The following is a 72,089-nucleotide window of genomic DNA, read 5'->3' on the forward strand; positions in this document are numbered from 1 at the left end:
CCTGGTGGGCTATAGTTCATAGAGCTGGACAAGACTGAACATGAATACTTGACTTTGATGGAGCAATCCTCCTATGCTTTCTAAGAAAAGGAATACAGGTGGTACATATTTTTGAACTCTTATATATTTTAAAATGTGTGTATTTTGTGCTGTCATTTTATTGATAGTTTGGATAGGTATCAGATTCTAAGTTGGATGTGTTTTACTTCAGAAGTTGCAATTCAATTCTCCATTGTCCTCTAGTTTTCTTCCTTTCTTGTGATATTTATTTTGAGGAAAATTAGATGTTCAGTGGTGTATATGAAATACTATGAGCTACATACTATGCTGTTATTATCTGTTTATAATCTTTTATTTTTTAAATTATGAAAATATAACACATTTATAAGTGACTTGGAAAATACAGAACAAGGTTACATACAGTTCCACTATATATTATAATTCTTTTTTAAGTAGATAAATTAAGATTTTAGTTGGAGTTTCAATATCAAACTCTTAAAAATTAATAGAATGAAAATATAGAGAAGTAGGATATAGTGACCTGAAAAGCATTATGAACCAACTCAGCATAATTGAAATTTTTATGTAATTTTTCACATAACAGTATGATACAATTTCTATTCAAGTTCTCATAGACTATAATCTAGGAGACACTGGAACATATCCTGTCCTCTAGTTTTGATGTTGCTACTGGGCAGTTAGATGCAACTGTAATTGAAAATGATTCCCTCCTCATCTTTTTTTTTTTTTTTTTTTTAATCTCAAGAAGCTGTTAGGATTTCTCTATTATTTTCTAATAATAAAACGTTCTAAAATTTTACAATTTTACCTTGGCTTAAGCCTGTTTTCATCTTGGTATTGGGCATTCAGTATTGTATTGGGCAATCCTTCTTATTTAGAAAAAAATAACCTGCAATTATGAGAAATTCTGTTGTATTATTGTTTTGATTTTTCCTTCACCTTGAACCTGCTAGATGAACCATTAATTACTTTTTCTATTTTTCTTCCTTTTTGTCTTTCTGTTTTACTTTTTGTTCTCTGAACATTCCTTTTCCTATGGCATTATATTCTTATTTTATGGATGCACTATCTTTTAAAAATTTATTTGAGAATATCAGTATTTTAGTTACCTTTTTCTACTTGCATTCTTTTACTTATAGTCACAGTTTTCAGTTAATTTTAATCACTAAATCAGTCACAAAGAGTTAAAGAAAACAAACTTATTGGTGATAAAAGTGAGGTTATCAGTACCAATTACTTCAAAGAAACTCTTAAGAGAATAAGTGCTGGTTAGCATGTTTTCTAAATTCTCAACAGAATAAAGAAGTCATTAAGGTAGATATTAGTTAGAAGATGGTAAAAAATTATCTTTATATTCACTGAAAACATAAGAGGATGAAATGTACTTAAGATATATAATTGGGCTTCCCTAGTGGCTCAGATGGTAAAGAATTTGCCTGCAATGGAGAGACCCAGGTTTGATCCCTGGGTCAGGAAGATCTCCTGGAGAAGGAAATGGCAACCCACTCCAGTATTCTTGCCTGGAGAATTCCATGGACAGAGAAGCCTGGCGGGTTACAGTTTATGGGGTCACAAAGAGGTGGACACAACTGAGCATGAGACACATAATAAAGTAATATTTCACACAGAGGAGAATCAAAGTAAAGTAAACACCTAAGATTTGGTCTGTTAAATTTCTCTTTTGGAAACTGTTCCCTTCACCACACTGTCATCTACGTACTTTCATCAGTGTGTACGTATGTTAGTTGCTTGGGCATGTCTGACTCTTTGCAACCCCATGGTCTGTAGCCCACCAGGTTCCTCTGTCCATGGAATTCTCCCAGCAAGAATACTGGAGTCGTTGACATTTCCTTCTCCAGGGGATCTTCCTGAGTCATGGATTGAACCCTAATCTCCTGCATTGCAGGCAGAATCTTTACTATCTGATCTACCAAGCCCAATTTCATCAGTACCTACTATATATATGACTTTGTTCACACCTCATTTGATTAGTCTTGGATGAGAACCTGATCTAGTCCAATTGGAACCTAATCTAATCACATATTTTTCCTGGGAAATTTAAAAGCTTAGAAAAAAAAGAAGACACTAGTATCTTTCTGGACACCTGAACACAGAAACTGCAAGTTCTGGGAACCATGTTTCCTCCTGGGAAAACCTGAGAAGCAGATGAATTTAGCAAAAACCTGCACAGATACAGAAGCAGGTACACAGTGAAACGCAATGGCCAGAGAAGGAGATAGAGTCTCAGAGACAGCAAAATCAGCTTGTCCTAAACCTAGGCACATCTCTGTTCTGGGGATCTCAATAGTCTCATTAAAGTCTATCTTTGTCTTAAGTTAATTTAAATTGGCCTCTCTCTCTAGTGCTATTGAGGAAAAAAAAAAAACAAAAACAGTTAACTAATATGGTTCGTTTATTTGATGCTTTCTGTTGTGAAATGGAGTATTTCTTGCCACAGAGATAAGCAAGGATATTACAGCCTTATGAATGTACATTTCTGAGCCTAGGAAGAACAATGCAGGGTACTGGACAGGCACAGTCACTTTCTTGTAAGCAGCAAGAGTGAGCACTGAGGAGCTGGGAGGATGTCAGAAAGCACAGGCCATCAGCCCCATCTGCCACGCCCTGTGCTGAACCAGGAGCTAAGGATGCGAACAATCCGGAAGCAGACTTTGGCCCCAGATAGCTAAGATGCCTGTGAAACAAATGAATTCAGTGAGCCCAGACGCCTGCCTCTTTCTATACATAGAGGAGCACTAAATTCCTTAACTTGAGGTATCTGGTTTTCCTTAATTAACAATAATCTCCGATGTTCAGATGACCTGCCCTTTGTGTTGCAAACTTCTATATAGAAGTTCCTTCCCCCACCTTGTTGGAGCAGTTTCTCAGGGCTGCTTGGGATGCTGCCTCTGGGGCTTGAAGTCTTAAAAATTCCCACTATATAAATATAACTGTCAGCACTCAGTTGTGACTGTATTTTTTAGTTGGCACTGTGAACTTGGTAATGGGCTAATGCTCTAAATACTTTACCTCATTAAATCGTCACAACAACCTGTGAGGTTGGTAATACTATTTTACACATGAAGAAACTTTTGAGATATAACTACTGTATAAAAGATAACGCTATTCAAATGTTCCATGGGTGTCTCAAATCAACGTGTATAAAACACAATCCTTTCTCCATCTGTAAAATGGGAAGGTTATTCTCAAAGCCTTGGCTGGTCTTCTCCTTATGTAAATCTAACCAATTCCTTCTAACATTTTCCAGTCCTGTGGCCACTGATGAATTTTCCAAATTTGCTGGCATATTGAGTGCAGCATTTTAATAACATCGTCTTTTAGGATTTGAAATAGCTCAACTGGAAAAGGTCAGTTTTCATCCCGATCCCAGAGAAAGGCAATGCCAAAGAATGTTCAAACTATTGCACAATTGCACTCATCTCACATGCTGGCAAAGTAATGCTCAAACTTCTCCAAGCTGGTTTTCAACAGTACATGAACCAAGAATTTCCAGATGTTAAAGCTGGATTTAGAAAAGGCAGAGGTACCAGAGATCAAATTGCCATATTCTGCTGGATCATAGAAAATGTAAGACAATTCCAGAAAAACATTTACTTCTGCTTCATTGACTATGCTAAAGCCTTTGTCTGTGTGGATCATGACAAACTGGAAAATTCTTCAAGAGATGGGAATACTAGACCACCTGACTTGCCTCCTGTGAATCCTGTATGCAAGTCAGGAAGAAGCAACAGTTAGAACCGGACATGGAACAACGGACTGGTTCCAAATTGGTGAATGAGTACGTCAAGGCTGTATATTTTCACCCTGCTTATTTAACTTATATACAGAGTATATCCTATGAAATGCCATGCTGGATGAAGCACAAGCTGGAATCAAGATCACCGGGAGAAATACCAATGACCTCAGATATGCAGATGACACCATCCTTATGGCAGAAAACAAAGAACTAAAGAGCGTCTTGATGAAAGCAAAAGAGGAGAGTGAAAAAGTTGGCTTAAAACTCAACATTTAGAAAACTAAGATAATGGCATCTGGTCCCATCACTTCATGGCAAATAGATGGGGAAACAGTGGAAACAGTGACAGACTTTATTTTTGGGGGCTCCAGAATTACTGCAGATGGTGACTGCAGCCATGAAATTAAAAGATGCTTGCTCCTTGGAAGAAAGGCTATGACCAACTTAGTCAGCATATTAACAAGTAGAAATATTACTTTGCCAACAAAGGTCTGTATAGTCAGTTACGTTTTTTCCAGTAGTCATGTGTGGATGTGAGTTGAATCGCAAAGAAAGTTGAGTGCCAAAGAATTGATGCTTTTGAACTGTGGTGTTGGAGAAGACTCTTGAGAATCCCTTGGACTGCAAGGAGATCCAAGAAGTCAATCCTAAAGGAAATCAGTCTTGAATATTCATTGGAAGGACTGATGTTGGAGCTGAACCTCCAACACTTTGGCCACCTGATATGAAGAACTGACTCCTTGGAAAAGACCCTGAAGCTGGGAAAGATTGAAGGAGGGAGAAGAGGACGACAGAGGATGAGATGGTTGGATGGCATCACCGACTCAATGAACATGAGTTTGAGCAAGCTCCAGGAGTTGGTGATGGATAAGGAGGCCTGGTGTGCTGCAGTCCATGGGGTCACAAAGTGTTGGATACAACTGAGCGACTGAACTGAACTGAACCAATTTCTTCTAACCCAGAGGTGTCAGCTTAAATGTCATCTGAGAAGTCTGTCCTGCCTACTCAATCTTAAAGTAGGTTCTCCAGTAGCACCCTGTTAGTATTTTCTTCACTAACATTCTAATCACATAGTAAATATTTTGCTTAGTTCCTTTCTTTTGCAAGCTCTTGTATTGAACTTTGAATTCCAGTACATACCAGTGTTCTTTGCCATTATAGACCCTACATCTAGCACAGTCCCTGGCACAGGGATGGTGCTTCATAAATGTGTTTGGCTAAATTAAAGCTTTCTAAATAAGGCCATATTCAGTGACTCTCAACACCTATTTATTGAACCACTGATACATGCAGGGCACTCTCTAAGGCCTTATTGAGACAAAGGCAGAGACAAAGATACAGCTTCTCTGTGCAAACAGTCACAGTATATGAGAAATGATATATTTCCTGCCATATAAGTAAATAAGGATATCACGATCATCAGTGATTGTAGCCCTCAAAAATAAGCTGTTGAGCCCTAAGGGTACTCAGGAAGGAGAATTCCTGCCATTTAACAACCATCAGACTGCAGCCACTCCCAAGAGAGCTCAGGATGTGAACATACAGGACACTGGCCGGGACAGCTAAGGGGTATATGAAAGAAATGATTTCAGGGAGCACAGACTCCTGCATCCTCCCATACACAGAAAAGTTCTAAGTCCCTTGACTTGGTTTTCTTTAGTTAACAATAGTCTTTTGATGTTCAGACTACCTGCCCTTTGTTGCAAAACTTCTATATATAACCTGGCTCTCACACTCATCTCCTCAGAGCAGTTCTCTCAGGGTTATTCATGCTGTCTCCCAGGCTTGAAGTTCTAAAAATTCCCACAAAGTAAAATGTAACTCTCAACTTTTAGGTTGTGAGTATTTTTTTCAGTCGACAAGCATAAGACTCAGGCAGGGATATAATTATGAGGAGCGAGGTGTTATAACAGAGTTACAAATGAGGAAGCAATTGAGATATGGGCCAAGGCATTAAAGTGAGGGAAAAAAAACCACAAAGGAATTGCTAGGGTTCTGTCAGCTTCTTTATAATATCGTTATTCTAATACAGCTTTTTCCTACCTCTTCCTCCAGTTTACAAGATCTGGAGCAGAAGTCACGGTAGTTTCTCAAGTAGTGAAATATGAAACCATATATTCTCTTGAATTTTATGATCACCCTTATCCCTTATCTCCATATCAATCTGTAAAGATATTGAGACAGGCTGCTTGCTTCAGCCCAGACTTCCATTACAGGTCAGGTTTTTTTCTCTCACATTGCCAGATCTGCTTATCCTGATGCTAAGATTGAGGACAATGGCTTTTGATTCCATTTAACACTCAAAGAAAGCCTTCCTAAGTGAACAGTGCAAAGATATAGAGGAAACAATAGAATGGGAAAGACTAGAGATCTCATCAAGAAAATGAGATACCAAGGGAACATTTCATGCAAAGATGGGCTCAATAAAGGACAGAAATGGTAGGGACCTAACAGAAGCAGAAGAGGTTAAGAAGAGGTGGCAAGAATACACAGAAAAGCTGTACAAAAAAGGTCTTCATGACCCAGATAACCATGATAGTTATCTGGAGATTACCATCTCCAGATTATCTCCAGGTTATCTGGAGAGCCAGACATCTTCGACTGTGAAGTGAAATGGGCCTTAGGAAGCACCGCTGTGAACAAAGCTGGGGGTGGTGATGGAATTCCATTTGAGCTATCCCGAATCCTAAAAGATGATGCTGTGAAAGTGCTGCACTCAATATACCAGCAAATTTGGAAAACTCAGCAGTGGCCACAGGACTGGAAAATGTCAGTTTTCACTCCAATCCCAAAGAAGGGCAATGCCAAAGAATGTTCAAACCACTGCTCACTTGCATTCATTTCACAGGCTAGCAAAGTAATGCTCAAAATTCTCCAAGTCAGGCCTCAATAGTACATGAACTGAGAGCTTCCAGATGTTCAAGTGGGATTTAGAAAAGGCAGAAGTACCAGAGATCAAATTTCAAAATTCTGTTGGATTATAGAAAAAGCGAGAGAATTCCAGAAAAACGTTTATTTCTGCTTCACTGACTGTGCTAAAGCCTTTGACTGTGTGGATCACAACAAACTGTGGAAAATTCTTCAAGAGATCAGAACAGACCACCTTACCTGCCTCCTATGAATCCTGTATGTAAGTCAAGAAGCAACAGTTAGAACTGGAGTTGGAACAATGGACTGGTTCCAAATTGTGGAAGGAGTACATCAAGGCTGTATACTTTCACCTCGCTTATTTAACTTATATGCGGAGGACATCAAGCGAAATGCCAGGCTGGATGAAGCACAAGCTGGAATGAAGATTACCGGGAGAAATACCAATAACCTCAGATATGCAGAGGACACCACCCTCCTCTCCTGGCAGAAAGCAAAGAAGAACTAAAAAGCCTTTTGATGAAGGTGAAAGAAGAGAGTGAAAATGCTGGCTTAAAACTCAACATTCAAAAAAACTGAGTTCATGGCATCTGGTCCCATCACTTCATGGCAAATAGAAGGGGATGCAATGGAAACAGCAAAGTGACCAACTTTTTTCTTCGGCTCCAAAATCACTGCAGATGGTGACTGCAGCTGTGAAATTAAAAGAGACTTGCTCCTTGGAAGAAAAGCTTTGAGAACCAGTCAGCATATTAAAAAGCAGAAACATTACTTTGCCAACAAAGAACGGACTCATTTGAAAAGACCTTGATGCTGGGAAAGATTGAATGCAGGAGAAGGGAATGACAGAGGACAAGATTTTTGAATGGCATCACTGACTCAGTGGACATGAGTTTCAGCAAGCTTTGGGACATGGTGAAGGACAAGGTATCCTGGAGTGCTGCAGTCCATGGGGTCGCAGAGTGGGACAGGACTGAGTGACTGAACAACAACTCTCAAAGGATAATGTTGCTCTTTCAAGACACTGTCCCAAGTGTTCTCATTACAATGGGTGGTTTCTTGGACAATTACCTGTCTGATGTGCATATTCTCTCCCACTGCTCTGTAACAGGTACCCCACCCCAACATGGCTTATGATCCATGATGGAGCTCTTTCTTCTCTATCTTCCCTATATCTTTGTTATGTTTCTAGAACATTTCACTTAAAACCTCTCTTTGGTGTTTGCATGTGTATATTTCAGAGTGATTGGGGTTGATCTAAAGGAAAAAAATGGTGTTGGCAAACCACAGTAAAACTCACAAAAGGATAAAACAGGAGGAAACATAGATATTACTTAACTGCGTACATTTAAAATATTAGCATTTAAAGTACTTATCACTGTCGATTTAAAAAATATTCACAACCTAAAAGCTGAGATTCATGTTTTAATTGGCAGAAAGTTTTAGGACTTCAAGTCCTGGAGATGGCATCTCAAGTAACCCTGAGAGAGCTGCTCCAAGAGGCGGTGGTAGTAGTGGTGGGAACCAGGTGTCTGTGACAAAGGGCAGGTAGCATGAACATCAAATGGTCATTGTTAGTCAGAGAAAAGGAGATAACTTGAGTTTAGTGCTTTTAGTGCTTTTCCGTATAAGGGAAGATACAAGAGTATGGGCTCACTAAAATCATTCCTTGGATACGCCCTTCGCTGACCAGGGGCCAGTTTCCTTTGCTCTCACATCCTGAGTGGCCTTCCCTCAGGGCTCAGAGTAGGGAGTGGCTGATGGTTGTTTAGTTCAGTTCAGTTCAGTCACTCAGTCGTGTCCAACTCTTTGCAACCCCATGGACTGCAGCACACCAGGCTCCCCATCCATCACCAATTCCCGGAGTTTACTCAAATTCAGGTTCACTGAGTCAGTGATGCCATCCATCCATCTCATCCTCTGTCCTCCCCTTCTCCTCCCTCCTTCAATCTTTTCCAGCATTGGGGTCTTTTCAGATGGGTCAGTTCTTCACAGCAGGTGGCCAAAGCATTGGAATTTCAGCTTCAGCACTGGTCCTTCCAATGAATATTCAGGATTGATTTCCTTTAGGATTGATTGCTTGGATCTCCTTGCTGTCCAAGGGACTCTCAAGAGTCTTCTCCAACACCACAGTTCAAAAACATCAATTTTTCGGTGCTCAGCTTTCTTTATAGTCCAATTCTCACATCCATACATGACTATTAGAAAAACAGTAGTTTTGAGTAGACAGACCTTTGTCGGCAAAGTAACGTAGATGGACCTTGCTTTTTAAAGTAACGTAGATGGTCTCTGCTTTTTAATATGTTGTCTAGTTTGGACATAACTATTCTTCCAAGGTACAAGCATCTTTTAATTTCATGGCTGCAGTCACCATTTGCAGTGATTCTGGAGCCCCCCAAAATAAAGTCTGTCACTGTTTCCATTGTTTCCCCAACTATTTCCCATGAAGTGATGGGACCAGATGCCATGATCTTAGTTTTCTGAATGTTGAGTTTTAAGGCAACTTTTTCTCTCCTCTTTCACTTTCATCAAGAGACTCCTTAGTTCTTCTTCACTTTCTGCCACAAGGGTGGTGTCCTCTGCATATCTGAGGTTATTGATATTTCTCCTGGCAATCTTGATCCTTGCTTGTGCTTCACCCAGTCCAGCACTTCTCATGATGTACTCTGCATATAAGTTAAATAAGCAGATTGACAATATACAGCCTCGACATACTCCTTTCCCGATTTGGAACCAGTCTGTTGTTCCATGTCCAGTTCTAACTGTTGCTTCTTGATCTGCATACAGATTTCTCAGGAGGCAGGTCAGATGGGTCAGATTCCCATCTCTTGAAGAAATTTCTGCAGTTTGTTGTGATCCACACAGTCAAAAGCTTTGACATAGTTAATAAAGCAGAAATAGATAATTTTCTGGAACTGTCTTCCTGTTTAGATGATCCTACGGATGTTGGCACTTTGATCTCTGGTTCCTTTGTCTTTTCTAAATCCTGCTTGAACATCTAGAAGTTCGCAGTTTACTTGAAGCCTAGCTTGGAGAATTTTGAGCATTACTTTGCTAGTGTGTGAGATGAATGCAATTGTGCAGTAGTTTGAGCATTCTTTGTCATTGCCTTTCTTTGGGATGAATGAAAACTGACCTTTTTCAGTCCTGTGGCCACTGCTGAGTTTTCCAAATTTGCTGGCATGTTGAGTGCAGCACTTTCACAGCATCATCTTTTAGGATTTGGGATAGATCAACTAAAATTCCATTACCTCCACTAACTTTGTTCGTAGTGATGCTTCCTAAGCCCTACTTGACTTCACATTCCAGGATGTCTGGCTCTAGGTGAGTGATCACACACCATCGTGATTATCTGGGTTGAGAGGATCTCTTTTGTGTAGCTCTTCTGTGTATTCTTGCCACCTCTTCTTAATATCTTCTGCTTCTGTTATGTCCATACCATTCCTGTCCTTTTGTGTCCATCTTTGCATGAAATTTTCCCTTGGTATCTCTAATTTTCTTGAAGAGATCTTTAGTCTTTCCCATTCTATTGTTTTTCTCTATTTCTTTGCATTGATCCCGGAAGAAAGTTTTCTTATCTCTCCTTGCTATTCTTTAGAACTCTGCATTCAAACGGGTATACTCTTCCATTTCTCCTTTGCCTTTCTTTTCTTTTTATAGCTGTTTGTAAGGCCTCCTCAGCCAACCATTTTGTCTTTTTGCATTTCTTTTTCTTGGGGATGGTCTTGATCACTGCCTCCTGTACAATGTCAGGCACCTCCGTCCATAGTTCTTCAGGCACTCTGTCTACCAGATCTAATCTCTTCAATCTATTTGTCACTTCCACTATATAGTTGTAAGGAGTTTAATTTAGGTCATACCTGAATGGTCTAGTGGTTTTCCCTACTTTCTTCAATTTAAATCTGAATTTGGCAATAAGGAGTTCACAATCTGAGCCACAGTCAGCACCCAGTCTTGTTTTTCTGCCTGTATAGAGCTTCTCCATTTTTAGTTGCAAAGAATATAATCAATCTGATTTCAGTGTTGACCATCTGGTGATGTCCATGTGTATCGTCTTCTCTTATGTTGTTGGAAGAGGGTGTTTGCTATGACCAGTGCATTCTCTTGGCAAAACCGTTAGCCTTTGCCCTGCTTCATTCTGTATTCCAAGGCCAAGTTTAGTGCTTTTAGTACATTTCTGTGTAAGGGAAGATGCAAGTGTCAGGGCTCACTAAAATCATTCCTTTGATATGCGCGTTGCAGACGGGGGCAGTTTCCTTTGCTTTCACAACCTGAGTGTCCTCCCCCAGGGCTCAGGGTAGGGAGTGGCTGATGATTGCTAGATAGCAGGTATGTTCTCCTTCCTGAGTGCCCTTAGAGCTCACTGACTCAGTGATCCTAGAAATTAGACACTGCCCCACCTCCCCCACCCCCCACCCCCAACCAAAACAACAACAACAAATCAATTTGCCTCAGAAGACCCTAGGGAAATACAATGGAGAAAAAGAAAAAAAATACATGCAAAAAAAACCCCACACACAAAAAAACAAACAAATCCAGAAAACAGAAAATAAAAAACAAAGAGAACAACTTCAAAATTATTTTTATTTAATCCAAAAACCTTACTCATCCAGTGATATAGTCCCGAGGGACCAGCTTTGCATACTGGAAGCCCTGGCTCTAGCTGCAGTTAGAAGTCCATATTTGCCATTTACTACATTACTATCCTTGGACAAGTGTTACTTAGCTCTGTGTGCTTAGTTCCTGCATGAAAATGGACAAACACACTAGAATCATTGCAGAGGCTGATCATCTGAATAAAAGAAGACAATCCATGTACAGTGCTTAAGAATATTTGACACTGCATCAGTATTAGTCTTAACCTTAATTTCCTTTCAGCACTGTGGTAAGGGCAAGCATCTGTGAAGGGCACTGAAAAAAAGTCCTTAAAGTGAGACTGACTAAATGAAGTGCTTCTTGAGGGGACACTAAAGCTCTAAATAGACGCACAGAGAGATCAACAGCCAAGGAGTGGTCAGAACTTCAACACGGATGGGGCAAAAGTACTACCTCCTACTTCGCATTCTTCAGGGTGCCTCATAGAATGATTGTTTGCGTTCTTGCTCAGTCCTGTCCTGTCCAATTCTCTGCGACCCTATGGGCTTTAGCCCATCAGGCTCTTCTGTCCATGGGATTTTCCTGGCAAGAATATGGAGTTGGTTGCCATTTCCTCCTCCAGTGGATCTTCCCCATGCAGGGATCAAACCTGTCTTGGCAGGCGGATTGTTTACTATTGAGCCACAGAATTCAGATTGCTTTCTGTGTATGTGTGTGTGTGTGTGTGTGTGTGTGTTAGTCGCTCAGTCGTGTCCGACTCTTTGCGATCCCATGGACTGTAGTCCGCCAGGCTCTTCTGTCCATGGAATTTTCCAGACAAGAATTCAGAATGCTAAAGCCTTGCAAATACATGGGCTCCTCAAATTTAAGCTCGTGGTTATATTTAAAGGCACCCTCCCCGCCCCCGCATGGTGGCCCAGTTTGTAAAGAATCCGTCTGCAGTGCGGGGAGCCGTGGGTTCGATCCCTAGGTTGGGAAGATCCCCTGGAGAAGGGAAGGTCTCCCCACTCCAGGATTGTGGCCTGGATAGTTCCGTGTCCTGTACAGTGCACTGGTCGCAGAGTCGGACAGGACCGAGCGCCTCTCCCTTCCCCGCCCCCGCCCGTAAGGCCCAGGTCTCTGCTCCGTCTGCGCTGTCCTCAGTTGTCCCCGAAGCGCCTCCATCCCGCTGCCCGCGCCGCTTCTCAGCTCGGGCTCCCGGCCCCCGGCGCTCGGGGCGGGCTCTGCCGGCCCGCCCGCGCAGTGCGCATGCTCGGCGGCCGGGAGCGGGCGGCGGGCGGCGGGCGGCGGGAGGCGGGCCCGCTCCGCCGGCGCCCTGGGCCTGCAGCCGGCCACGCAGAGGCGGGAGCGCGCGCCCCGGGGCGGCGGCGTCCTGGAGACCCCCGAGCGATGGAAGCGGCGGCGCCGGCGGCGGCCGAGGCGGCTGGGCGCGAGGAGCTCGGTGGGTGCGGCGCGGGCGCGGGGGCCCGGGGCTCGCCGTCGGCCTCGGGGTGCGCGGTGCTCGAGCAGGCGGGCTCGGCAGTGGGCCTCTTGCGGGGCGTGGGTCTGGCGTGGGTTCGAACGTGAGAGCAGCCGAGTCCCAGGCCACGCGCGGCCCGAGGCCGCGACGGGCCTGACCTCGGGGCCCGCACCCGCGCAGGAGAGCGCGGTCAGGCGGGGAGCCGGGCCTGCAGAGGCTGTCAGAATGTGTGTGTGTGTGTGTGTGTGTGTGTGTGAGTGTGTGACAGCGTGTGAGTGACCGTGTGAGAGTGTGTGTGACAATGTGAGAGGGTGTGTGACTGAGAGTGTGAGAGAGGGTGTGTGTGTGAGACAGTGTGTGCGTGTGTGAATGTGTGACGGTGCGATAGTGTGGTTGTGTGTGACAGTGTGTGTGTCCGTGTGTATGAGAGTGTGTGAGTGAGTGAATGTGTGTGAGTGTGTGACAGCGTGAGTGTGAGCGTGTGAGAGGGTGTGTGACTGTGAGAGAGTGTGTGTGACTGAGAGTGTGAGAGAGGGTGTGTGTGAGACAGTGTGCGTGTGTGAATGTGTGACGGTGCGATAGTGTGGTTGTGTGTGACAGTGTGTGTGTCTGTGTGTATGAGAGTGTGTGAGTGAGTGAATGTGTGTGTGAGTGTGTGACAGCGTGTGAGTGAATGTGTGTGTGAGTGTGTGACAGCGTGTGAGTGACTGTGAGAGGGTGTGTGACTGTGAGAGTGTGAGAGAGGGTGTGTGTGAGAGACAGTGTGTGCGTGTGTGAATGTGTGACGGTGCGATAGTGTGATTGTGTGTGACAGTGTGTGTGTCTATGTGTATGAGAGAGTGTGTGTGTGAGTGAATGTGTGTGTGTGTGAGGTCGGGGGGCGTGCACTGAGTGTACGTGTCAGCGGCAGACCACAGCCTGCGCTGTGACTCGCACTGTGTTTTTCCAGCGATGCTTTAAGGAAGTTGTCACAGTTGGGCTTTTCAGAGGCACCCGGATCAGGAAAGCCGGCGACTCCTTAGCTTACTCTCCGCCCCCGGGCGTGGCCAGCGCGCTCTGATCAGACGCACGCAGGCAAACTTTTGTTTTCCTCCTTTGCTTTGGTGTCTTATCTTGGCGACGGAGAATACACATTGTTTATGGTTTCCCGCTGTCAAAAGGAAAACAAAAGTAGAGATCGGAGTAGTAATCATATTGTTCCTCCCGGTTATAAGCATCGTATTAGGAATATTTGTAATTCGTTGTTAAATCATTAAATGATTAAAAAAGAAGTTGAGGAAATTCCCTGGAGGGTGAGTGGTGAGGGCTCCTCCCTTCCATTGCAGAGGGCACGGGTTCCAGCCCTGGGTCCGGGAGCTAAAATCCTGCTTGCGTCTTTAAAGAAATGCTGTATTATAGTAACAAGTAGACGTCCTCTAATACTCTGCACTTTGCAGTTGATTTCTTTCGAGTCCCAGTAATGGTGGAAATAAACATATTGGTGTTGAATGTTTACTGTGTGTCAAGTAGTGTAAGTGCTTTTCCTACATTTTGTCTCCTTTAATTCTCACAGTGATGAGTGAAGTAGGTGTAATTATTATCCCTGTTTTATAGATACAGTAATTTTAAGCTTATTAATGGTAGTACTCAGATAGGAACCCAGGTTTATCTGTTGTAAATTCGTTAATAACCCAGCCCAGTGAGGATGTCGGGAAATGTGTATTCTCATGCATTACTGGTAAAAGCAGTGTAACATATTTATCCTTAAAAATGCACATATTGTTTGACCCAGCATTTCTACTTCTAGAAATATTTCCCAAGGAAATAAGTCATGAAACATACCCACGTGTTCATTACGTCATTTATAAAAGAGAAAAGCTGGTGACTGTTTAAATGTTCAGTTACAGGAAATTGTTTAGATAAATTGTGATATAGCTATATGGTCATATGCTGAATAGCCATTTCAAGTTACATGGGAAGATATTTGCCAGATATATTTTTACTAACTGAAAAAAATTTCTAAATTATTTTTTTCAAGTTATGTCTGCTCATTAATTCAACACATATTTGTTGAGCTTCTCCCACGCACTAGGCACTGCTTTAGGCATTTGGGATACATCTGTAGGCAACACAGATCAGATCAAGACTCTTGCTCTTGTGGAACTTATATTCTAGTAAGAGGAAGCAGACAGTAAACAGTAAGACTATTATTAGTTAATGTATATGTGTGTGCTCAGTTGCTCAGTTGTGTGGGACTCTTTGCGACTCCCTGGACTTTAGTCCACTAGACTTCTCTGTCCATGAAATTTTCCAGGCAAGAATCCTGGAGTGGGTTGCAATATCCAGGGGGATCTTGCCAACCCAGGGATCGAGCCTGAGTCTCTTGCGTCTCCAGCGTTGGCAGGCAGATTCTTTACCACTGCGCCACAATGATTACATTAGGCTAAAAGGGCTTTGGAGAAAAAGAACAAAGTAAGGGAAATCAGGAATGATTGTCAGACTTGGCAGTTTATAGTATTTTATAAAGTGGTCTAAATGGACTTTATTGAAACAGTGAGATTTGAACAAAGACTTGAAAGATGTTAGGGGATTACAAGTGGATATCTGAAGACAGACTATTATAGGCAGAAAGAACAGCTGGAGTAATAACAGAAATAGCAAGAAGGGCCAGGAAGCTGAAGCAGAATGGTCAAGGTGGTGATAAAGCCAGATTATGTAGTGGTGTGGACGTCCATGTAAAGCCTTTGGCTTTTATTCTGAGAAAATAGGGAGCCAACGCAAGGTTCAGGAGAGGAGAGACATGATCTGACTTTAATTCTAAAGGATCACTCTGGCTGCTGTGTGAAGAACAGGCTTACGGGGGCAAAAGTAGAAGCAGGTTATTTCAGCAAATCAGCAAACAGATGGACTTGTCCTTCACAGCAGTGTGGTAGCAGTGTGGAGAATGGAGAGAAATGGTCAGACTCTGGATATATAAAGCAGAACCAGAATGATTTCGTGACAGGTTCGATGTGGAGTGGTGGTGCAACAGAGGAGACAAGCATAACTCCAGGGACCTGCATGTCTGGAAGAATGAAACTGCCATCATCTGAGATGTTGCAGTGGTTGTATAGTATGTCTACAAATGCTTTGATGTTTCTCTCTTCTAGAGGAGGAACTTAATTCCCTTCCCTTTGAATGCGGGCTGTATTTAGTGACTTGTTTCTAGTGAATAGATACGGTGGAAGTGGTGATGGAATCGTGGAAATGGTGGCAGTGACCCCAAAGCTGGGTCCTGAAAGGCACTGTGCCGTGCTGTCTTTTGGATTGGTTCCTTGCAGGGAAGCCAGCGGCCGTGCTGTGAGGACACTCAAGCAGCCGTAAGGAAGAGCCCATGTGTCATGGAACCGAGGCCTCCCGATGCAGATAGCAAGTTCCCATGGTTAAAGCTGGGCGGAGCAGGCTTGGTGGTGAAGATCAGTTTAGTTTGAGGCTTGCTAAGTTTGAGATGTCTGTTAGACATGAAAGTGCAGATGTTGAGTAGGCAATGGGATTTATGTCTAGAGTTAGTGAGAAGCCCGATCTGGAGATAAATATTTGGAAGTCATCAACATGTAGATAGTATTTAAAGCCGTAGGGCTGAATGAAAATAAACTGAAGTGAATTAACATGTTTGTTTGTGTGTACTCTGAAATGTTTCCAGTGGTAGTTTCTAGGTAACGAGGTCATTTTAGTTAAAAAAATTTGCTTATCTTTATATTGTCTATTTTTCTACAATGACCAACTATTATTTGATTTAAAAAAGAATTTTAAAAATTGGCTATGTGAAAAGCACTAGTAGAGTTGTTAAGATACAGGTTTCCTTGAGCTTAAGGTCCACACTTTTTTTCAGAGCAAATAGGAACCTCTGGAAGGTTTCGTGCTGTACGTATAAGCTCTCTGCCTCAGAAATGGATAAAATAGTGACTGTTCCTCTCTTATATATGGTAGTACATAGATTTAGGTTGCAACATTATGTTATTTTTTAAAAAGGAAGCTTTCTACTTTATTTTAGTTTCTCCATTGTCAAAATATAAGTGGCTTCTTTTGCTATTATAAAAGTAAGGCAAGTTTATTACTTTCTCCTTACTTTTTACATTTTCCAGAGAAAGACAGAAAAAGGTACTCACACTTTTGTTGTCTGTATCTATCCTTGTTAACTTATTCACATTTTGTATTATTTCCTTTTTAACATTTTTATTTAACTTTTAAACATCGTTGCACTCATGCTGTGATTATCTAGCTTTTTCTTCCTCAGCAGTTGATACAGTATCACTGTTTTGTTCAGACTTTGAAAGCCATAATTTAATGTCAGTGTCGTAGTTTACAAAGTGGATGTACTCTAGCGAATTGATCGATTTCCTGATTGTTACACATTTAGGTTGTTTCCAAATTTTCAGCAAGTGTTTTGTTTTGATTAACATCTTTGTGTAGAAATCCTTTTCTTCATATACTACATTTGCAGATGTGGGATTACTCAGATTTCAGTTCATATTGCTAAATGAATGTGATTGTTCTTTATTCTGGTGATAACTGGAAATTTCAGGTTGATTTTAGGTCAGGAAATTGAGATTGCAAAGAGCATAAAATCAAAGCTAAAGAATCTCCCAGTATCTTACAGCATAGCTTTACTCTTATGAAGACCTGTTGTACCGAGTTCCAGTTAGCACTCGGATAGTGGCAGCTGCCTAAATCTTCTTTCTCCACATATCCTCACCCGAAACCTGTTAATTCAACAAGATCACAAGAAAACACATCTATGAAATTATTCATTTAGTATAGGAGACCAAGGATACCACAAACTTCAGATAATATGTAGATAGAAAAATAAACAGAAATTCCCAGCAGGGATCCTTTTGCTGCTGCAAACATGGAGAGTGGAGCAGTCTCTGTGGAAAAGAGGAGAGGGAGCAGGAGGCTTGGAAGAAGCGCAGTGAAAATCTCCTTCAGAAAGGGAAAGTGTAAAGCATGGTATATATTTATAATGGAGTACTACTCAGCCATAAAAAAGAATGAAATCCTGCAATTTGCAACAACATGTATGGACTTGGAGGACATTATGCTAAGTGAAATAAGTCAGGCAAATACTGTATGATATCACTTATATGTGGAATCTAAAAAATATATAAAACTGGAGAATATAACAGAAAGGCCAACTCATAGAGGACAAAATAGTAGATGCCAATGGGGAAAGGGAGGCAGGGAGGGGCAATATAGGGTCAGAAGATTAAGAGGTATAAATTATTAGATGTAAAAGCTGCATGTACAAATGCAACATGGGGAATATAGCCAATATTTTATAGTGACTGTAAATGGAGTATAACCTCTAAAAATTGTGAACCGCTATATATATACCTGTAACTTATGTAAACTGTACAATATTAAAAAGCTTTTTAATTAAAAGATAAAAATATGATTGCCATTTATGTGCTCAGTATGATTTGACACTAACAAGAGATAAAGTTCATTGGATTATTTCTTCACATTTTCCATACCATAATTCTATCATCATTTACTATAAACCTCATCGAGACAAAGTAGAAAACGTGTTACAGTGAATACTTATGCTTTTCACCTTGCACTGCTTAGTCCAAGCAAAATAACCAGCAGTTAAGTCTAGTTGTTTCTTTCTAAATATGGTAAAACTATTAATGTGCATTCTAAATATGGTAAAAGTATTAATGTACGTTAACTTAGGGTGGAAATAGTAAAGATGAGTAAAATTGCATGGCCTTCTATTAAAAACTTCATTTACACCAGCTTAAACTCAATTTTTAAAATGATGGTGAAGCACTTTTTTTTCTTTTTAAGATATGGATGTAATGAGGCCCTTAATAAACGAGCAGAATTTTGATGGGACATCGGATGAAGAACAGGAGCAGGAGCTTCTGCCTGTTCAGAAGCATCACCAGCTTGAGGATCAAGAGGGTATCTCGTGAGTAATTAGGGTTTAAATGTCTTTTTCTCTTGGCATTCACTCTATATTTTGTAATCATCTTCTACAGACCAGGCACTGGATCCTGCTGAGTCACAAAGATGAGTAAGACATAGTCCTCACCCTCAAGAGATTCATAGTCTATTTGGGAAAGAAGAAAAATATCTAAATGTGATTACAGAGTAGTGTATAGGCATCACTACATGATGAAAGTGAAAGTCGCTCAGTTATGTCTGACTCTTCGCGACCCCATGGACTATACAGTCCTTGGGATTCTCCAGGCTAGAATACTGGAGTGGTTAGCTTTTCCCTTCTCCAGGGGATCTTCCCAACTCAGGAATCGAACCCAGGTCTCCCGCATTGCAGGTGGATTCTTTACCGGCTGAGCCACAAGGGAAGCCCCCTCACTACATGATAATACATATCAACTGCTATGAATCTTGAAAGTAGGGGGATTGGATTGAGAGGAATTGAATTTTCAGAGACGGAGCTTCTGCAGTGTTTAGGAGTTAGACTCTGGGAAGTAGGCAGTAAACACTTCTTTATGTTGAGTGAATGGTGTGGAACAGTCATGGTCTCAGGAAAGCAGTGGAATATTTTAAAAATCTTTTTTGTTATTTTGTCATCATTAATAGATTTGAGTAAGTTATTATTCTAATGATAATTTGACAGTTAAGCAAAGTAACATTTTTATTGACCAAAGATGAATAGTATAAACTAATAAAAACTTTAGATAAGCATTTTTTTTTCAAAATTAAAAATTTGTGCCCTTCTTCCTAGTTTAATTTGTGTTTTCTTGGCCAAGAGACTCTCCAAATGCCTCTTGGAATGCTTTCTTAGGTGAAATCCCTTGGGAGTTCATGATTGTAAAAGCTGATTAGTATTTATCTTACTTGATGATATACACAGTTTTAGAAATTGTATTTTTTTCTTTTAATTAACTTCCTCTGAGGTTGATAATCATAGATAAACTATGTTTAATGTCATGATTGCATAGTGCAATAAATTGCTGTCTTACCAGCTTAGCTGTATATAATATTCAGCATTGTTCTGAATATCATAGCAGCAAAGAATCTTATGAGAAAATTGCCTTTCATTTATTACTTTAATATATACAAAAATACTTTCATTTAACTCATTTAATCTCCATAATAACCCTCTGTATTCTGCTTTTAAAGAACAAAGGTAGTACTTGAACCAGATATAACTTCTGGCTTCTTTAGCTTCTGTTCACATGGAAATGTTAGTTTGATTCCTTGCCTAGATAAATTTTTAGTTCCCTTCTGATGCTAAAACCATGGTCATGTAATTTTAATAGCTTTTGTTCTAAAATGTTTAATTCTTACAACTTCTATTTTTCAGATTTGTACAAACTCTTATTCATCTTCTTAAAGGAAATATTGGAACTGGTCTTTTAGGACTTCCACTAGCAATAAAAAATGCAGGCATAGTGGTAAGTCTCATTTTTGTAATCTCTAGTTAAAATACAGTTACCAATCTTAATTTACAACAAAAATTAGAGCAAGTTAACATCTAGCCTAGTCAAATATAACCTGGTCAGGTGACAACTAGATAATCGTTTAGCTATTGTTGTTAAAATTATATGAATAATATATAATATTATATGATAATAATATATGATAATATCTAACTAAAAATGAGAATCAATTACTCTTTTCATTTCTACCTAATTACTTGTTTACAATATTTGACAGATCCTAAATCAGTATCTGATTTTTCCAGATATAGTTAGATCTTATTAGCCTTTTGGATTTTCAGGAATTTAGGTGATACATTCATAGCAACAGATATATTTTTAGAGTATTAGTATTGGTGAAATTTTATAGTTTTTTAGATTCCAAATAAAATATATAGTTTTCAGGATTTAAGAATAATAGTTAAAAAAAGAATAACAATATCTTTTGAAAACAAACATTCAAAGAGTTTGTTGGAACCAATTGTAATTATAGAGAATCCTGATAGGGGAGTATTCAGTTACGAACTAATGAAATTGTATTTAACATTTTTTAACTGATGAATTTTCTTAAGAGTTTTAACTATCATTTTGGACTTTGTCCATCCTAATTTAGAGAAACTGAAAAATTTCTCATTATAAAAATAACAATATTATATTCGGCAATATTTTGTCTGTCAATAATCTAGGCATCACTTTAATTTTAGTAAATGAATATTTGAAATTTTTATGTACCACTTTTTCAAATAATTATTTTCTAGGCACAGTTTCTCAGGTGTGATTCTCAACAAGTGATACACAGAAGAAGTAGATTGCCTACAATCCCAGATGATACAGTGCTTTTTAGTAACTTAGATAATGTTTTATGGTTGTGTATACTTTTAATGATGGGATACCAGTTGTCACAGACTTGCTATCTGATGTTAAATATCACGCTGTATTCTATTCTATTGTGTTGCATTTATATATTCTACATTCATAGGTTTGGATAGTCAAGTTGATAATTATATGTGGTTGTCTTAAATATTACTAAATTCTTTCTATATCAAGTCTATTAATTTCTATTATGCAAATGATTCTTTAATCATTTTGTCTAAAATTTGTCAGTGACAATTAATAGTCTGTGTTTCATTGTTTATAAGATAATTTAATTTTTATTAAACTTAAATATTTAAAACTTATGTTTTTCCCACAGCTTGGACCAATCAGCCTTGTGTTTATAGGAATTATTTCTGTTCACTGTATGCACATTTTGGTACGTTGCAGTCACTTTCTATGTCAGAGGTAAATGTGAATTTGTTAAGTCTATTTAATTTATTTTAAAGCTATATAGTTTTTAAAAGATAAGATAGTCTTATATTTCTACTGTGCTTTGCAACTAGACATTGTATTGCCTATAATCTATTACATGGACAATTCTAAGAGAATGATTACGGAAAAAGGTAGCATTTTATATGATTGAAATCTGGTCAGCATAAATATACTTCTTTTAAAAGTAGTGAAATCAAGTTTTTTTAATATAGTGTAAATGAAAAAAATCAGGGAAGATATATGGGGCAAAAGGAGGCAGCAGGGCTACTTTTAGTTAAAAAGTAATGGTCATTTGTTACTAATTTCATTTTGAGTATAAGACCTTTTATGCTCTTTGCTGATATGTGGGTTGGTAGGTAGTAAAATAATATTCTGTTTTATTTTTGTATCAAAGTGTTTCTATTGGATAGTGAACCAACTTTTAAACAAACATTGTCTATTCTGGCAAACTAATATTCTAACTTTAACTCACTTTTGTTGTTGCTAAATGTTCTTAAAACTTTAGGCGGGTCATTTATGATCTTTAAATAACACTGTATACTTGAAAAAATAGAAGTGAGAATGTGGCTATTAGATGATTAAATATATGACAGTATATTATAAAGCCCTGTATGGGTTTTTAAAAATAATGCTGTTATAAGAATGGAATAGTTTAGGCGTGAACAGTATAGTTGATGTTTTTAGATAATTGAAATATTTAAATCAGTGAAACACAAATATTATATGAATTTAACAAATACATAAACTTTAACAGTGGGTTAAAACTAATATATTGGTTGAAAAGATATATAAAAACTTCAAATTTCATGAGATGTCTTTAGAAACATGCAAATCTCCAAATTTCCAAAACTCCTCTGTCAGTATATAGCCCACTTATTGATGTTCTTTTCAAGCGATGCATTTATGGAACCGTTTAAAAGTTTTCCTTTTCATATGCATGTATGTCATTAAATTTCAGGTTCAAAAAGTCAACATTGGGGTATAGTGACACAGTGAGTTTTGCTATGGAAGTAAGTCCTTGGAGTTGTCTGCAGAAGCAGTCAGCATGGGGGCGGTAAGTACTTGCTATGTTATTAATATATAGTTATCAGTATAGGTATGTTCATCTGATAAAGCAGATTAATAGAAGTAAAATAAAATTGGGGGAAACATAAGTTTAGAGTTAAATGGACTTGGGTTCAAATTTCAGCTCTATCATTTTACAAATTCATGATCTGGGTCAAATAATTTTTATTTTATTTGAGTTTTTTCACTATCAAGTGAGTTTATAATAATACTTCACAGAATTATAATGATAGTTGAAATAAAATGATATTTATAAAGTGTCTAGCTAACCTATGACATAATCGTGTTTGATAATTTTTAAGGAAAAAAAAGCAACAAAAATGTTGCAATCTCTATTTCAAATAAAATTGTAGTGTTTAGCCCATACTCATAAGACATCTGAAGTATGTATTTTAATATAATGTTGTTTTGATCACTGTATAGTTTAAATGTAACTTTATAGTTGTCAGACATAGCTAATCAAAATCAGGTGAACACAGGACTGGAAAATAAGCATAGGCAGTTTACAGCATGCTAACCAGGGTACAAATAATGTGTGTGGTGGAAGTTAAAAGAAGGAAAAGGATGGTATCAGTAGAGTGGTTTATGGTTTGATTTTCAGGAAGTTAGATGTGTCTGTGAGCTGCTCAGAGTTTCCGGCCTGATAGACTGTGCGGGAGAAGGAAGGAAACAGAGCCCAGTGCCCTGGGTATTGCCTCCAGGACCCCGTCTTCCTCCTTCTCCTGCCAGGCTAAAGGCAGGTTTGTCTGCTTTTCCTGTCTAAAAGAATGGCTTTCAGACAGAAGCTACTGGGATGATTGTTGGTAAAGGGTACTAAAATTAAAGGTGAGTGAAGAGATCTTAAAGAAATACTTAATTCATCAGAGAGAAGGAATTTGGATTCATTTCAAGGTACCAAGGTTATTTACACATGGGATCCCGGAAGAACCGTGAAGAAAGAGAGTTATGGCAAGAATGAAAATAGGCAAAGGCCCTTCCAACTTCACATGGGAGGAGGAGGGTTTGTTGGCTTGTAGACTAGACTACTTGATAGCTTGACAGTAATGGTCAAACAAGAGACTATAATGAATTAGTAAGTGCAAGCTCATTGTTCCCAGAACAATAGGCAGAGGTGTGGACTGTATACTAATAATATGTAGGCTGACTTTTAACTTGATTATAATCATACCCAAATAATGCTAATTTGGCCAGTGATTTCCCTTTCCCACTTCCATACCCGCTGTGTTATGTGGCTGGAATTGTTTAGAGTATCTAAAAAACTGCAGAGAACTAAGCAACCTGGAGAGGTCTCTGTAGAATGGTAAGGGCCATGCTCCCAGTCCTCTTCCATTTCGTATTATTAGTGATTTGGATGGTAGGGAACATGCTCATCCTATTTGCTGGGAAATACCATAGGTTGGAGAAGGCAATGGCACCCCACTCCAGTACTCTTGCCTGGAAAATCCCATGGATGGAGGAGCCTGGTGGGCTGCAGTCCATGGGGTCGCTAAGAGTCGGACACGACTGAGCGACTTCACTTTCACTTTTCACTTTCATGCACTGGAGAAGGAAATGGCAACCCACTCCAGTACTCTTGCCTGGAGAATCCCAGGGATGGGGGAGCCTGGTGGGCTGCCATCTATGGGGTCGCACAGAGTCAGACACAACTGATGCAACTTAGCAGCAGCAGCAGTACACCAGGTTGATCTGAAAAAGATCTGGAGAAACAGAAGAGATGGGCTTAATATAATTGATGAAATGTTTTCATGAAATCACTTTATAGATAGTTACTCATTAATCTGTTGAATTTCAGAAGTAAATAATGGGAAAATTGGGAACTTTTAAGTATTATAACTTTTTTTGCTCAATGATATGTCTAGTGATATGCAGATCATAAATATATGCTCTTTGTAGATAATAAATATTTTAAGCAAATAGAAAAAAGTGGAAGCAGTGACAGATTTTATTTTCTTGGGCTCCAAAATCACTGCAGATGGTGACTGCAGCCATGAAATTAAAAGATACTTGTTCCTTGGAAGAAAAGCTGTGGCAAATCTAGACAGCATATTAAAATGCAGACATCACTTTGCTGACAAGGTCCATATAGTCAAAGCTATGGTTTTGCTAGTGGTTGTGTCTGGACGTGAGACTTGGATCATAAAGAAGGCTGAGCACCAAAGAATTGATGCTTTCAAATTGTGGTGTTGGAGAAGACTCTTGAGAATCCCTTGGACTGCAGGGATATCAAACCAGTCAATCCTAAAGGAAATCAGTCCTGAAGGTTCATTGGAAGGACTGATGCTGAAGCTCCAATACTTTGACCACCTGATGTGAAGAGCCAATTCTTTGGGAAAAAAAAAACCCTGATACTGGGAAAGATTGAAGGCAAAAGGAGAAGGGGGTGACAGAGGATGAGATGGTTAGATAGCATCACTAACTCAGTGGACATGAATTTGAGCAAACTCAGGAAGATAGTGAAGGTCAGGGGAGCCTAGTGTGCTGCAGTCCATGGGGTTGCAAAGCATTGGATGTGACTTAGTGATTGAACAACAACGACATTATGACATATTTAAAATAGTTAAAAGGGAAAAAATATATTGACATTTCTTCAGCTCTTACTAATACTTATTTGTGGGTATCCCTTTTTAGGAATGTGGTTGACTTTTTTCTGGTGATAACACAGCTGGGATTCTGTAGTGTGTATATTGTCTTCTTAGCTGAAAATGTGAAACAAGTAAGTGTTTTTCTCCAGTTTTTGAAATCATTTTCTTCTGATGCCACAATTATGGCATCATATTTAGATATGGCATCAAACATAGATGGTTTGCAGTCTTGGTAGAGACTATCAGTTTAAACAAACATGCAAAGCACTGAAATAAAAAAAAAACCTCCCCTTTTAGCACAATGCCAAAGTACATTTCTTTATGTGCTTTAACTGATAGTTGGCCTGTATTATTCTTACTTTACCATATGTTTTTATTTAGTTATTTTAATCAATAACTGTTATTATCCATGGTACAATAGTAGGCATTACTCAGTAATCTAGAGTACTTCTGTAGGTATTTTAGTGCAAAATCATGTGAATATGTGTTCTAAAGAATCTCTGTACCTAGTATATATTTGGGCTTCCCTGTGGCTCAGCTGGTAAAGAATCTGTCTGCAATGCAGGAGACCTGGGTTCGATCCCTGGGTTGGGAAGATCCCCTGGAGAAGGGAAAGGCTACTCACCCCAGTATTCTGGCCTGGAGAATTCCATGGACTGTATAGTCCTTGGGGTTGCAAAGAGACATGACTGAGCTACTTTCACTTTCACTTTCAAGTATATATTTGACTCACTTTTCTAAGTGTAAGATAACTTCATTTTATATTTAGACCAAGATTTGGCAACCATTTTTTGTAAAGGGCTAGATAGTAAGTATTTTCAGTTTTGCAGGCCATATGATCTCTATCTCAACTCAGCTGTAGACAATAATACGTTATATATGGCTATATTCCTGTACAATTTTTTTTGCAAAAATAGATGATAGGTTTTGGTCTGGGGGCGATAGTTTGATAAAGCCCTCCTCTTAGATTTTTAATGGTGGAAAGGGTCACTGAGTCATTCTTTTATAAATAAGAGAGTTGATGCTTTTATCAGCATTATTCATCATTGATGATGCTTTTGATTTTACAAGTATTTAATTCTTCAAGTCATATAGTTTTAGGATTACTGACTCAGTTAAGAGGCTATTTAATGTCAATATAAGGTAACCCATTTTGGCAGTCATTTACACAGAATATAATGGAAATGGTGCCTTTCTGGGATTGTGCATCCTGGTAGTAGTGAATGTTTTCTGTCATCCCCTAAGAGAGCTACCAACAAGCTTGACCTAAAGTTATAGATAATGCTCATAATGCTTTATGATCCTATATTTATAAACTGTGATACATATCCTTTAATTTTTGCAACTGCACTGTAATATAAGTATTATGCTCATTTTATGAATGAGGATACAGAGTCTCACAGAGCATGAGCAATGTGCCCCGGGTCATGTGAGTTAGGCAGCAACCTAAATGCCTCATTCGGCTGCCGCACTACTGTTCTTCCTAGGGCAGGGCATTGTCTGACTTTAGTTGTGAGTATGTGTATGACAGACTATATAAGTATATAAAATAAATATCTGTAAGCTCAGGATTGGTCACTTTCTCCAATGAAATGTTATCAGTTGCCTCCAAAGTTGAATGGAAGAATTTAACTCATTTGCACATATCATAAGACCAGGTAGAAAAAGTGACTCTCTGGAAGGTAAGGAGAAGCTTGCAGTTGATAGAAAGATGAAAGTTCTTTTGCAGCCCAAAGAGCAGTATGGAAAAAGACATTGAGGCAGATGTGAGAAAAGTTGAAAGCAATGCTAAGCACCTCACCTTAGAGAGCAGACTGAATCAGCAGTCTGATCACTGAAACAGCCTCATCAGAGATTGCCCCTCTCTGCAGCAGCATCCTCACATTTGAGAGCGGTCTCCAATAAAAGATACACAGGTTGATTAAACCGTACTAATTGCTACTACTTTTACAGTTTAAACCCGTAAGGTTATTACCACCTTGATCTGCCTAAAACTGAAGATTCAGTGTTACATCGAACCAAAGAATTAAGAGTCTAGTTCCCATATGGAGCTGTGCGTCTCTTGCTCTGTAGCTGCTGCACGGCTGTTCTTGGTCCCGTTAAGCCACTGTGGACAGTTGGCAGGGGTGAGGTACTGTGGCGCTTCCAGTGATGCTGGTCCATCGTGGTTATAGTAGCTTCTTGCTGATCTTACGTTAAAATGCTCAAGAAAAGGTCAGATAGACCAAGTAGTTTATGTGGGTATGAAGAATAGGGAAGGGCTGTTACATTCAGAGGAAAAAAAATGTTGTGATACCAAAGCCCGTGGACTTCAGAGTCAGAAGATCTGAATTCAGGTGCATGCTCTCAGTTTTTTGGGGTAAGACCCCCTTATTCCTGGTCAAACCTCGATTTCCTCATTTGTAAAATAGGAACAATAGCAAAACCTCCCCATGTTCCTTATAGCCTTATTGTGAGGCTCAGCTCATGAAAGGTTTGTGAAAGCCTTTATACAATGCACTATGCATTTTATATGCAGTATGCAAATATAGCGTATTATAGCTCTAATTCTGCATTATAGCTTTGCTGAAGAACATCATCTGCCTTTGGAATTTTAACCATTAAATCACTGAATTGAAAAGTTAATAAATTGTAGAATTTAGTAAATTTGAGCTCTACTGGAAGCAACTGAATTTAGTAATTTTATCTTATAATATTTATTTCAGTGTTTTGCATTTTGGTAAACATGTGAGAGCGTAGGAAGTCCTATTAGATAGCCAATCTCTGTCTCTAGAGGGCACCGAAGGACTCAAATGTTTACCTGAATCTTGCTCTGGGTATGTATCGATGTTTTTATTTTACTTTATTTTTCAATCTTGAGAATTTCTTATAACTGTCTTTCTGCCAAAGAATACTAAACTATTATGAGAGGTTTGTGATAGAATTGATGTGAAATTCCCAAGCACCTAATGACTCAAACAACCCTTGTATATGACTACTTTTCTCTTGCCAGGAATCCTTGATAGAGCTTAACTCTATCATTACCTCATCTTGGTTATGGGAGGTACTTCTTTGATTACCTGTACTTCAGAAGTATTTGGCTGTAAATAATTTGATGACAGAGAAAATCGGGTCAGCAAATAAAACATCTTCTTAAAAGCCAAGTGATGTAAACAATCAATTTTGCTTCTATTTCAAGTTATAGAAGATAAAATAGGAAGTTTTAATGGCCAATTATAAGATAAATGAGAGCTGTGCAATTCTTAAATGGTACATGGCATAACCTGAGAGTCTGCTAGTCCAGTATGAGTTATAAGTTGCCAACATAACTTAAAACTGGTAGGTATAGTCCCTGCAATTTAAGATGATAATTACATTTGTTGTGGCACTAAACATTACTTATTGTGGATAAGGGTAAAATTAACCCCCTGAATTATTAATCATGTCAGAATTTTGTTCTGTACTTCTGACTTGTTGGCCTCCTAGTCCTGTATTTCGGGGGAGAGAGATGTCACAGAGGGGACCAGGGGCTCCTTGGGCAGGCCCCTCCTTCAGGCTTGCAGCGTTTTGATCAGGTGAACGTGTACCTGTCACATGCTAGATTCTTGGGTCTCAGACCTGGGCTTGAATCCTAGAACTACCACTTACTGACTTGATATTATATAGATTTTTCTTTTTTACTTTCCCTAAACCTCAGTTTCCTCAACTATAAAATGGAAATTAATATTACCACGCACCTTAGAGCGTTGTTTTGAGGATTAAATGAGATGTTGCGTATTTAGTTCAGTACTTGACACAGTATATATAAATCATAATTTTCTTTATATTTCTCCTTCATGGGTATACGTTGGTGGAAGCTTTTTCCTCCCCTCTTCCTTATTCTCCTGGTAATCCAGTATAGGTTCATGAAGGGTTCCTGGAGAGTAAAGTTCAGTACCTGACACATACAAAATACTCAGAAAATACTTGCTGTTACTACTATAAGTTTTGGTTCTTAATTTATATATCCAGAGACATGATAATGTCATTATGTTCAAAGGAGGGTACAGTGTTTGGGGCAAATAGATTTTCACTGATATTTTTATTTTAGTATGATCTGCCTCTTCTCTGAGTTTTTAAGATTATTTTTAAAGTCCTCTATAATTTCATTTCTATTTTTGTAAGTTGGACTATTTGATTAATTGAATGAGGGACAATTTTTAATATATGGAGCCTATAAATTATGGAATCTCATTTGGAAGCTAAACATTGGTTTATAGAAAAAGCTGAATAAATTTTGAGGTAGAGTTGATTTATCTTATAGAAGCTTTTTGCTCTGACAAAAATGTATTGTCTAGCACACAGAAGATAACTGATTTTTAATAAATATTTATTGACAGTGATACTGATTCATCAACAGTTGCTTTATAGAATACCTTTAAAATTGGGCTCTGATTTCTGAGTTTCATTTTGATTACTGTACATTTCTAAAAGGCACTTGGAGATTGTTTGCTGCTTCAAAAAAGCTGTGTTAATAGACTACCCAATGGCCATTCTAGACAAGTATACTTCTACTTTTGATTATCTCAGGAGCAGATTGAGCCTTTGCAGGCATCATGAGCATTACAGTCACAAAGCTTCAAAACGGATTAGCAAATCTGTCCTCATAACTTTCTAGTGAACCTTGTTTTCACAGTATGATAAAGTTATTTTGCAAAGAAAACTATTTTAATTGTCCTTAAATTATATATATATATATATATATATATATATGTATATTTCTAGGTTGCTAGATTGTCTTAAAACTATGTATTTTTATTTATTGCAAAGGAATTTATCATAGAGTATATATAGATCACAGTTTTCTTTATATTTCTCCATGCTTATAAGTTAATGGAAGTTTTTGTCTTCCCTCTTCCTTATTCTCCTGGTAATCCTGTATAGGTGCATGAAGGGTTCCTGGAGAGGAAAGTGTTTGTTTTGAATAGCACCAATTCATCAAGTCCATGTGAGAGGAGAAGTATTGACCTCAGAATATATATGCTTTGCTTTCTTCCGTTTTTAATTCTTTTGGTCTTCATTCGTGAGCTCAAGAATCTGTTTGTGCTTTCATTCCTTGCCAACATATCCATGGCTATCAGCCTTGTGATAATTTATCAGTACGTTGTTAGGGTAAGTATAACGTGTTTTTAACTGTGTTGTATGTTTTTTAACAAGTAAACATTTTTTTTTTACTTTAGAGGTAAAAGTGATGATAAGTAAAGACCCTACTTCCTATGTGTCACCTAGGACACAGAATCAGGTTTTCTTTTGGGGGATACTGCTTAGCTGAAGAAGTGTATGGCATAGAGGATGAAAGCATAGGCTTTGTAGTCAGATCTGGTTTTGAATCTTGGTCAGTATGCTTCTGAGCTGTATGGCATGGCCTCAGAAGGTAGTAATGCCTCCCCTACTAGAGTTGTAAGATGCAGGACCCTGCCTTAGTACACTGCCTAACATGAAATAAAGAACTCATCAGTGTTTTGTTTATTCCTTTAAGACTTAAGCCAGTCATAGGAGATGGGAGTCCAGCTGTGATGTAGTGATTTTCTTTCGCGCCTGAAGCTTTATTCGCCGCCACTGCTTCAGCTCACTGACACTGCCCTGGGCTGTAATCTCTTTCTGCAGTGACCACAACGCAGCTCATCATCAGTAGTCTGGAGATACTTAGCTCACTTTCCTTAAAATAGTCTGTTGAGGGTGTCCAGGGGATCTGCAAATCCCTTAAAGTTATTTATAAGATTTAGTGTTTCTTGCCTGGAAAATCCCATGGACGGAGGAGCCTGGTGGGCTGCAGTCCATGGGGTCGCTAGGAGTTGGACACGACTGGGCGACTTCACTTTCACGTTTTAGTTTCATGCATTGGAGAAGGAAATGGCAACCCACCCCAGTGTTCTTGCCTGGAGAATTCCAGGGACAGGGGAGCCTGGTGGGCTGCTGTCTCTGGGGTTGCACAGAGTCGGACACGACTGAAGCAACTTGGCAGCAGCGGCAGCAGCAGTGTTTCTGTATGTATATGTGCTTTTTCCACTGGGCAGCTGTATAGCTTTCATCTCTCACTGGGGGCAATGACTCAAAAAAGGTAAAGAATCCTTATTTTATTCTTTTCTGATGCAATCAGACTTTTTAGACATTGCTGCCAAAGTAGTTGTCCTAAAATCTCCATTAGCAGTCCATGATGAATTCTCTTATGATGAGTCTCTGTCTCTTTTTTGCCCTGTCTGAATTCCAAAGCCTGTGGACTCGTTGTTTTAGCACATGTGAGTGGAAGAGGAGAAGCAGGAAGACCTCATAAGATTTTCTAGAATTCCTGACCCCTTAGTTGGACGTCTAGGAGTTAGTGGAGCAGAAATGTATGTTCCTTAGGTAGAGGGAAACTTGTGAGCCTTGAAGGACAGTTTAGTATTATCCAGCAATCCAAACATTTTAACTTTCCATTTTGATCCTAACATGTTTTTAGTCATGTAGCACCATCATGTCACACAGTTCTACTTGTGCTTCACGTTTTCTCAGTTCAGTTGCTCAGTCGTGTCTGACTCTGTGACCCCATGGACCGCAGCATGCCAGGCTTCCCTGTCCATCACCACTTCCCGGAGCTTACTCAAACTCATGTCCATCTAGTTGGTGATGCCATCCAACCATCTCATCCTCTGTCGTCCCCTTCTCCTCCTGCCCTCAATCTTCCCCTGCTTCAGGGTCTTTTCCAGTGAGTCAGTTCTTCGCATGAGGTAGCCAAAGTATTGGAGTTTCAGCTTCAACATCAATCCTTCCAATGAATATTCAGGACTGATTTCCTTTAGGATTGACTGGTTGGATCTCCTTGCAGTCCAAGGGACTCTCAAGAGTCTTCTCCAACACCACAGTGTTGGAAAAGCATCAGTTCTTTGGTGCTCAGATTTCTTTATGGTCCAACTCTCACATCTGCACATGACTACCAGAAAAACCGTAGCTTTGACTAGGTGGTGGACCTTTGTCAGCAAAGTAACATTTCTGATTTGTAATGTTCTGCTAGGTTGGTCATAACTTTCCTTCCAAAGAGCAAGCGTCTTTTAATTTCATGGCTGCAGTCACCATCTGCAGTGATTTGGAGCCCAAGAAGATAAAGTTTTTCTAGACCTCTCTTATTTCCCCAGTTATCCCTGTGCTCTCACACTCAGTGTCTTTGCTCATGCTTTCCATCAGCCTCGAATTCCACTTCCAGTCTAGTAAGGCAGAGAACACAGGGTGGTGAGGAGACTTGGGGTAGCTGGAGGAAGTAGCCACTTTGGACCCAGACATCTTGAACAAGATGTGCAGATTGTAAGTTTCCAGATAGTGAGGGCTGGAACAAGGGTGTATGAGTCAGCACCAAGTCATCGAAGCCAGAGTCAAGGCTTCTGCACAAATAATAAGGGTGATGGCAATCGTCAGGTCGAAGAGTGAAACAATGAAGCCTGGAGCTAGGGAGCCACGCAGGGTGATGAGGCAGAGAGCCAGAGTTGGGCAGTCTCGGAAACCAAAAGAGCAATGAAAGGAGAGAGGGGACGAGTTCCACTGGATACTGTCAGCAGTGGTTGGCAGCTGGTTGTACAGCTCTCAGCTGAGATGATGAAGATGCTTGCGCGTTTCCAGCGGTGGCAGGAGCCATGCCCAGTGAGAACAGCCTGGGCCTTGCAGGTGGAGGCAGGTAATCAGGAGCGTTCAGCTCAGCTGGAACGTGCGGGCTCGAAGCAGACAGTTGCTTCCGGCAGTAAAATCCGAACAGCTTGGCTACCTTTAGCATAGGATGCTTAAACTTTTTATTGAAAGAATTATTCATATTTATAATCTACATTTGCTAGTGTGAAGCTCATAAGTATATGATTTCACTCTTCTGCTTTAAATTGTTTCAAACAAGTAAGTAACTTATTTTTTCTTTCTTTCTCCAGAATATGCCAGATCTCCACAACCTTCCAATAGTGGCTGGTTGGAAAAAATACCCCCTCTTTTTTGGTACTGCTGTATTTGCTTTTGAAGGCATAGGAGTGGTAAGGATTTAGTCTTCATTATTATTTTTTAAAATCTTAAGTCAACACAGAGACCTACTTACATTTAAAAATACATGGTTTTCTTTCCTGTTTCTGTTTTTTTTGTTGTTGTTGTTATTTCTATTTTTTTATTCCTAGAAAATGATTTGCATTTTGATATGATAATCTTGAATTACAGTTTAGCTCCTCTACTAACCAGGAGTTCATCATGTTTTATCTTGGATAATTTTCTTAATAAGTAAAATGAGAGCATTAGAATAGATTATTTTTAATATTTTGTTGTGAAAATTTTCAAACCTATATAGTGTGATGAACTCCTCTGTAAGCGTCACCAAGCCTCAAAACCCATTAACTCATGGTTAATTTTGTCTGATCTATATTCACTCTACTCTGTTAAGTCTGGGTTATATTTAGACAGATCCAAAACATTATATCTTATAGACTAGATTATTAGAAATGAATTGAAATTGTTATAAAGTTTACTATTACCTAAGAAGAGTCAAACATAAATTCTTTTTAGATTTATGCATATCATATTTGTTTTGTGAAATGATGTTATCATGAAGCTAATACCAAGAGATACAAACATCGTGAGGACTCTGAGATCCTGAATATTTCCATTCAAGATGTTTCCAGTTTGGGGACATCCTTGTGGCCTAGTGGTTAAGACGCTGAACTTCCAGTTCAGGGGGTGCAGATTTGGCCCTGGTTGGGGAGATAAGATGCCAAATGCATGCGGTGTGGCCAGAAATTAAGAAAGGTGCTTCCCTCTACTGAAAGTCTAGAATGTATGGATTTGGGCAAAAGAGGATGTTGCTGTTTGTGTGCTCCCTCAGTCTGTCATGTCCAGCTCTTTGTGACCCCATGGACTGTAAGCTGCTGGGCTCCTCTGTCCATGGAAACTTTCGGGCAAGAATACTGGACTGGGTTGCTGTTTCCTACTTAAGGCGACCTTCTCAACCCAGAGATCAAACCTGCATCTCTTGTGTTTGCTGTGTTGGCAGATGGATTCTTTGATGCTACTCCACCTGGGAAGCCCCCATACTACATTTGATCTTGGTCAAAAGACCATGTCTCTTTGTCTTTTCATACTGTTCAAGGGGTTCTCAGGGCAAGAACACTGAAGTGGTTTGCCATCCCCTTCTCCCTGGACCCCCTGGTGGCTCAGATGGTAAAGCATCTGCCTGCAATGCAGGAGACCTGGGTTCGATCCCTGGGTCAGGAAGATCCCCTGGAGAAGGAAAAGGCAACCCACTCCAGCATTCTTGCCTGGAAAATCCCATGGTTAGAGTAGCCTGGTAAGTTACAGTCCACGGGGTCGCAAAGAGTCGGACACGACTAAGAGACTTCACTTCACTTCTCCCTGGACCACTGGGTCCTTCTCCAGTGACCCAGACCCTGATGCCGGGAAAGGTTGAGGGCAGGAGGAGAAGGGAGGAACAGAGGACAAGAGGGTTGGATGGCATCACTGACTCAATGGATGTGAGTTTGAGCAAACTCAGGGAGATAGTGAAGGATGGAGAAGCCTGGCATGCTACAGTCCATGGGGTTGCAAAGAGTCAGACACGACTTAGCAACTGAACAGTGAAAGGCCATAGCTTATGTTTCATAGACTGATGTTTGGTGTGGGAGCAGAACCACTGATAAACATCTGTTTGTATGAACCACAGACAAAATAGAACTGAGACAGTTTTATGCGATTTTAGTTGGGTTTCTGCTCTCTCTGAATTCTCCTTTACAGAATTCTTACTAATTCTTGGAAGCTCCATTTATCTCTGTTAGAGACATAATTGTAGATTTTCATTTCTGCTTTAACTAGTAAGCCGTCATTAAGCTATTAGACATTTCCAGTTAACTGTTGTTCCTCTGACATCTCAGATTCAACAACTCTGAAGTCTGACACATACTTTTGCTTTTTTATATAAAATCAGTTTCACTTCCTCATTTCTGTATTTCTTTTAGTTTTACTTTTGGTTGCTCAAACTTGAAACACTGGAGTATTTCTTTTCACTGTGTCCCTGGTTTCCCCATTCCAGTCAGCAATTAAGACGTGTTGAGTCTTCTTTTCGTCTTTCCCCAAATCAGCTCCATAAGTGAGGTTATGTGTGGAACAGGCGGCTCTGCTTCACGCGGATAGAGCCTCCGTAGTGCCCGTTTCCTTCCTAAACTGGCGCCACCTCTGACTTGAAATTCCTCTTTCAGTCTGGGTTTTCTCTGAGCATACAACTCGTGCACTCTTCTGTTTTCTGTTAATCACTCACAGTTTTCATATGGACTGACCTAACTCACCCGAAGAGCGGAGATAACATTAGTTATTATCTCATGAGGTTATTGTGAGGACTATGTGAGATCCTGCATGCAAAGCTTTTACAAAAATACCTGGCACACTGTAAGCACTTAGTATATACTCATTATTACTTAGTGTAAATTTGTATGCCCAAAACCTCCAAAAATTTGCCTACAAATTGAACTTTTAAATTAGCCCTTTCCCCCCGCCCCGCCCCAGTAGTATAAATACTTATTCATCTCACTGGGGCTTCCCTGGTGGCTCAGACGGTAAGGAATCCAGCTGCAATGTGGGAGATCTGGGTTTGATTCCTGGGTTGGGAAGATCCCCTGGAGAAGGGAAAGGCTATCCACTCCAGTATTCTGGCCTGGAGTATTCAATGGACAGAGGAGTCCACAGGGTCACAAAGAGTCAGACACGACTGAGCGACTGTCACACTTAACACGTTCATCTCATTGACAGACAACAGATACAGATGGATAGATAGAGAAACAGTTGTAGACGTGTGTACTTGGGTCAGTATGCGTGCATGTACCTACTAACTCTGTCTGCTGAGAGAGCGGAAGGCAGTGGCACCTAGAAGCACTGAGCCCGCTTAGTGCCCAGATCGTGATTCTCCAGCAAAGGAAAAAAAGTTCTTCAGAGAAATGGCTGATTACAGGACGGAAGCAAGGAAATTCAAGGTATATCTGGAGCATATTGTAGTGCCAGAGAGAATGTGTGTGTGTGTGTTAGTTGCACAGTTGTGTCTGACTCTGAAACCCCATGGACTTTAGCCGGCCAGGTTCCTGTCCATGGAGTTTTCCAGGCAAGAATATTGAAGTAGGTTGCCATTTCCTTCCCCAGGGGACCTTTCTGAGCCGGGGATTGAACCCTCATCTCTTACATGCCCTGCAATGGCAGGCAGATTCTTTATCCGCTAGTGCCAGCTGGGAAGCCCTGCCAGAAAGTACGGAAGTGCTCAAAAACCAAAAGAATAGATGCACATCAAAAGGACAGAGGACCTCACTTGATGGAATTCACGATGACCGAAGCTGGAATGAGAGTAGAACAAAATGAGCAGTAGTAAACTATAAACCAAATGTATATGAATCCCTATGAATGCGAATATGTGGTTAAATAAATAAGCACATAGGGCAGATATCCAAATAGCTTATGTAGATACTATCCTCAGGGAGTTGTAACTTACTCCCCCCAGTCCCTGGAGTGTGGGCTGCCTGTAGTGATTTACTTCCAATGAATAGAGTATGAGGAGGAGGAAGGAAAGAACTTTATAAGCAGAACTTTACTGGCAAACACTGCCTTAACCAGGGAATCAAAATGAACTTCACCAGCGATAAATCATGCTGACAGCATGTATGATAGGAAGGGCATCGCACCTCCATGGTGTACTTTTCTGAAAGCTATATTCCCAGTCTAGCCATGAGGAAGACATCAGACGATTAATAAAGGGGCAGTATGCCAACTACATAACCGTGCTCCTCCAAACTGTCAAGGTAATCAACAATAAGGAAGGATCAACAAACTGCCCCAGACCAGAGGGGACTAAGGACACATGACGGCAAAATGCAAGTGCTGTCCTGCCGGACCCTGGAGCAGAAGAAGGACATTTGCGGGAAAACTGGTGAAATCCAAATACATTTTGGAGTTTAATTGTAATGTCCCAATATTGGTTCTTAGTTGTAACACATGTACTTTGGTTGTGGAACATGTTAATCAAAGGAGAAATTGGTCAGGAGTGTATGGGAGTCTTTTGTTTATCTCTGCATTTTTTCTGTGAATCGAAAATTATTCCGAAGTAGAAAGTTTATTTTTTAAAAAAACCTGACAGTTTTGTGTATTAAGAGCTGATTTAAAATCTTTTTATTTTAGGAATTAAAAAAAATCTGTAGTCTGAAAAAATATGTAATATTTAGAAAAATACATAAACCATTATGTATTGCATATACTATACAAAGATTAATTTGGGCACCTATCAGGAGGATGCTATATTGTTTTCATTTACTTGCATTCTCTTCTTAGGTCCTTCCACTGGAAAATCAAATGAAAGAATCAAAACGCTTCCCCCAGGCATTGAATATTGGCATGGGGATTGTCACAGCACTGTATGTATCATTAGCTACTTTAGGATATATGTGTTTCCACGATGATATCAAAGGCAGCATAACTTTAAATCTTCCCCAAGACGTGTGGTAGGTAGACAAGAGTTTGTTAACCTAATTTGTATATTTTATAATTTACTAGTGTTTTATGATAAAGGTGTATTTTCAGTTTTATGGTTTAAACATTTAAAATCTTTACTGTGGTTTCTTTATTTGTGTAATCTAAATTTTTTCATAATCATCAGAGATCATCTGATTTTACAGATTTTTGTGGCGTATTTTTAAAAGATTAAAATTACAGGTTGTTCCAAATTTGGATAACAGGTGAAACGTGAACTCTTTTAATATGGACTCACTTTAATAAAAAATTTATCCTTGCTGCCAAAAATCTAACATTCTGGGTTTCTGATAAAATCATATAACCCATCACTTATGGCCCTCAAGGTTTTAGTGGTCAGCTTTAACACTGTATGTGCCTCAGTCCTTTCTGAATACAGGACACATTATACAGTTGACCCTTGAACAACAGGGGTTTGAACTGCATGGGTCCACTTATATGGATTTTTTTCAATTAATATGTTAGAAAAATTTTTGAGATTCAAGACAGTTTGAAAAAACTCACAAACTACACAGCCTAGAAATACAAAAAAGATATGTCATGAATCTATAAAATATATGTAGCTGTACCTGTAACATACAAGATATGAGTTAATTGACTGTCAGTAAGGCTTCTAGTCAGTGGTAGGCTATTAGTAGCTAAGTTTGGGGGCAATCAGAAGTTGTATGCAGGGTCAGACCCCAGCCCCTGCATTGATCAAGGGTCAGCTGTAAATAGTGTGGTGCATCTTAATATTCTCTTTAATATTAGAACCATATTCTGCTAAATGAAGCAATATGTAGAGTCTTTATCTTCTTCCAGAAATTGATCTTTGGAGATTTAATAAAGATATTGGCAGTGATTATGATGTAGACTTACTCCCTTATTTATGAAATGGAAAGTAACTCGTTAGTTTTGATAAATGCAAAGAATAAATGCTGACCTAATATCGTGCTGCTCCTTTAGCTGTTTGGATGGAAGTCTGTGAAACCTTAAATTTAAATATTTTGACTGGCTTCCTGATGAGAGTTGGATTGCTATTCAGTAGACATTTGAATCCTGGGTCCTCATTAGAGTCCAAAATGTTGTTAGAACAAGTGTGTGTAGGGAACCATTTATGATAGGGAGAAAGTACCTAGAGTAGTTTCCAGGTTGCACAAGTCTCACATATGCAGTGTGTTTATCTTTTTTTTTTAATTACAGTTTTACTTTAGCTATGATATATTTAGGAAGGCATTCCAGGATGGAACCGTTTCAGTGCTATACGTTTGTTTCAAGCTGGAGACATGACTACAAACAAGACGTGATTGTTTGGCATTTATTTCATTAACCTATTTTACAGTTGATAATATAATTTTGTTTCCTTCAAAAGTGCTCCTTTTTTTCTTTTTTGTGATAGTTTAGTATGGAGTATCGACAAACAGCTTATATAAGAGGATCAAGGCCAAGAATTATGGTAGTTTAGTTTCTCTGCAAAGATAGTACAGCATCTAGAAAACAAAATGATACATTTCTCCACTTGAAGCAAAGTTTAGACTAAATCCTAAAAGCAAATTCATAAGTAAATTTTACAAGTACTATAAGATGTAGGTGGGGAAACGATCTCAGAATTCTCCCCTAGCCTTATTCATGAACGTATCTGAAGAAAGTCTTAAGGGGGAAGATACCGAGGTGGGAGTGCCTGCGTGTCAGGTTGAGACGCTCCTCTCCCCAGGGAGCTAGGAACCTGGCGAAGTAGCAGTGGGCACGGAGGTGGAGGGCATGCTTTTGGTTTTCACAGCTAAACCTCAAGGGGGTGGTACTGTCCCTGCAGAAGCTCTAATGAATCCTTCCCTTTTTCTGCATCCACTCCCCACCTTTGCCTTGTTCCCTAATTGCCATGGCTCCCCAGTTAGAAAGGAACTCATTATAAGCCTTAATTAAAACCAGACTATCAAATAAAACAACTCTCCACTTTCAGGTTGTGACTATTTTTTTTAGTTGACCAGATCATAGTTTCTATTCAGGAAAGCCTGGTTAGACACCTGCTTTTTATTTAGAAGAGGGGAGCCTTGTATCCTTGGAAACAAAAATCTGTACAAAACAGGAAAGCAAGTCAAGATACTCCCCTTGAGAGAACTGCTGCTGAGTAGCGCCTTCTTGTGGAGACATGCCGCTTCTGGCCTACAGTCTGTTTCTTTATGGTTGCAACTGTGCGTGTGTGCTCAGTTGCTTCAGTCACGTCCGACTCTTAGCGACCCTATGGGCTGTAGCCCAGCAGGCTTCTCTGTCCGTGGGAAGAATAGTGGAGTGTGTTGCCATACCCTTCTCCAGGGGATCTTCCCACCCTAGTGATCAACCCCCGCCCCCACCCCCCGTCTCTCACATCTCCTGCATTGGGAAGTGAGTTCTCTTCAACTAGAACAGTTAAAATACTAGCCATGGGTGAGGGATACTGGAGAGAAAGCGGTTGTCTTTCATAATGATAATCTTCCAAAATGAGACGTTTGGACTAGGATAATCATGGGGTTATCGCAGAGATTCCTATCTTGAATTGCTGTGTATGAGTCCCTTCTTCCCTCCCCTTCCTGTGCTTCAGGCAATAGGCTGAGCAGTTTAGGGTTGTGTAATGTACTCTTTATTGGCTGGGTATTGATCTTGGAGAGGCAGCAGTGAGCGGTGATGTGAAGCGAGATCTTAGTTTCCTGCCCAGAAGTTGAACCTGGGTAGCCTGGATGAAACTAGCCACTAGATCAGCAAGGCTTAGAGGCTAGAAGCCCTTGCCCCCATTGAAGTGCATTTCTCAAGGAGGCAAAAACTGTGAAAAGAGATACAAAGTTTGTTATTAGACACAGGCAATCACAAGTGCGAGGGCCCAATGGAGAAAGTCTGTGTAGCTGAGGAAGATGTAAGGCGGAGATGCACACCTGGAGGGCAGGGCTGGGGTGTCCCCCTTAGCGACGAAGAGCACTGCAAAGAGGCAGTTAAGGCACTCACATAGGGCAGCTCTTCTGGGCCTTTGTTTACTTTGGGCCAATTACCGGGTTTCTTTTTCCACACCTGACTTACCCTAGGACCCTCCCCCATGGGCATGTGCAACACCATGGACTGTAGCCCACCAGTCCTGGGCTGGAATCCATTTTCCAGTGGATGCCAGGCAGCCTTGGCATCACATACTATGGGGGCATGCCCCCTCCTTTGAGCCCAAGGAGCTTTTGTGCACATGTTCAGTGTCTCCCTTGCCCCAAGGATGGGAAATACATGACCTCTTGATCCTTTACTCAAACAGGGTTTAGCCCCTCTCTGTTTCTGCCGTGACTATTACCTTAAGGTGTGCACAGAAGATCTAGCCTGGCTATTTTCCCTGTTTCTGTTGTTATTTCTATTTCAAAGTGCAAAGAGGAGGCTGGTTGTAAATACATAATCTGGAGCCCCCCTATCTCCTGTCTCAGGAAATGCAAACAGGAGGCTAGCTGTAGATTGTCCAGCCTGAAGCCCATTTTTTTTTTTTTTTTTTTTTGGTCCCAAGAAATGTAAGCAGGAGCCCACCTAATCCCTGCCTCCGATGTGAAAGCCAGTGACTGAGACTGTCACAGGAGCCTAGGGAGCCCAGCTACCAGCCATGAGAAGCTGCAAAAGGCTTTTGATGCCACGTTGGCTTAAAAGTCTCAGAGTCCATGTGGGGTATTCCTACAATAAAAGGTTGAGTTAGAGAGCAGCCCCAGAATAAAGCAAGTATGGATTAGAGAGACTCCATGTTATTAATCACTTATCACCTTCAATCTTATGAGGCATCATCTTTTGAAGCTAATATTATGAGTGATATTGTTCAATGTAGTGCATTTAGCTTTTGAAGTAAAGGGTACATTTTAAAGATTATAATAAAGTAAATTGGGCCTCCCCAAGGGCTCAGGGGTTAAAGGACCTCCTGCAATGCAGAAGACACAGGAGACACGGGTTCGATCCTTGGGTCGGAAAGATCCCTTGGAGGAGGAAAGGGCAACCGACTCCAGTGTTCTTGGAGCCTGGCAGGCTGCAGTCCATGGAGCCTCACAGAGTCGGACACAACTGAGCGACTAAGCAATCAAGTAAATTCACAGTTCTGAGCTAGAACAGGAGCACCTTGAGGCAGAAACCCTCCACCTCTGGGCTTGTGATGCATCTCCATAGTATAGCACGTTGCTCAGCACTTAGTAAATGTTCATTAAATAGTATTCTAGGTATGAAAGCATTTCCCTTGTAACTGCTAGTCTTAGTTGAATGATGTTTTGGCAGTGTTTTTCCAGGATTTCCACTAGAGTAATCCAAATAGCAGACATTCTTCTAAGAGACATCAAGGGTATATTAAGTTTTCAGATAAACAGACACTGAGAAGCAGTAAAGTGACTTCTTCCATCTCACGCATGGAATCCTTTTGAAGCACACATTGGATAGGAAAATTCAAACAGGAGAGAAGCATGTAAGAACAGGGAAGACATGGGGTAGATATTTTAATTTATTTAGATAAGTGAACTGGGACTTCACATTCCCCACAAAACAGAAAAAAAATCTTAGGTCTGAGTTCCTGTTTGTAGCATACAGGAACTAGGAGGTTAAATATTCTGGGAGATATAGATGACAAATAGTGGCAGATAATCAAGCTGTCTTAATTGATCCTACCAGGAAATCTGGGAGTTGACCTCTGAGGAATTTGTTACCTAAGATGAAAATGTTTAGGCAAGAATGGAATCACCAAGAGGCCCAGTAAATAAAGATGCAGAGAAATATAAGGAAACAGGATAAAGAAGATTTGCATATTCTGAACTATTTCTTCCATTCTCGCCCTCAGAAATTCTTAATGATATTCTTCCAATATTAAAGTTGCCTATATCTAGGAATCCTGGCTGAAATGACCTCTGCCTTTCCTTTCCTCTGCCTGTCTTCTTTTTTCATCACAGTAAATATTATTAAATTTCTGAAACTATTAGCATATATGGCCAACATTAGTACATATGGACAATTACTGCAGATACATGCTTAAAACCAGAATGAGAACAAAGGTTGGTAAACATGTAGGAAAGTTGAGTATAGAAAAATAGAGTGCTCTAAATTATAGATACGAAACATGGAGATTAGAGGGTTCTTGAAACAAAAATAAAAATGGAATAGTTGACTTTAAAATCCTGTAATGCTTCTCCTTAACACTGATTTCTGTATTACTCTCTGATGGATCCTTAACAAATATACCAGCTTCTAAAAAGATACTGACCATTTTATTTCCCATTTTTACTCTGGGTAATAACAAATGATAGTAATTACATGTAATTAATATTCCTGAGTAGTGTTAATAATAACCAGATTCTTAACCTATAAAATTTGTTTTATACCAATAGAAAAGTTATTTTACCTATATGTGTAATGATATATTTTTAGATATATTGTTAATCATATTTTTAAAACATGTAAGTTAAAAGATAATTAGAAAAAAGGACTGTAATAATAAACTGATAAGAATATTCAATTCTCCAAAATTATATATCAAAGTATATGAAGCAGGAGTCTTTTGGTTATTTTGTACATTTCAACAGCTTGACCATTTATGTTTAAACTTTAAAACATCAAGGTGAGAAATACGCCTTGAGGTCTTTTTAATAGTAAGTTTGTATTATTCCTAGCCCTGAGGCCTTCCTTCTTTCCTTAATTTTGCTGTTGGTAGTATTTTCAAATCTGTTTCTACTCAGCTTCCTTCCTTCCTCTTTCACTCCTAGGATGAATACATTATAGAAGGAGACTTAATCAAATTCCTTCTTGTTTGGCAGCTGTTTAGGAAAACTGTTTATAATCTTGACCTATTAGTGATAGCATGCAGTATTTGTCTTTTTCTACCTGGCTTTTTCACTTAGCATAAAGCCCGCCAGGTTCATGCATGTTGTCTTGTTTTTTGCTCATGCATGTTGTCTTAATATGAATCTAACTTTCTTTTTATTTTGGTTATTTTCATTTTATTTCTTTTATTTTTATTATGACTTAGATAAACAGAGAATAGATTGGTGTTTGCCAGGGGCTGGTGGATGGGGGAAAAGAGGAGTTTGGTAAAACGATACAAGCTTTCGGTTAAAAGATGAATAAGGTCTGGGCATCTAATGTATAATGTGGTGACTGTGGTTGATATTACTGTATAGTATGCTTGAAATGTGCTGAGAGTAGAATTGGTGTTCCCACCAAAACAGAAGAAAATAGGCAAATATATGAGGTGATGGATGTGTTTGTTAATTAATTCTGTTTGTGGGAATTCTTTCACAATGTATATCAAACCATCATGTTGTAGACTTTAAATGTCTTATAATTTCATTGGTTAGTTAGATGTCGGTAAGGCTGGAAATAAAAGAATGACTAAATTCTGAAAATTTTTAACAGGTTATATCAATCAGTGAAAATTCTGTATTCCTTCGGCATCTTTGTGACATATTCAATTCAGTTCTATGTTCCAGCAGAGATAATTATCCCTGTGATCACATCCAGATTTCATGCTAAATGGAAGCATATATATGAATTTGCAATAAGGTCCTTCTTGGTTACTATTACTTGTAAGTATCACTGCATACTTATGATTTTTATTGTTGAATTTCTTCTAATGAAGCTACTTAAAGTATATTTTTTATATTTTTGAAATAATTATGTTCACCTAACTAGATATATTTTGGTTTAAAATTCTGTTATTCTACTGATAGAGAAGAAAATCATAAATCAGATCCTATCACACGTAAAACAAGTAACCAAATTATTATTTTCAAAATAATATTGCTCATGATTGAAATATAAGTATATTTAAATCAGATGCATAAGTGACTCTTTATATGGTTGATAACATTTTGCTTTGGCTTTCTAGTTTCCTGAGGTTTTTTTATATCTGCTAACTTTTGTATGTTTAACAGTTCAGCTCTCCATGACTACCCATACGAATGGGTTTTGTTCTGTTTTGGTCTTTAACAGCTTTAGTGGCTTATTTTACTTACTGTTTGAAGGAGTGTGTATAATATCTCATTATAGTTTCATATTATAAAATGCCCCACAAGGCAGAATTAATCATGGAGACTCGTGGAGAGGGGCCTTCATTTTGCCGTGGCACTGTCACAATGATGCGACGGTTCAGAACTCAGGCCTCCCACTTCCTTGCTGGGTCTTTAGTTAAGTTACAAACCATCTTTGAGCCCTTCTTTCCTCAGCTATGAAATGAAGATAAGACATTTAAAAAATATGAACAAAGTGGTTAGAAGTTGCTGTTAATACTATCTTTGTTGTCACCACTTTTATTATAATTGCAAAGAGAAAGACAGTTGCCACACCGACCTATCTGAGGAGATTGCCTAGGATGATCCCAAGGACGAGATGACTGGTGATTGGCGGACAAGCCGCTTTGGGGATTCTAGAGAAGATTTGAGTAACTGTCTTGGCCCATTCGAGGTTAGAGAATGGTAGAACTAGAAATTCTGGACAACTCTAAATTTCATTGAGCACCTTGGGGTGGAGCTTATGCCTAGATTTAAAGAATTGGGTGTATTATATTTTGTTCAAGGAAACAGCAAAGCTGGGCAAAGTCGATAAAGTAGATAAGACATACTTTTCGAAGCAATTAATTAAATGAAATATGTCAACTAGTAAGGGAAATCACATTGAGGAATGAAGTCAGTAAACCCATACTCCAATGATTAATGAAACACCCAGGAGGAAAAAATTATTTTAAAATGTTTTAGAATATTCTTTACACATTACTTTTATTGACAGTTTGACAGCTGTACTAAATAAAAAGACGTATTTTAGGCAAAGTCCTTTTATCAGGAGATGTAAGGCAGTTCTATTCTGAATGCATGTCTCCTTTTAAGATTAGCTACTGAATTTTAATAACTTCACCCACTTCCGCACATTGGCTGCTGTTATGCTGAGCTCCCTGTCTGCTGTGGTCCGGACCAGACTGCACCTCTGCCTCCAGGAGTTTATCCCCACAGCCAGGGCTTTTCCTCAAGGGCTGAGTAGAGAGCACCGAGAGTTGCAGCCTGTTCTTTGTTGCTGCTGTCTTTTAGTTAAAAATAGAGAAGCCTGTTTAACCATATGTGAGGGCTGTATTTACAGCATGCATTGGGCACAGAGAACGCAGACCATGTCATATGCCCTTCTACTTCACTGAGACACATCGCTGGCCTCTGACCTTCATCTAAATCTTTGGCAGGTCCTTCCAAGTTAAAATCAGCTGATGTTCATGACAGACCTGTTTTGTATCCGTTATCCAAAGCACTTGAAAATGTCCTGGGGAGGACTCTACTGACGGGTGTGTAGAGAGCTGGCGGGACCTTGTCCTGTCTGTAGAGCAGGTTGTACCGCCCCAGCAGGGGAAGTGGAGGCCCAGCTGGGTTTGCACATTTCAGGCCCCATAGTCCTTTCCAGGTTCTCAGTCCACGTCTGCAGGACAGATCTTGCAAAAGTATGGGGCTCATCAGCTTGGGTTGTATGTTATAGCTAGGTCTCCATTTAGTATTGAATCGCCGTTTCACAGCATCTTCTTCATGTAATCGAAAGCTTGAAAGGGTGGGTCAGGCTCTTCCTGCATGTTCCCCATAGACCCTTACCTGCTAGGTAGGCATTACACAGGTAAGAGAGAAGAGTGACTAGCAACTGGCCAGAGGCCACCTTGGACTGCAATAAATGCCTTTTATTTTAAAGGCAAACCTGTAGAAGAAGCTGCTAAATTTTGATTTCAAACCAGTATTTCGATCCCCTGTTTGAACTGAACCTACAAAATATGTTAAATACTACTTATTTCTGTTATTGTCCAATTCATTGATCCTTTTACTGTTTCTAATTTGAAAAGTCCTTGGATTTGAGAGTATGCTTTCTTCTTTTAGTAAACTATGACTACATAAAGCATAAATCTTTCATAGTTTGTAGAATACTATGAAGACATACCAGACCATTTAACTTAGTTGTCACAGTAGCTGCAAATAAGTACCAATCTGTGCCCTGGTATTCTATCTTAGAGTCAGTAGGTATGTGGGGAGGATCATTCACTGTTTGTGCAACTTAAATTTGTGTGCTGCAACTAGAGAAAGCCTGCGTGCAGCAATGAAGACCCAGTGCAATTGAAACTAAAAATAAATAAGTTTTAAAAAAGATTTACAAGCTAGAGTGTTGTTGATGTTACAGTATCAAGCATTTTATTTTTTTCTCTGATATATCTGCTTTTACCATTAAGTTGCAAGAAAATGGGCCTTTTTTGCCATTGCTTTTTTTTTCCATGTCAGAGAAAACTTTATACCTTAAGGATACATTCTTTTCCTCTATAATACAATTTTTGGAAATACTGAATAAGATTAATTAGTACTTACTAGATATATTCATCAGAGAAAGCAATGGTACCCCACTCCAGTACTCTTGCCTGGAGGGTCCCATGGATGGAGGAGCCTGGTAGGCGGCAGTCCATGGGGTCGCTGGGAGTCAGACATGACTGAGTGACTTCACTTTCACGCATTGGAGAAGGAAATGGCAACCCACTCCAGTGTTCTTGCCTGGAGAATCCCAGGGATGGGGGAGCCTGGTGGGCTGCCGTCTCTGGGGTCGCACAGAGTCGGACACGACTGAAGCGACTTAGCAGCAGCAGATATATTCATAATAACTGTCTGTAAATGACAAAGGGCAGCATATTTATAGTAATCCTGTAGTGAATATTTGTAATTTGTAGTGAATAAACTATCCTTATCCAAGCTATCCTTTGACTTACTATTTTTGTGCTTTTTGAGTTCTTCTATGTCACATTTGCCTAAAGTATATATATTTCACTTTCTTCTTTACTAACATTATTAAATAATATTTCAAGCCATTTTTACTAGCAAATATATATTGGTTATATAACATTTAAAGAATGACTTTAATTGATAAATTTCATGATTTAAAAGCATTTGGTAAATGGAATTTTAGTCTGAATAAATAAATTCTAAAATACTATAGTGTTTCTCCAGATGCTTTTCCAATACTTCACTTGATTTACTCATAACAACTTGGCCTATTGGAAAACATTAATAACAAAAAATAGACTCCAAAATGAAAGGCTCTTTAGATGACAAGGTGGTAGTCGTGTTGGTCTGATTGCCCTTTTAAATACTGCCATCTACTATAAGTATTTTTTCACAAAATGGATAAAAGCCATTGGGTTTTGAAATGTTCTGTTGTGATTGAGAGTCATGCTTTATACTTCCTTTGAGAGAAGTGTTAAAATGGTATAGCACACATCCATTAAACAAGGATTCACTTTATTTCTAGTTTAGAGTTCCAACTTCACATTATTTTACTTAGGAGGATTTATTGTACTTCGGTCTTGTAGAAGTGCAGCTATATTTATGATTTCAAAATAACTTTTTTAGGATTTTAGCTTTCATAATAATGTAAATAAAAAGTGGTAAGTAGTATTGTGTGGTTCTAAGAAATGTGGTGGCTCCAAATTAATGCCACATCCCCCTGGAAAAACACCGAGAGCCACAAAGAGAATACGGGGAGGGAGAAACCATAAACTGACAGTTAAGAAGTAAAGAAACCAGGAGACCAGAAACTCGAAACTTGATTGCAAAGAGCATGAGTTAAATTATACACACACACACACACACCACAGAAAGTTCAGTAAGAGACAAACATACAGGGAAAAGCAAAGCAAAGGAGAGTAACCTTAGAAATAGAAGGATGACAAAGAATAGTGAGAAAACCGATAGCTTTTGAAGGCAAGGAAAGGAACACCGACACATACATAATTAGAGGCCTCACAGCTGGAACTGTGGTTATGTAGTCATCTTTGGTGGCGGTGGTGATAGAGTTGTCACAGCTTGCATGCCAGCAAACTTAGCTACTATTTCTGGTGGCAACTCCAGCCCTTCACAAATCATTCAGTGATTTAAGGACAATTCAGATTTGGATCCCTGGGTCAGAAAATCCCCTGGAGAAGGAAATGGCAACCCACTCCAGTATTCTTGCCTGGAGAATCCCATGGACGGAGGAGCTTGGTGGGCTACAGTCCACGGGTGGCAAAGAGTTGGACACGACTGAACAACTGCACTTTCACTTTCAGAGAAAGAATATGTCTCGATTTTTGCAAACCTTCTGTTGATACCTTTTGGTAAGATAAAGATAAGATCAAAAAAGTGCTGTATCAAAACTTGCAGAAAACTTGTCAATAGCTTGGCATAAAATCCTGCTGACAATAATGGTGCATACTTTTTTTAACTTTTCATTTTGAAATAGCTTAGAAAAGCTGTACAAGAAAGTAGAATTACCATAAACCCTTTACTCTGTTTCCTCTAATATTAGCAGCTTACATACCACAATACAGCAGTTAAAGCCAGGAAATTAACATCAATAAAATGCTGCTAACTCATCTGTAGACCTCATTTTGATTTCACTGGTTTTCCCTTTTTCTGATCCAGGAACCAGTTCGAGGTCCCACTTGAATTTAGTTGTCAGGCCTACTAGTCTCCCCTAGTCTTGACAGTTACCTTTTTTTTGTCTTCATTTACCTTGACATCTTTGAAGTGTCAGGAATTCTGTAGAATTTCCTTCAGTGTAGACTTGTGTGATGCTTTCTTATGATTAGGTTGAAGTTAAGCATCTTTAACAAGAATTCCACAGGTGATGCTTTGCACTTCTCAGTACATCACCTTATGGCTTATGACTGCTGATGTTAACTTTGATCACTTGATTAAAGTGGTGTCTGTCAGGTGTCTCCACAGTAAAGGTACTCTTTTTTCCCTTTATAATTAATGAGTTTTTAATAGGGGTATTTCCTGTTGTTATTAAAAAGAAAAGTGTAAAGTGTTAGTCACTCAGTTGTGTCCAACTCTGCAACCCCATGGACTGTAGCCTGCCAGGCTCCTCCATCCATTGGATTTTCCAGGCAAGAGTACTGGAGTGAGTTGCCATTTCCTTCTCCAGGGGATTTTCTGACCCAGAGATCCAACCCAGGTCTCCTGCATTGCAGGCAAATTCTTTGTCATCTGAGCCTTTTGCCCATTAATTTTAGGATCCTTCATTGACTTCTCCTGCAACAGTTATTACTGATGGTGTTTACCTAATAATGATTTTCTGTTTCCATGGTTTCTTCTATTTTGGTTAATTGGAATTCTAATGTAAGAAATAGTTATCTCTTCTCTTTGATTTAACCATTTGTTTATACCATACCAGACCAGATTCTGTGCTTTGTAGAGTGAGCTGAATGGCAGAATAATGAAAATGCATTCTTTACCCAAAACCTCATAGCAAAAATTAAAAGTTGTGTATGTAAGAAACCCTAATGATAAGTCAAAGTCTGAGAAACATCACTCAGTGTTTTGGTTTCTTTCTTTATTTTCATTTTTAGCTCAGAACAAAACATGACAGATGCTTCCACAAGCAATAGTTTCATAGTGCCTACTTGCATCAGTTAATTTTAATGTATTGAAAGTATCTGTAGTTAGTGTTTACATAGGTATTAGATATTTACATAAGGAAAATTTGTATTTTCGATTTTCTAGGTGCCGGCGCGATCCTCATCCCTCGGTTAGACATTGTGATCTCCTTCGTCGGAGCTGTGAGCAGCAGCACGCTGGCCCTGATCCTGCCGCCCCTGGTTGAAATTCTCACGTTCTCTAAGGAGCACTACAGTATATGGATGGTCCTGAAGAACGTTTCCATCGTGTTCACTGGAGTCGTTGGTTTCTTATTAGGGACATATGTAACTGTTGAAGAAATTATTTATCCTGCTCCCAGAGCTATCACTAGCACTCCACACGGTCCCCCTTTAAATTTGAATTCGACATGTTTTACATCGGGTATGAAATAGTAGAAGCAGAGATGTGAGTCTTCGGTTTGGAAACTATTTAAGAACCACTAGGACACATTGGCAGTACTGATAAGCTACAACATATTTCTTGGTTTTAAATATTAGAAGCAATTTCAAAAATTTTAGTTTTGAAAATCGAAAAAATTAAAATGTTATATAATTTAAGAAATACTGTTACTTGTCTTTCAGTCAGAAATGATTCAACCAAGATTCTTTTACCTCCATGCTATTCTTTTATCACCTGGTTGAGGAGAGAACATTTCAGCATTAAGAGAATTAAAGAAGAAGGTATATACTACTACTAAGTCACTTCAGTCATGTCCGACTCTGTGCGACCTCATAGATGGCAGTCCACCAGGCTCCCCCGTCCCTGGGATTCTCCAGGCAAGAACACTGGAGTGGGTTGCCATTTCCAACTAAAATCTGACCACCCTAATGAATTTCAAAGTATACTTCATGTTAGTATAGAAATATCTCAATTGTGTTTTTATTAGAGAGCCAGATACTTAACGTTTACCCTTTGGAAGTTTAGAAAACCCTCATTAGCCATGATGTAAGTGTCAGAAAATCCCCCAAACAGGATTATTTTTAGCTGATCTTCATAATGCAAATCAAGAGGGCCTGTGCAAGAGTCTGACTTAGTGTTTCAACCAGATACGAAAGAGACTTTAAAAGTTGTGAAATACAAATTCCCTTGTCCTTTTTTAACGTGTGGAAATAGATACCCCCAGGTCGGTTAAAGTTAACTTGATTGAGACCACTCAGCTTGAGATCGAGAGAACCTGATCTTTGGATTCCTGGTCCAGGATTTTTTATCTTTCACGTCACATCCTAGAAAAAGAATGAATTATGTTCAGTTCAACTTTAGTGTTAAGTCGGTTTAATATGATGTTTGCCAAGTGCGTGTGACCTGAGCAGACAGTCAGGGAGCTCTGAAAAGCCTGCAGCGCAGCCGTGGGGCAGAAGCGGCGCTTTAATGAGCCAGTGGAAACACCTTGCTGGTTCAGCTTCTGGCAGGTGGACGATGCACAGCTGTCCTGTGTGTGGCTTTAGCTGTCCTTACTGTTTCTTCTTTCTAGGTTTGTAGGTACCATCTTTCCTAATGACAAAAAAAAAAAATAGATACCTGGAATGATACAGGACCTCTGCCCTCTTTCTGGCCTTATGGCCTTCCTCATCAGAGCCTTCTGTTGCTCCACATGGGCACAATAAGAGAAAGATTCAAGCCAAGGGAAAATTGAGACAATAATAAACTGTTAAATACTGAGAGCTCCAGGCTTCTTCCAGAGAAATGCATTCTATTCTATTCCTCCATATTTTTCAAGCCCAGTTATTAACCAAAACAAAGAATCTCAGTGGGCATGGAGGATGAAAATGGTTAAATTTAAAATTGAGAATCTTAATTTTTTTAAAATCATAATTTAAAACTCATTGAATTTTTTAATCAGGTTGGTGAAAGATATCACCAATATCACTGCAATGTATATAGTCTCTATTTTTGTATGTAAATGTCAGTTCAAGTATTTTTTGCTTACATCATAGAGTCGAGCATAATGCTTAAGGTATATCAGAAACTTTGTTTTGGTACAAATTCATCAGCATCAAAACTTTTAAAAAAACATTTGCATCCAGAATCACCAATAATTGTTTATGACACTTTTATGTCAAATCTGTTATGTTGAACTTTTAGTCATGTTGGGAAAATGTGGAAGAAATTGTAGGAAAAGTAATTGCCATTGAAGCGAATGTTGTATAATCTTGAATATAAGAGTAAATTAGGTATTTTTTTTTAAGATATGTAACTTGGTATAAAGTGACTTGAAAACTATTATATAATACAAAGCACTATTAGAGTTTTTGTCAGCTGTATCAGATAATATTTCTAGTCTGTGTGAAATTTTATTTTTGTAGTTTTGCATTTGTTTTCTTTATGAAATTTATCAACTTTAGTGAAATAGCAAATGTTTGATCATAGCAACATATAAATCTTAATTTATATATTGTGAACAAATGTTGAGTATATTTTCAGAGTCAAGTTGAAATGCAGAAAGGAAGAGGGGGAGAATAGTTTCAGTTCCTATCAAGAAACACTATGTAGACGTAAATGCACTCTATATAAGGATTTTTGATGGTTTATTTCATTTGCAAAAAAAAATCAGGTAATATTTTTCCCTTGAAAATTATTTTTAATGAGTCATAACATTTTCTGAATGTTATTAGAGAAGATACTTTGATCAAACCAGCTATTGATTTTATTTGGGGACCTGAAAAAATGAGAGTGATTGCACCTGTCAAATTTTTTATCCGGTATCTTTGGTCCATTGCATTCTGGCTGAAATGACTTCAGCATTTCATCTGCCACCACAGTAAAACACCTTTGGAAAGCCAACCAGGTGTCTTATGAACTTTACTATTGGAATGGGGAAGATAAAGGAAAACTTTATTCACCCCTGAAAACCTCAGAGATAAGCCAGTCAGCTCTGTTGCTTTCCAGCCAAAAGAGTTTCTCCAGTTTCAGAGCTTATCAAAACACTGGCTCTCAGACCTTTCTTTTTTATCAAAGGATCTGTTTTTCCTCGAATGGCATGGTTTCTCCACAAGTGAAGAAATAAGACCTAGTTTTTCTTAGAGACCAATTTGCATAGTGTTGCCAAATGAAAAACATACTATGTTAGCAGATGCCATATTCTGTTTTAATCCTGTCCTCTGGATTCTTCTCTGTTGAAATGATTTCTGCCTTGTGTCTGTGTGATGCAGTTAACATTTTTGTAAGTGTTTTATGCAATATACATGTTGTAAATGTCCTAACGTGGCCTAATTTCATTCAGTATTTTTGTATCAGTTGTAGAAAAGCTCTCTAACTGTTAAGTGCTATACAGATATTAATTGGGATATTAATTGAAGTTCTACATCAGTGACATGTCCAGCTGTGGGCATGCTTTACTCTAGCTTACCTGTGATATCTCCTCTGGGGCTGACATGCAAGAGAGGTCAGAACAGCAGCTGAGAAGTGCGTTTGTTTACTGATAATATGTTTCCCCTCATTTCTTCATTTGCAGGGGAGAAGATACATAGCAGAGCTAATAGAAGTAATAAATAAAATTATTTAACTGATACCAGTGGCTCAGTGAATATTTTCTGTTGAGAAAATAACTTGGTAAAAACAAAGGCAATGCTATAAAATGAGTTTTTTCAAATGAGTATTTTTATCTTTTTGTCTCAGTTATCTCCCCTTCATAAAACAATTTAAGAGACTTCAGTCTAAAAGGTATAACAAGATACTTCTTAACATTAAATGGCTGACTGTAATAACTAACAAATTGGCAGTGTGGTTAACCATAATCTTATTTATGCCACTGGTGCTCACTAGGCTTAACACCATTCTCAAAGTTGTTGGTCCTGACCTAGGAGATAAGAAAAACATACTTTAGAAATGTTATTTATTGCCCTACAAAAAAATGAAATTACAAATCACTCCTATTCTTAAAATTATATATCAAGGTTACCTAGTCCTGATGTATCCACATATATACATTCCAGTACTTTGTGTTATATACTAATATAATTTGCCATTGAAATTGGATCCAGACAGATGTATGTTGAAAGATCACCCTGAAAATGATTCCTTTAGAGTTTTCTTGATAACAAATAGGGAAACACATGCTTGTACCGTGAATAAATTAAGCTGTGGAGTTTTATTTCTTGAAATGATGTTGTTTGTTTGAGTGAAAACTACATATATCAGTGTACTTGAGTCAATTATATTCCTTTTAACTTATTTTTCTTTATAGTATGAAAAGTCTTTAAAAGTATTGTAACTTCTGAATTTTCAATAAAATGTTATTTTGCTTGCAAATGCCTTTTTAAAATAAATTTGTCTTTTAGAAGGTTAAATGACACAAATGTCATAAACTGCAAAGGGCGCTAGTATATTCTACTGTAACCTTTTAATCAGTCTTTGAGGTTAATGCCTTGTCATGCGACCTTCTACATTGGAAGCTGCTGTTATGCACCACCGAGATATAAGAACCTAAGTTGACTGAAAATGAAAGGTCATACTCACAACAGTGGCCTGAACTTCCTGCAGAGTGAATGCTGGGAGGGCAGTCTGCCGGTGCCACAGCCTGCCATCGTTTACCGTTCTCTAGGGTCAAGACTGTACCAGTCACACTAATACGTTTTGCTTGCAGTATGCCAACCCCAAATCAAAGGCCGTAAAGGTATTTATCCCTTGACAGCAATAATTCTGCTCTTGTGAACTTAAGAAAAGGGCATTCCATAGTTCATCAGAAGAGAGACTCTATACTTAAAGGTGCATTGGCAGCCTCGTGTGTAATAGTGAACAGCTGAAAACAACCTAAATATTCAACACTAAGGAAATCATAAATTGTGATATTTTAGCCTATAGTACAGTTTTAGCCTACAGAGCCTACAGTACAATTGTTATATTTTAGCCTCAGTTCAGTTCAGTTCAGTTGCTCAGTCGTGTCCGACTCTTTGCAACCCCATGAATCGCAGCACGCCAGGCCTCCCTGTCCATCACCATCTCCCAGAGTTCACTCAGACTCATGTCCATCAAGTCAGTGATGCCACCCAGCCATCTCATCCTCGGTCGTCTGCCGGGGTCCAGCCCCGGTGGATCCAGGGTGATTCGAAGGTGGGGACGGAGTCGGCGTCTTTGGAAAAATATATATTTAATCACAGATAGAGAGAGATTAGAAATGGATAGTGTAGTAGGAAGGTTAGTGGAGAAAAGGAGGCTGAATAACTTGGATTACGTGGAATAGCATCCATGCTCCAGATGGGAATTCAGCCAGAAAAACGGGAGCAAGAAAGAAGCGACATGGGGGAATCAGTCTTTCCGGAAACTGATCCGATTTTTTTATTTTTGGGTTTGCTTATATACCTTTTGTTACACATAGGGATGAATACAGAGTCATGTGGGGGTCAGCAGTCCTGACCTTTGTCAAAATCAGGTGTTCACATAAATGTATATAAAAAAAAGGTCTTAGGGATATTACATCATCTTCTGGCCATGAGTGAGACCTGCTTACATTTTATGATCCTTTCTTTCTGATAACCAAAAAAACTTATTTCTTCCAAGGGTGTTTTTTCTTAAACCAGGCACCACCCTCCAAATAAAGTTACATTCCTATAGGGTGAGGGTGTAGTGAGTTACAATCAAGAAAGGAATTTATTTAACCCAAGGTTACCATGATTAGTCTTAAAGGTTAATACTTATTTCTCCTATATGCTTAAAGGTTAATACTTATTTCTTCCTATATGCTAGTTATATTCATTATAAGAGTAGGGAACATGGAGATTTAGCAGCAAACATCAGCCCAACAAATGAAAATCTTTTCACCAATGCTCCCCTTAAGATCTATTTAGTCTTAAGATATGATAAAGTTACATTCTTACACAGCAAGGACACAGTGATATATAACAAAGTACAGTGATCTATTACAAAAGAGAAAATCCATTAACTCAAAAAGTCTAGTATTGCTAACATCAAAAACTACCATATTTCCTTTGCTATATTCCAGATGCATTGATTAATACATTCCCAGGTGCCTAAGGATATAGAGGCCTGGCGGCAATCATTGACTCAACAAGAAGAAAAAGTCCTAGGCTAATTAAGACTCTCAAAATACTCCAAAACTCTCTGTGCTGTTTATGGTTGAGAGGTAGTAAACAATCATGTGCCTAGTGGCGGCAGTAAGGATAATCCTGTCACACAAGCTAGTCTGTCAGCAGAGAGGTTTGACCTGAGACATCTTTGTCCCACCCAGAGCAGGGAATTAGTAGCAATTATTGACACAACAAATGAAGAGACCCTTCACCAATATAATTCCTAACCAACTATACTAATAATTTCTAACTCCCCAAAAGAATTTGCCTTTAGTAAGTCTAAAACATCTCATGCCTCTCAGGTTAGGAGGCTGTAGACAATCACATGTGGCCGGACGAACCTATACAGGTGGGCTAGATAACCTTCAGAGGAGTCCATAAGCTGAAACACTCTTGTCACGCCCAAGAATTTTTATCGCCTTGGAGCTGCACGTTTACTCCTTCTCCAAGAGAAACGGTTATGGGGGAGAGCCCCCCGTAAAGTCAGAGGTGTAGGTGAGAGCATAAAACAGACTCTGGTTTTGGGGTTGATGCTCGGGAACAGGGGGTTTCCTGAGGCTTGATCACGCCTTTGCGTATGCCAAGCCTGTTTCCTCATGACCTTTGCCATGGGCGGAATTCCTCACGCTGGCCCCCGGCAGTCGTCCCCTTCTCCTCCTGCCCCCAATCCCTCCCAGCATCAGAGTCTTTTCCAATGAGTCAACTCTTCCCATGAGGTGGCCAAAGTACTGGAGCTTCAGCTTTAGCATCATTCCTTCCAAAGCCTAGAGATTACATTATTCCACTAATGTTGTACTGAAGATTAGTAATTTGGTTAAGAATAAATACAAAGTTAATTTTTTAACTGCAGCTCTATAAAAATACGCTTTTGGACCAAGACAGGAAGATAAGCAGGAAGTAAACCATGGTACTGAAAGAAAGAGATGGGTTTTACGTTTTACTGCTTTTGAGTAGTTACAAGAAGGCAGTGAGAGGGTTTTGAGAGCAGGAAAGGCAGTTTATAAAGCTTTAGTAGTAGTACATGCTTTTGTTAAAAAAAAAAAAAAGGAACATAAAGACCAAAAAAAAAAAAAAACAAAAATTACAGGATGTGGATAGGAGTGGATACATAAGAGAGATGTAAATTCATTGAAAAGCCCTATGGAATACTTGGAGAAAAAATATGACCACTTTGCAAAATTAACTTTGGGTTTTTTTTGTTAAATATAGAAAGTTTAGTGTTTGTTCTTAACAGATAAGCACATTCTCTCAAAATTTTACAAACAGATTGATGGAGCTCACATCTCAAGGTGTCCACAGACCCAAGGGGAAAGAATTATTGGAAGAGGCACATCCGTGTTTGAAGAATGGCTTCAGCTCAGAGTTCCCCCATGGAGGTGGACTTGTTTGCAGTAGCATGGAGGTCTTCGGTCACCACCGTTTCCTGAGGCCATGAAGTACAGGATGACACGGTAGGAGATAGTACAATGCTTCTCAAACAAGACCTAATGCATTAATCTTGCCAAGGAATTTGGGAGTAACTTCCCCATCCTCCGTCCTGGATCTGGATCTGGCCTACAGGACGAGGACTGGACGCTGACCCTCGAAACAGCACTGTGTGGAGAGGAAAGCTGTGCTGGGTGTGAGTCAAGGGTGAGCAGGCCTTGAGTAGAACAAGAAAGTGCTGGAAAAAATGGGTAGTGCAGAAGAAAGCAGCTTCAGATCACAAGCCTACGGGGCCTTACATACTTTTGTAGCTTCAGCAGCTCATCACACTATTAGGGCATAGAGTAGGTGCTCAAAACACTGAGCTTGTGACTCCCCTGCCGTAAATCTTTTCTTCTTCCCCAGCCTCAGCTGTGTGAAGACCAAGGCCTCCCCCACTATCTCAGCCTCCAGGTTCCAGCAGCACCAGCTGCAACAGCAACACACACACACCAGCTGGTTTTCATTGGCATGACCATCATGTCTTCATGCTGAAATACTTTCTGCTTCCTCCTCCACTGTTTTCTGGCCAAGCCCTTGTTATTCTTAAGATTCAACTTAGGCATGTCTTCTACCAGGAAGCCTTCCCGTTTACCCTCTCCTCCACCCAGAATGAGCTGTGCACTCTTTCCTTCAAACTAGAAAACAATCTTAGGTTTACTATCCCACTTTGCACACTGCGATAATTCAGTTTCTGGATCTGTCTCTCCATTAAATTAGGAGTTCTATAAGCATACCATATGTGTGTGTGTGTGTGTGTGTGTGTAGGCAATTTTGTCAACTGTGTTCAATACTAGAAGCCTATCAATCAGGCACTTTGGAGATGGTCAAAAAATTTGTTGAATAAATGGTAAGGAAAATCATTTATTTAACAGAATAAAAAGGAAAAGCCCATATTAGAGTTCTGGTATTTAATAAAATCTTTGAGGACAGGGGCCAAGTCATATTTTTGTACTGACTCTTCCAGCCTTGTGTGTATTTATTGAACAACGTGGCCAACTCTTTTTCACTTTGTATGTGAGCTCAGCAGTTGTCTTACAGAATATCCTCTGAATGAATCAAGCCTTAAACACATATTCAGGAACTTCTGGTAATGGATGTAAAGTCCTTAAGGAAAAGACTGAAAACCCTCCTTTGCAAACCTTTATGTCTTCATGCTTTATATAAGCAGATTGTTTTGTAGAAAAAAAATCAGAGGGTATACTTTCTATTTATCATATAAATATATATATATATATATATATATATATATATATATGACCTAGAATGCAAATGTCCATTTCTGCCTAAAAAGAAGTATGTGTCTAAAGTATAACATCTAGTCCTGATATCTGAGGGTATTTTCCTGAACTTTTGATGCTCAAGGGATCCCTGCTGCTAAGAGTCACACATTTAGATGTTTGGAATCTTCTCGCAGAGGTGACTACTCTGGCTGTTCTGAGAAGCTCTGTCTGTGCTCTGTGCTCAGTTGCACCTGACTCTTTGCGATCCCATGAACTGTAGCCTGCCGGGCTCCTCTGTTCATAGATTTTTTTTCATGCAAGAATACTGGAGAGGATTGCCACTTCCTACTCTAGAGGAACTTCCCAACCCGGGGATCGAACCTGCATCTCTTGCATCTTCCGCATTGGCAGGTGGATTCTTTACCACTAGCACCCCCTGGGAAGTCCTACCAGGCTTCTCCGTCCATGAGATTCTCCAGGCAAGAATACTGGAGTGGGTTGCCATTTCCTTCTCCAGGGGATCTTCCTGACCCAGGGATCAAACCCAGGTCTCCCACATTGCGGGCAGACGCTTTAACCTCTGAGCCACCAGGGAAACAGAGATCTGAGAAGCTACCTCTTGTCAAAGTGCATTGCATCACTCTATATGACAGAGATGGACCTCAGTGCAGGGCAAGAATGAGAACCTATCCGTGTGGGAAAAGTGACTGCCTAGATGATTATTGTGTAAGAATAGCTAGAAATGAAAATGAAATTAAGAAGAATAGAAATGATAGCTGGAAATTGGAATTAGTTTAACTGAAAATTCATTTGCCCCAGTACATTTGTGTTTAACAAGGCTTTGCCCAAGTGTATTATTAGCACATAAAGCGGAGTGCTCTGTGGCAATGAGTGACCATAGTCATACCTTTCAGTATAAAGCATATGAATTTTGCCACTGGAGAAATACAGGAGACATCAAATTATACTCCTCTTGGAAAAAAATGGGTCTGGGTTATCTTTTTCCTATATGCTGGTAGCTCTGGCCACCCAGTGTTAATAACCAGTCAAAACCTGTATCAAAAAACACTGCCAGAAAACAGTACGGAGGTTTCTCCACAAAAACTAAAAACTGAACTCCCGTTATGACCCAGAAATTCCGCTCCTGGATCTATATCTTGAAAAAGATGAAAACACTAATTCAAAAAGACACATGTACCACATTGTTCTCAGTATCATTATTTACAGTGCTGCTGTGAACCTAAGTGTCCATCAACAGATGAATGGCAAAAGACGTGGTGGATAAATACACAACGGAATATTGTTCAGCTTTAAAAAAGAAGGAAGTCCTGCCACTTGCAGCAACTGGAGACCAAACTAGTGGTTCCCAGAGGGGAGAGGTGAGGGGTCAAGGGCAACATAGGAACAGGGGAGTAAGAGGTACAAACTATTAGGTATAAAATACACTACAAGGATATAGTGTACAACATGGGGGAATACAGCCAATATTTTGTAATCAGCTGTAAATGGAGTATTAGCTCTAAAAATTGTGAATCAATATATGGTATATCTTTAATGCATACAATATTGTTCATCAACTATACTTCAATAAAAATTACAAACTTAAAAATTTACAAAAAGACCACTGCTGGAAATGGCATAGTATCAGTGGTAGAAGATGCTCATCAAACGGTGTGCCTCAGCATTTCTCTTTTCAGCCACTGCAGTGGAGGATGCCCATGGAGGAAGTACTTGATGACTTAGTGATACTGCAACAAAAAACCCAAACCACAGGAGAAGAGATGTTCTAATTTAAAGTTTCTTTTGGAGCCATCATGCAGACTGGCGATGTGCTGTGCTCAGTTCTGACAAGGGCCCGGATTCTCACGAGAAGAGAACACCGGTCCCTGATTGCAAACCCATGTGCTGCTTGGTTTTCAGGGGTTAATTAACAACCTGTGCTGACAGAGCCTCCTGACTGCAATTTCATGTTTAAGGAAATAGTGAAAATTACAACTACCATCAAATTGCAGCTATTAAATATCCACTTTTCAAGCACATTCTGCCAAGAAATGGGGGGTGAATGTGCACCACTGCTTTTCATTGCTGAGGAATGCTGGCTGGCAGAGAGAAATGTGCTCCTAGGAGCTGTAAAATCAGGGACGGGACATTTCTTCATGACATTAATAATCTCAATATACACCATTTCTATCATTTCAAATGCACAGTGCATCTCAGCAATATCTCCAATTATCTTAACAATCCTGAACTCACCACAGGAGAAATAAACTTTTGCCAGTCTTCCATGGTGAGGATAAGGTGTCAGAATTAAAACAAGACAAGACAAAACAAGCTAGGGTAAAAATGCTCCAGTCGCTAGGAAATTGATTCATCCCCAATATTTGATGATTTTATTTCTCATTAGAGAAAACAAGACAGTGAAATCTTGGGTATGCTTAAAAGCCACATCAAGATGCAGCAATAAAATGGTAACAATTGCTTGACAGAATGAAATGTAACCAGGGTGGACTGAGAATTCATTTGTCACTATCCTCAAGTAAACTCAAACTGCCACATTGCGATATAATTGTGGACTTAGAGTTTTCAAGGTACTACTTACTAAATCTCTCCATTAATTTCGGGTCCATGTTTGACTTGAATGGGCTTCCCCGGCCGCTCAGCAGTAAAGAATCTGCCTGCCAATTCAGGAGACACGGGTTCTATCCCTGGGTAGGGAAGATCCCCTGGAGAAGTGGCAATCTACTCCAGTATTCTTGCCTGGAAAATCCCATAGAGAGAGGAGCCTAGCGGTCTATAGTCCACGGGGTCGCAAAAGAGTCAGACACGGCTGAGCGACTAAACAACATACAATATTTGACTTGAATATCCAGATTTATCAGATGGAGCTATCAAGCACGCACATTCCCAGTCATTGATAACTGTCATTTTAGCCTCTAATTTAGTAGCAGTAAAAGACAGGAAAGAAGCATAATGCTTGTAGAACCTAATGCTTGAATTATTGAGACAAAAGTGAAAAAGGTTAGCAATGAGATCATGTCTCTTCCACAGACATGAAACAATTATTTTTGCCATTAATATTATGTTCCATTTTTATAACTTAAGTACTTATCATGTCTCTTTCTATTCACTTAAAATTAATGGTCCGTGAGAACAATGAGCAAACCATAGGGTGGTTTGGGAATAACAAACCCTGAGAACTGCTGGTGAGAGACAGCTGATGGAAGGAATGGCTGAGGGGATTCTGTAGGCTACTCAAGAGCTGATGGTAATGAAAGTGACTTATCCTGTTGTGACCATGGAAAATTGAGAATAAGTGCTGAAAACTGGTGGAGGAGGAAATGGCAACCCACTCCGGTATTCTTGCCTGGAAAATCCCAGGAATGGAGGAGCCTGGCAGGCTGTGGTCCATGGGGTCACAAAGAGTCAGACACAACTGAAGCAACTTAGTACAGCATAGCGCAGCTGAAACTGGTGCAGATCCTGAGATGTGCATTTGATGAAGACGGTTAATATGGGAATAATGGAATCTTTTGAAATTCTTAAAATACAAGTGATGGAAATGATCACAGTGCAAGCTGATTGCATCGTTAGTCACCATCTTTCAATAAAAACTGATGTTCACTGATAGAATGACAGTAGATCAGAAACCCTGTAAATCTGCCAAGTGATGCAAACAATTTTTCCTCCTGTCAAGAAGAGTCATTTGCCAAAATTTCAACCCAAGTAGCCCCTTGTACAGTATTCTGTGCGGTATAGAACAGGCCCTTGCATCTTGTGCGATATTCTGGACATTTTCTCGCAGTGATTACCACAGTAAAGATCGTTGAGCTTGGGGAACAAAGAAACGTAAAAGAACAAATATTTCTGGTCTCCATACACTGTGTTAGTCTTAGGTCTAGAAACACTGTCACAGCAAGAAGAAAGAGGAGAGAAATTGCCTAGATCCTAAATCTCATTATCATCCTTCAATTTAGCCCCATTTTCAAATTTTATGAACTCAATGAAATCACATCATAATAGGTGTAACTGGTAGGAAAAAAATTGCTCTAAAGATGTCAGGACAAGTAATATAGCTGCTGTAACAAATCACCCCTATATTCTTAGCAATCTTGTAGAGACAGTAGTTGAGCGGTCCTAAAGAGAGATTTTAGTTCTCTGCATAGGAATTGAACGTGGGTAACGCGTTCTTGCCTAGGGAATCCCAGGGACGGGGGAGCCTGGTGGGCTGCTGTCTATGGGGTCGCACAGAGTCGGACATGACTGAAGTGACTTAGCAGCAGCAGCAGCAACCTGGATGGAAACCAAGAATCCTAGCCACTAAACCGCCAAGGGCTAGAGGCTAGAAGCAAAGTGGCCCTGAACATTCATGAAAGAATGTTTCAAGGAGGCAAAGTCTGTGAAAACAACTATAAAGTTTAGAGACTTTAGAGACACACAGCATAACATGTGGGCTAGTACACAGAGAAACTGTTTATTTAAAATTGAAACAGGCAGAAATACACACCCATGAGGAGTGCGGGCATCCTGAGGTGACTTAAGTCACTCACATAGGACAGTTCTTTGAGGTCTGTGTTTATTTTTGGCCTTGTTTCTTTCCTCCAACCTGACTGGTCTTAGGACTCTCCCCAAGATGTGTGCACCACTTTTTGCTAAGACAGCTTCCAGCCCTCAGGCCTGTGGGGGTATGTCCACGTGTGTTATGGGCTGGCACCCCCTCTCTTTTGACCCCCAAGGAACCTTCCTGCACACGTGCAGATTGGGAAGTTTTCCTTGACCTTTGGAGTGGGTGTGTTATTGCTTCACCTCAGCTGAGCTCAGCTTTTGCCACAAGCTTTGTCCTTAGAGTGTCTGGATGAAAACAAATTTCAATTTTACTCAACTTGACAAACACCAGCTGTCCAGCCCAGGGGCCCATCCATTGCCTACCTCACTAGTCATGAATCACAGCAAAATTCTCCTTCTTGACCAGGTCACAGTATGCTATACATTGAGGCTGCCTCTTCCATGCAGGGAGGGATTCAGTGATAGCCAACTGTCTGCGTCTTATACCACTGCTACATTCACCTCCAAGACTGCCGTGGGAGAGAAAGAGCCGGCACTGGAGACCTTTTGTGGAGTTCTGCGGCCAGACCTGGAAGAGCATTACAGAACTTCTGCCCGCCTCCCAGTGCCTGGACCCTCACCCGACAGCCTGGGTTACCAGTTCCAGGAGGGGCTGGGAAGGAGTCGTCCTGTGCGCCCAGGAAGAGAGAATGGGATTGGCAATCACGCAGGAAGTCTCAGGTGGAAACCATACATAATTAGGCTATTAAGATCCAAAAAGCATATACATATACATTTTAAACGTAAAGCACAATACTCCAAAGAAATTTTGAGCTGAAGGGTTTTGATGGGAGTTAAACTATGGACCCTTGAGAAAACACATTCACACACCGATATCTCATACACACAAGAGCTATCTCAGTAAAGATGTTTGAGAAGCTCGTAGCAATGCCCTCAAACTGAGCTAGCCACACTTCCTCATCTCCATCTTGGTGATCAGCATCAGAGAGCTGATCTCTGCACACAAGTATACAATCTGCACACTTAGCACAAAGCTCCCTCTCACATCTTCCCTCCAGTTCAGTTCAGTCACTCAGTCGTGTCTGACTCTTTGCAACCTCATAACCGCAGCACGCCAGGCCTCCCTGTCTATCACCAACTCCCAGAGTCCACTCAAATCATGTTCATTGAGTTGGCAATGCCATCCAACCATCTCATCCTCTGTCGTCCCCTTCTCCTCCTGCCCTCAATCTTTCCCAGCATCAGGGTCTGTTCCAATGAGTTTCTTCACATCAGGTGGCCAAAGTATTGGAGTATTCCCTCCAGACACCCTCTCAATGCAGATAACCATTAAGGGATGGAAAGATGGAAACAACTGAGGTAATGATCTTATTATCACTGTGATCTGAACAAAGAGACCTCAACATGGGAATCTGAAAGGAGAAGATGATCGAGGATTAATTGCTGCTGTAAAAAGGGTGGAAGGAATCTAGTCTGTTCAGATTTTAAGATTAAAAAAAAAGAGGAGAAACTTCACAGTGGAGAGGGATATGGAATGGTGTTTCATATGTGTCCACTTCAGAAATTTGCATGTGATTTTCTCTTCAAAATAATCGCTCTCTCTCTCAAAGTTGCTCAGTTGCGTCCAGCTCTTTGTGACCCCATGGACTGTAGCCGTCCTAGCTCCTCTGGCCATGGGGTTCTCCTGTAAGAATACTGGAGTGGGTAGCTATTCCCTTCTCCAGGGGATCTTCTTGACCCAAGGATTGAACCCAAGTCTCTCACATTGCAGGCAGATTCTTTACCGTCTGAGCCACTAGGAAATCCCCAATAATGGTAGAACTGAACATGCATTGTACAAGGAATGCAGTCATGAATAAAATTTAAAAGTCCCTTCCACAGATGAACCTGTTTGAAGGACAGGAAGAGAGACGCAGACACAGAGAACAGCATGTGGGCACGGGGAGAAGGGAGGCAGGGTGGACCGGGAGAGCAGCACTGTCATCTGTACACGCCGTGTGTGAAACGGACGGCTAGTGGGGGACATACACAGCAGAGGGAGCTCAGCTCGGTGCTCGGTGATGACCTAGGGGGGTGGGGTGGGGGTTCAAGCGGGAGGGGATATACGTATACATACAGCTGATTCCCTTTGTTGTATGGCAGAAACTAACACAGCATTGTAAAGCAATTATATGGCAATAAAAATGATATTCACAAAGCTATTAGTATATCTAGAAAAAATGAACAAAAAAACAAGTTATTCAAAAGAAATCCATGTTCCCTTTCTCCTGAACTTATATGCATATTGGTAGAGCACCTGAGCAGCCATGATAAAGATTGCATTTTCCAGCAAAAAGCAAAACAAAACAGTCCCTCTGAACACAGCCAAGTGTCAATAAACATTTGATGAATTGAGAAACAGGTAAAAAAAAAATGGTATTGAAGTACTGACAGCTCCTGAATATAGCACCCTATCATTTTTATATTAAAAAGATAAAGTCAGTAATTAGACTTACTGTTTTGAGAATTAATTTTCCAGAATTTCAATAATATTAAACATGTAATCATTACATGACTCTAAGTAAATAATTGTTTCATGTTGTTAAGTAAAAAGCGTGATTTGATGTAGTTGGATTGCATATATCTGGAGATAACAGTTAGCAATGAAATGAATCAAACTTTTACAATAGAGTGCAAAACCCACTCAATCACAGATTAACCTTGTGTGATTTGCAAATACTTTCTTTCAGAGTGTAGCTTGCCATTTTATCCTTTTCACAGGGTATTTTGCAAAACAAAGATTTTAATTTTGATAAAGTCCCATTGATATACTTTTGATTTTGTAGATCACACTTTTGGTTTCAAGTCTAAGGACTCTTTGCCTTGATCCAGATCCTAAGGATTTTCTTTTTTGTTTAAAACTAATTTTACATTTTTACCTTTTACATTTAAGTTCATGATCCACTTTGAGAGAATTTTTAAGGTATGACACTTAGGTCACAATTCATTTTCCTCTGTAGATGTCCAATTGCTCCAGCATTATATAATGAAAAGGCTATCTTTCCTCCACTGAATTTGCACCTTTGTTTGGGGATATTTGTGGATATCTGTTTCTGAGTTCTTTATTCTATTCCACTAATCCATGAGTTTATTCCTCCATTGATATCACTCTGTTCTGATCATTGTAACTGTAGAATAGGTGTGGGCGTTCGGTAGACTGATCTCTACTACTTTATTCTTCATTTTCAAGATTGTTTTAGCTATTATAGTTCCTTTACTCTTCCATATAAATTTTAGAATCATCTTGTCTGTGTCCACTAAAAACATTTTAGCAGGTTTTTTAACTTAGTTATTTGCTTACAACTTTAAAAACAACAAATGTGAGAACTCACTGTGTGACCATTTCGTGTTCGCCTCAGTTATGTTGTGGAGGGTTCCAGTCTTCAGCCTGTGGTTTTCAAGCTCGGTAGCTGTTATTTAATGTAAACATTATCTGTGTGAGAGCACAGAATGACACTAGCAGAAAGAGATGAAAGTTCTCATACTCCCTTCCACCAGCTTCTCACCCACAAGAATTTGCCTCCCTTGGTATCTTGAGTATAGCTCTATTTAACCCCTTGGTTTGGCATCTTGCTTCTTACTTCTAACCTGCTGCTCTGTAGTGCTATTAGACTCCAGTAATGGAAGTCCAGTGCAGAGAATAAAATAACCTAGGAATTATTCCAACCACTTTTGACAGCCACTTTGCCAATGATAGCTGAGAAGTGCCACCCAAAGATTTAGCTGCCATCTAAGGAGAAAAGGAAAGATATAAGCATCTGAATGCAGAGTTCCAAAGAAGAGCAAGGAGAGATAAGAAAGCTTTCCTCAGCGGTCAATGCAAAGAAATAGAAGAAAACAATAGAATGAGAAAGACTAGAGATCTCTTCAAGAAAATTAGAGATACCAAGGGAAGGTTTCATGCAAAGATGGGCTTGATAAAGGACAGAAATGATATGGACCTAACAGAAGCAGAAGATATTAAGAAGAGGTGACAAGAATACACAGAAGAACTGTACAAAAAAGATCTTCACAACCAAGATAATCACGATGGTGTGATCACTCACACTCATCAAGAGCCAGATATCCTGGAATGTGAAGTCAAGTGGGCCTTAGAAAGCATCACTACGAACAAAGCTAGTGGAGGTGATGGAATTCCAGTTGAGCTGTTTCAAATCCTGAAAGATGATGCTGTGAAAGTGCTGCACTCAACATGCCAGCAAATTTAGAAAACCCAGCAGTGGCCACAGGACTGGAAAAGGTCAGTTTTCATTCCAATCCCAAAGAAAGGCAATGCCAAAGAGTGCTCAAACTACTGCACAATTGCACTCATCTCACACACTAGTGAAATAATGCTCAAAATTCTCCAAGCCAGGCTTCAGCAATACGTGAACCATGAACTTCCAGATGTTCAAGCTGGTTTTAGTAAAGGCAGAGGAACCAGAGATCAAATTGCCAACATCCGCTGGATCATGGAAAAAGCAAGAGAGTTCCAGAAAAACATCTATTTCTGCTTTATTGACTGTGCCAAAGCCTTTGACTCTGTGGATCACAATAAACTGTGGAAAATTCTGAAAGAGATGGGAATACCAGACCACCAAACCTGCCTCTTGAGAAATCTGTATGTAGGTCAGGAAGCAACAGTTAGAACTGGACATGGAACAACAGACTGGTTCCAAATAGGAAAAGGAGTATGTCAAGGCTGTATATTGTCATCTTGCTTATTTAACTTCTATGCAGAATATATCATGAGAAACGCTGGGCTGGAAGAAGCACAAGCTGGAATTGAGATTGTCAGGAGAAATATCAATAACCTCAGAGATGCAGATGACACCACCCTTATGGCAGAAAGTGAAGAGGAACTGAAAAGCCTCTTGATGAAAGTGAAAGAGGTGAGTGAAAAAGTTGGCTTAAAGCTCAGCATTCAGAAAACGAAGATCATGGCATCCTGTCCCATCACTTCATGGCAAATAGATGGGGAAACAGTGGAAAGAGTGTCAGACTTTATTTTTGGGGGCTCCAAAATCACTGCAGATGGTGATTGCAGCCATGAAATTAAAAGACACTTACTCCTTGGAAGGAAAGTTATGACCAACCTAGATAGCATATTCAAAAGCAGAGACATCACTTTGCCAACAAAGGTCTGTCTAGTCAAGGCTATGGTTTTTCCTGTGGTCATGTCTGGATATGAAAGTTGGACTGTGAAGAAAGCTGAGCGCCAAAGAATTGATGGGTTTGAACTGTGGTGGTGGAGAAGACTCTTGAGAGTCTCTTGGACTGCAAGGAGATCCAACCAGTCCATTCTAAAGGTGATCAATCCTGGGTGTTCTTTGGAAGGACTGATGCTGAAGCTGAAACTCCAATAATTTGGCCACCTGAAGGGAAGAGTTGACTCATTGGAAAAGACTCTGATGCTGGGAGGGATTGGGGGCAGGAGGAGAAGGGGACAACAGAGGATGAGATGGCTGGATGGCATCACCGACTCAATGGACATGAGTTTGGGTGAACTCCAGGAGTTGGTGATGGACAGGGAGGCCTGGCGTGCTGCGATTCATAGTATCACAAAGAGTTGGACATGACTGAGTGACTGAACTGAATTGAACTGAAAGATTTTTCACAATAGGGCTCAGCACAACTTTGGGGCATGTGACTTCATAAATGGCACTTAGACCAGTTTTGTAAGGGCTTTGAACATCTCCGAATTTAGTTATTGGGGTCGGGCAAGACCTGGAACCAATCCCTCATGGATAAGAAGGGACAACTGGATATATTATATTTCATCACTTCTTTGTGGAGGGCAATGACACTGAACAGTTAGGGATCAAATTAATTATCATCCTATGACATTATCCAGCTTTAATGGGAATAGCTCTTGGCATTTTTCAAAAGTCATACAATGAAGCAGTAACTTCTTTAGGTGATTATGTGAATGCTTCCAGGTTGTTCCATTCTTCTTAAAAATGTCAAGAGACACAAGAAAGGAGACAAGCTCAAATTGGATCAGGTCAGATGTAAAGAAGATGTTCCCAAGAGTATAATAAGCATGGAAATGTTTTACTGAAAGATGGAGTGCATTATCTTGAGACATCTGTACAAAGGTTTAGATTTCAGCCTGTAGCAAGAGAAACTGATTAAATTACTCTGGAAGTCTTCAAGAGTTTTCATTTTTAGGAAATTCTGAATCAAAAATCAGATCCCCAAAAACATGTCTAAAATCTCTTTGGTTTTAATAATGCAAGACCAAGCAATTCCAAATCTGAATTTGTGGGTTACTTAGAAAATTAACATTTTGGTATAAATTTAGTAAATTAATTTAGATTAATATTGACAATGCAAATTAAGACCTGATTAAGACCTCCAAAAAATAGTTGGCTTTGCAATAAGAATTGCAATGTTAACTCAATATAGCTGAAGTATGTTGCAGATGACACCACCCTTATGGCAGTAAGTGAAGAGGAACTAAAAAGCCTCTTGATGAAAGTGAAAGAGGAGAGTGGAAAAGTTAGCTCAACATTCAGTAAATGAAGATCATGGCATCTTGTCCCATAACTTCATGGGAAATAGATGGGGAAACAGTGGGAAGTGTCAGACTTTATTTTTGAGGTCTCTAAAATCACTGCAGATGGTAACTGCAGCCATGAAATTAAAAGACGCTTACTCCTTGGAAGGAAAGTGATGACCAATCTAGATAGCATATTCAAAAGCAGAGACATTACTTTGCCAACAAATGTCTGTCTAGTCAAGGCTATGGTTTTTCCTGTGGTCATGTATGGATGTGAGAGTTGGACTGTGAAGAAAGCTGAGTGCCGAAGAACTGATGGTTTTGAACTGTGGTGTTGGAGAAAACTCTTGAGAGTCCCTTGGACTGCAAGGAGATCCAACCAATCCATTCTAAAGGAGATCAGTCCTGGGTGTTTATTGGAAGGACTGATGCTGAAGCTGAAACTCCAATACTTTGGCCACCTCAGGTGAAGAGTTGACTAATTAGAAAAGACCCTGATGCTGGGAGGGATTGGGGGCAGAAGGAGAAGGGGACGACAGAGGATGAGATGGCTGGATGGCATCACCGACTTGATGGACATGAGTTTGGGTGAACTCCGGGAGCTGGTGATGGACAGGGAGGCCTGGTGTGCTGCAGTTCATGGGGCTGCAAAGAGTCAGACACAACTGAGTGACTGAACTGAACTGAACTGAACTGAAGTATGTTGGACACACAGATACACACACCATACATACATGTATTGCAGATGAATGTGTATTACTCATATGTCATAACATTATTCTGAAAAATTTATTTAAATACATTTCATTTTAAAAATTAAATGAGAACTTCTAAAGAATAAATTTATTATTTAAGTTATGTGTTTAGAGATATAAAAGCAAACCATCTGACATCCAAATGTAAACACAAAGAAACTTCAAAAGTTGTACAATAAACAACATGTTATAATTGCCAAAATCCCAACACTATGGATTTAACTGAATTCAATTTCACAGACCCTGAGGGAGCATCTCCCAAGTGTTGATCTTATGTTAAGCACAAGAACTTCATTTCATGATGTTGGACCAAGCATACATTGGGCTGGCCTCTGCCATTAGACCCCTTTGAAATAACAGTCAAGAGATACAAAGGGAATAAAGGAATTGTAGTAAAGAGAACTGCAGAAGAGTCATCAACAAATGAAAGATTCTTGAGCTCCAGGACCTTGCTTCGGATGTGTCAAGTCCCCCATCCATTAAACCACTGATGTGTCTGTTGCTGACTCTGGCTTCTTTCCTTTGATCGGGAAGCTGAGCAAGTCCCACAAGGATCCCTTGTGGGATTCAACCCAACACTCTCTCATGTTCAGGGGAAGCTGAACAAGGCAGGTGATGTGGTGCCAGCTGGCACTCTTTGTTAAAATATTTTATTGAAACTGATTAACAATGTTGTGTTAGTTTCAGGTATACAGCAAAGTGATTCAGTGATACATGTAAGTAAATTCATTCTATTTTAGATTCTTTTCTCATATAGGTTGTCGTAGAACACTGAATGGATTTCCCTGTGCTATCCAGTAAGCCTTGTCTGAGAATTTATATTATATGTACTAATGCACACCCACTCCAGTACTCTCGCCTGGAAAATCCCATGGACAGAGGAGCCTGGTAGGCCGCAATCCATGGGGTCGCAAGGAGTCAGACACAACTGAGTGACTTCACTTTCACTTTTCACTTTTCACTTTCATGTATTGGAGAAGGAAATGGCAACCCACTCCAGTGTTCTTGCCTGGAGAATCCCAGGGATGGGGGAGCCTGGTGGGCTGCCGTCTATGGGGTCACAAAGAGTCGGACACGACTGAAGTGACTTAGCAACAGTAGCAGCACAAGTGTTTATCCCAAGCTCCTGTTCTATCCCTCCCTCCATATTTTCCCCTTAGTAAGCATAAGCTTGTTTTTGATATTTGTAAGCCTGCTTCTGCTTTGTAAGTAAGTCCGTTGGTATATTTTTAATATTAGATTCCGCATATGGGTGATATTATAATATTTGTCTTTCTCTGTGTGACTTACTTCATTTAGTATGATAATCTCTAGGTCCGTCTATTTTGCTGCAAATGGTGTTATTTTATTATTTGATATGGGCTAATATTCCACTATATATATATGCATATATATATATATATATCTTCTTTATCTTCTTTATCTTTTTTATCTTTATCTTTTCCTCTGTTAATGGACATTTAGGTTTCTTCCATGTCTAGGCTATTGTAAATAGTGCTACAATGAACACTGAGGTGCATATATCCTTTTGGATTATTGTATTCTCCAGATATATGCCCAAGACTGGG

At 39.6% G+C, this 72,089-nt stretch overlaps 1 protein-coding gene across 2 annotated transcripts; it reads left to right on the top strand.

The window, feature by feature from the left end:
- Positions 1 to 12,496: 12,496 nt before the first annotated feature.
- Positions 12,497 to 54,221, top strand: SLC36A4 (solute carrier family 36 member 4). 2 transcript variants are annotated; one of them, XM_069565184.1, is made up of 11 exons: positions 12,497 to 12,683; positions 18,510 to 18,633; positions 19,996 to 20,086; positions 21,303 to 21,391; positions 22,377 to 22,472; positions 25,112 to 25,196; positions 29,968 to 30,195; positions 32,970 to 33,068; positions 37,378 to 37,547; positions 43,930 to 44,099; positions 50,058 to 54,221. In XM_069565184.1, exons 1-11 carry the CDS (start codon positions 12,632 to 12,634, stop codon positions 50,363 to 50,365), a joined length of 1,512 nt encoding a protein of 503 aa, XP_069421285.1. In that variant the 5' UTR covers positions 12,497 to 12,631; the 3' UTR covers positions 50,366 to 54,221. The 2 variants fall into 2 exon arrangements, with proteins under 2 accessions (XP_069421285.1, XP_069421286.1); XM_069565185.1 differs by lacking the exons at positions 12,497 to 12,683; positions 18,510 to 18,633; positions 19,996 to 20,086 and having other exon boundaries at positions 21,303 to 21,362.
- The last annotated feature ends 17,868 nt before the right edge of the window (positions 54,222 to 72,089 follow it).

The sequence above is a fragment of the Ovis canadensis genome, chromosome 21 (genome assembly GCF_042477335.2).
Source record: "Ovis canadensis isolate MfBH-ARS-UI-01 breed Bighorn chromosome 21, ARS-UI_OviCan_v2, whole genome shotgun sequence".
Classification (NCBI taxonomy): domain Eukaryota; kingdom Metazoa; phylum Chordata; class Mammalia; order Artiodactyla; family Bovidae; genus Ovis; species Ovis canadensis.

Excerpts from the sequence above, each read along its gene's own strand:
- SLC36A4 (XM_069565184.1), top strand. The coding sequence starts at position 12,632 with ATGGAAGCGGCGGCGCCGGCGGCGGCCGAGGCGGCTGGGCGCGAGGAG. Across the intron at positions 21,392-22,376 it reads AGTCACTTTCTATGTCAGAG|GTTCAAAAAGTCAACATTGG; the intron begins GTAAATGTGAAT and ends ATTAAATTTCAG. Across the intron at positions 30,196-32,969 it reads TTTATCAGTACGTTGTTAGG|AATATGCCAGATCTCCACAA; the intron begins GTAAGTATAACG and ends TTCTTTCTCCAG.